This window comes from Lactuca sativa, chromosome 2, assembly GCF_002870075.4.
Source record: "Lactuca sativa cultivar Salinas chromosome 2, Lsat_Salinas_v11, whole genome shotgun sequence".
NCBI classification, from domain to species: Eukaryota; Viridiplantae; Streptophyta; class Magnoliopsida; order Asterales; family Asteraceae; genus Lactuca; species Lactuca sativa.
The window spans coordinates 101840886-101912974 of NC_056624.2; the positions used below are offsets into that span (position 1 = coordinate 101840886).

General features: G+C 39.6%; 1 protein-coding gene across 1 annotated transcript; it reads right to left on the bottom strand.

Moving 5' to 3' along the window:
- Window positions 1-11400: 11400 nt before the first annotated feature.
- LOC128132358 (uncharacterized) lies at window positions 11401-55395 on the bottom strand. Its single transcript, XM_052768880.1, has 4 exons — window positions 55127-55395; window positions 46809-47164; window positions 12634-12842; window positions 11401-11496 (listed from the first exon to the last, which is right to left on the bottom strand). Exons 1-4 carry the CDS (start codon window positions 55393-55395, stop codon window positions 11401-11403), a joined length of 930 nt encoding a protein of 309 aa, XP_052624840.1.
- Between the last annotated feature and the right edge of the window lie 16694 nt (window positions 55396-72089).

The following is a 72089-nucleotide window of genomic DNA, read 5'->3' on the forward strand; positions in this document are numbered from 1 at the left end:
CTGTCACCAAGAAGACAAAAGATCTCAGTTGTCTCAGTCTTGCTGAAACAATGGCAATCATCATAGCCTGTGATCTTGATGATAAACAAAGAGAGATCATCATGTGAATTCCTACTCGACTGCAAATCTTGGGATTTCTTCAAATAATGCCTTTTCATCCTTCACCTCCTCTCCAAGTCAAGCTTTTGCTGTTCAACAACCTCAGAATCAAACCTTTATCACTCCATCAGTTACACCACTTGTTGATTCTTCATCTATGTCTCACCCACAAAGTCAGTCATTCATTGTTCCACAAGTTGTTTCCTCCTCCAATGCACCAGTTATGGTTCCTGCTCCCAATTCCAAAGAAAATGATGAAAACTTAGCTCTTTCCACTGGACTTATCAATTGCTACAATGCTTTTGAAGCTGGAAAGCTTCCACCTTTACTCACATTTGCTGATCTAGATCAAATTCATCCAGAGGACGTGGAAGAAATGGATATTACCTGGCAGATAGCAATGGTAGTGTTCAGGGCAAAGCAATTTGCTAGGAAGACGGGAAAGAATAATTGGGGAATGAATACAGATAAGAAGGTAGGGTTTAGCAAGGGAGAGCTGCATTGCTACAGTTGTCACGAGCCGGGTCATTTTGCTCGTGAGTGTCCTAAAACAAGTAGAAGGGCCAGTAGTGATCGAACAATGGTTCCATTGGGAAATAGTCATGGAGATGTTGCTGTCAACAGTAAGACTGAAAATCAGGCAGTGGTTGCTTAGTCCTTTGACTGGGAGAACCAGATTCAGGCACTGAATATTTCAAGACCTGAAAATGCTTACTTCGCTCAAATCAATGATAATCCTGTGGAAGAAGCTGAAGTTGATCCTGAGGAAGAGATGATGGAGTTTCAGTTTGCCTTTGTCGTATCTTTTACTTCCGAACCTTAAAAGAAAGAGGTAAGTCAGTCTTCTTGTTCTCAAACATGCAATTATAAAGTTAAAAATCTTCTTGAGCATATAAAATTATTACGAAGAGAGAACGAGGACTTGAAATATGAAAGGTATCAACTTAGGAAAGGACAGAAACCCCTGAAGGCTGAATTAGGGGCAAAAACCAAAGATTTTAGAAACTTCAGGCAAAATATAGCAATAAAAGTGCGTGTTATAGATATGTAACTGAACAACTTGCTGAGGCAACTGCTGAGTTTGATACATTGAAAAAAAAGTTTGAAAATGCAGATTTTAATTTCAGAAAATATGATGTGTCAAGTGAAGTAGTTGCGTCCATGATAGAACATAATTTGAAATTCAAAGAAAATCAGCAAAAGGGTTTAGGATATGACAAAGTACCTCCTCCTTATAATCACAATTATCAATTTAAACCATTGACTAAAGAGGAAATAAACAGAGAGCAATTTATTAAATATGGATTTGTTTCAAGAGGTAGCATTAATGTTGAAAATACTAATGTTTCTACTTCCCATGCAGATCAATCCCTAAGTCAATCAAAGCAAGAAGCTGAAGGATGTGTTTCTAAAAATGAAAAAGTTTATGAATTTGTTTATGTCTCAAATGATAACTCTTTTGTTTCTGATGTTAAAATTAATGATACATCTTGTGATACTCCTGCTTCGGATAATGTTGATTTAAATTTCTTTGACATATTTGATGATTTGTTTGATAATCCTGATGTTCCTGCTTCAAGCACATCCACACCATCAATCACACAACCAGATTCACCCTCACCTATCACTCAATCTGATTCTTGCACATGTTCTTGTGGAAAAAGTAAGGGTGTCAGTAAAGAAAGCAAATCAGACAAAGGCAGTACTAGTTATAATAATAACAAGCAGATTTTTTTTAACTGTGGTACTGCCGGTCACATAGCTAGAAATTGTTCAAATAGAGCATTTGTGCATTTTTTGTCTCAAAGAGGAGAGAATGAATCTCGAGGAAGGTCTTTAACTAGAAAGTCCTCGAGATCTCGTCCTCGAAATGATGATTGGAAGGCTATTCAAAACAAGAAAAGGGCAGTTTTTCAAAAGAACAAGCAGGTTTTCAATATTAAAGTCACAAATAGTTTGCCAAAGTCGATCAAGACTAAGTCAAGATCGGTTTCGTCAAAGAGTGGATCTGGATCTTCGACCACTTCTGATAGAAAATCTAACTGCTCTAAGCAAACTGAAAAGAAAAATGCTTCGGAATCACTCGTGATTTTTAAGAAACCTTAATACCAGTGGGTGCCCAAATTTATTTCCAACCAATTATCGTTATCATCTAAGGGTGCTTTGCATAATGATTCAACATCAAAAAGTTCAAAAGATAAATCCGTAATTGTAAAGGGTCAACCCAGGAAAGTAATGGCCTGAGTCCCCAAATCTAAATGATCTCGGTCATTTGCAGGGACAATTGCGTAGAAATGTTGTCAGTCCTTGGTACGTCGACGGCGGTTGCTCCCGACATATGACAGGGGACGTCTCCCAACTGAATGACATTCAAACTTTTAGTGGGGGTTCATTTCCTTTGCGGGTGGAGAAGGTGGAAAAATTACACAAAGAGGAACTGTGACGAACGTAGTGCTGAGTTTTGAGAACATCAACTATGCTCCCGAGTTAAAGCATAGCTTGTTGAGTGTTTCTCAGATTTACGACAAGGGTTATTCAACGCATTTTACCGATAAAGAGTGTCTGATCTTAAAGCCAGGCATTGTCATCCCGGATGAGTGGATTCTTGTTAAATCAAAGCAGGATGGAAATGCGTATATTATTGACATGAATAGTAACATTCCTGAACAAGTCACCTGTCTCTTTTCAGAAGTCTCAAAACAAAATGCAATGTTGTGGCACCAACGACTCGGTCATGCAAACACCAAGAATCTAAATCGTCTTGCTAAACCACACCTGCCAAAATAGGTCAATTCAATCAGCCAGGTGCTCCAATTGTTGCACATGGATCCTTTTGGTCCGGTCAATATCCTAAGAATCAATAGGAATTCATACTGTCTTGTAGTGATCGATGACTTCTCACGTTTCACGTGGGTTTTCTTCTCATCCAACAAAGTTGGGGTATCTGATCTGATCAAGAGGTTCATCGTAATGATTGAGAACCAAACCAATAACCGGGTGAAGGCGCTTCGTACTGATAATGGAACAGAATTCAAGAATGCAGTTCTTGATCACTTCTGCACAGAAAAGGGAATTGTGCGTCAATATAGTTCCTTTCGCATGCTTCAACAGAACGGTGTTGCTGAACGGAGAATTGAACGCTACGAGACGCTGCAAGGATGATGCTGTGTGACTCCAAATTACCTATTTTCTTTTCGGTCGAGGCGATCAACACCGCTTGTTATGTTCAGTATCATGTTTTGATCAAAAAATCCCAAATGAAGACTCCATACAAAATTCTATATGGTCACAAGCCATCTGTCAACCATTTCCACATATTTGGCTACCCTTGTACCCTTCTTCACTTGGAGTCCAACCCAAATTTTAATGGCAAAGCTTATGCCTGCTATTTTGTGGGGTATGCTGCTTGCACTACGTACCGGGTCTACAACAAAAGAACAAAGCAAATTGTAGAATCCTTCGATGTGCGCTGGCCGGAGGAGAATGAAACGGATGCTAGAGTGGGTCCTGATTGGCTGTTTGACTACACATCATTATTCAAATCGTTCAATGTGTGTTCAGATAGTTTATCTGGTTTTACTTCTGGTTCGAAGACTATACTTGAAGATGAAGATGAAGATGAAGAAGTTGTCTACAGACCGCCGATAGTGTCTTCTGCAATTCGTGCGGTGGAGTCATCTGTTCTAATTACTTGTCCAAAATCTCAAAGTCAACAAAATGCTCCAGATGCTGATGCTACACCTCTAACTTCTCATGAAAGAGAGTTCATGTCCAAAGATAATTCCGCTGTTACTCAAACTTTTATGGAACTTCTCTTTCCTGAGCAAATCGCAAATGAGTTTGTGGCAGATCCTACTAATGAGACCGGTTTATCTGAAGTGGATCATTTGGAAAATGATGGAGTTATTAACATTCACAATCTTCCTATTTCACTCAATGATATCAGCCAGGAGATACCTTCACGCATTCAACGCGATCATCTGATCGATAATGTCATCGGCCAGCTGGGTGATGGTGTTAGAACAAGAAGCCAGAGTGGAGATGTTAATCAATGCCTCTATTCTTGCTTTATTTCTCAAATAGAGCCAAAGAACATTGAAATGGATTTGAATGAGCCTAGTTGGGTAGATGCTATGCACGAAGAGTTAAATCAATTTGAAAAACTCGGGGTTTGGACGCTGGTTGAAATTCCTAAGTGCAAAAAGTCTCTTGACACACGATGGGTATACCGCAGTAAGCAGGATGATTCCGAAGTCATAGTGTGCAACAAGGAAAGATTGGTGGTTCGTGGCTTTAGACAGATCGAGGGTCTTGACTACATTGAGTTTTATGCTCTGGTGGCTCGCTTGGAGGCTATCTGTATCTTCCTTGCATACGCATCATACATGAACTTCACTGTTTATCAGATGGATGTCAAGACAGCCTTCTTGTATGGAAAAGTGAAGGAAGAAATCTATGTTGATCAACCTCCTGGGTTTATTAACTCGAAGTTTCCTAATCATTCTCTACAAGTTGGACAAGGCATTGTATGGGTTACACCAAGCTCCTTGATCGTGGTGTGCAACTCTCACATATCACTTGCTCGAACATGGATATTCTCGTGGCACTATCGTTTAAACCTTGTTCATCAAGCATGTGGGTAATGATAAGATTATAGTCCAGATCTATGTTGATGACATTATCTTCGGGTCTACAAGTCCACAGCTATGCAAAGAGTTCGAAGGAGTGATTAAAAAGAGGTTCAAGATGAGTTCACTAGGCGAGATGACCATGTTTTTGGGGCTTTAGGTCCAAAAAAGATCAACCGGAATCCTGATCCATCAAGCAAAGTATGTGGTCGATATACTTGAGATGTTCGGGTTACAAGACGCAAAAACAGCCTTGATGTCAATGGCTGAGAGACCCCTGCTGACTCCAAATACTGAAGGCGAATCCGTAGATCAAACTCACTACAGATCAATGATCGATTCGTTGATGTATCTAACTGCAAGCCATCTGGACATCATGTTTGCAGTTTGTCAATGTGCATGCTATCAGGCCAATCCTAAACTTTCACATCTTATTGCTCTCAAAATAATCTTTCGGTATCTCAAAGGCAGCCCAAATTTGGCTCTTTGGTATCCGAAAAATTCTGAATTGGATTTATATGCATTTGCTCACAGTAATTATGGAGGTTGTGAGCTTGACAAGAAATCTACATTAGGAGGGTGTCAATTCCTTGGTGACCTGATGGTGTCTTGGCAGTGCAAGAAACAACATACCGTCTTAACCTCAACATCAGAAGCCGAATATGTTGCTGCCTCTACTTATTGCTCTCAAGTTATATGGATCCAACATCAGCTGTTGGTTACGGTTTGAATTATTTAGAAACCCCTATATTTTGTGATAATGAGGCTGCAATACAGATTGCTAAAAATCCAGTACAACACTTGAAAACCAAGCACATTGACATCAAAATTCATTTCATCAGAGATTGTTGTGAGCGTTCACTCATTCAGCTGGAACAGGTTCCCACTGCTAAGAATGTGGCGGATCTGTTGACAAAGCCGTTCAACAAAGCTCGATTCGATGTCCTTGTAAGCTTTTTGAAAATGATTCGTTTTGAGGACTAATTTTTGTTTTAGGTTAGTTTAAATTTGCGCATTTTACTTTCATTCTCAACTATGAAAAAAATTTAGGGGGAGAAATAAACAAAAACCAAATAAAAAAAATTAGAAAATCCAAAAATCCAAAAATAGTGTTATTTCTGTTTTATTTTTTTAGATAATACTCCAAAAACCCAAAAACATTAGAAAATTAGAAAATTAAAAATTATTCTGTTAATAGTTTTTGGTTGTAAGATATGTTGGGAAGTGATATATCCATGTGATAACAGACAATCTGAATCTGTGTAAGGTGCCTAAGTCAAATTGTCTGAGATCTGTGTTTGATGTGTTGGTAGCACGAAAAGTTTCAAAGTGGACTGACTAGGATCAAATGAACTTAAAAATATAGTGACCTAAAAAAACCATGACCTAGATAGTTCCACTTAGCCTAACAATACGACACTTGGGTAGGTTGAGCAGAAAGATATACATGGGAATCTGCGGATACATAAAATGATCTGTATCTTGAACTGTGGATCAACTTTTCCTCGATGTGCGGACTTCGTGCTTAATTCCGGTATGATGGGACAATTAGGGAATTTCGATAAATTAGGTTTGTATAAAATGATTTTCTTTCTTTCCATTTGTTAGTCATATGTTGCTTCCTCTGCTGATTGGAAAAGAACCGACCAAGAATGCAACATATGCAAATCTGTTTCTTTGCATCTTCTTTTACGCTATTCTTCCTACCTATTAGCCATATGTTGTCTCCTTTGTGTGATTAATAATCCGACCTGGTACACAACATATACAACCTTCTACTTCTCAATCCCTCTAAACTCTAGTTTGTCATATGTTTCACTCTCTGCCTGATTGGAAGAGATCCAACCTGAGTGCACAACATATGCATTCTAAATATATTTTTCCTGTTAATGATTGTCTGCTCATCTGCAGTAAGGAGTATTCTCGAAGTCCTTGATTATTGGGGTATATCAAGAAGCGGGAAACACGCTCTAAATACAATTTAAATTGAACACTTATAGGTTGTCTATAGATATCGTTGCTCAATTTAGGTGGACAACAATATCCTTGGTCGTCGTCAGATAAATGGTCCTTAGGAATTTCATATATGTATATGTGGTCACAAAATGTCTTGTCATTTATAGCATGTCCTAATTTTATCAAAATCTTACGTGCTTAAGTGGACCACAATACTGGCGATTGACCATATTTTTTTCCTGAAGGGTGAGGTACTGATAAGTGGATTAAGGCTACCTAACAACTTTGATCCCAACATCACAAATATTTATTAGCGCTAGTGGTAATGATAATCTTTTATTTTTATTTTTATTTTTAGTCCTTGAAATTGCATCATGATCAAAAATCTTTTGGGCTAATTCGGTTTGAGTTGGTCCAGGGTATATAAGGAGAGTGTGTGGCCAGACACTCCTTTCCTTCCAGTTCTCTAAGTACGGCTGCACACTCCCATCATATTCTCTCTCTCTAAAAGCCTAAAAATTCAATCTTTTCTAGAAATTGAACACTCAATCGCGCAGGTATCATCTAATCGACCCTTGAAATGAAATTTTTGAGCCTAATCGACTGAAATTTCTTGATTTAATAGTGTTTTTTGGCAAAAATGGATCGTGTACGGCCACACAACCGTGTACGGCCGCACACCCGTGTACGGCCACACTCCCGGTGTGTGGCTGCACACTGTGTGTACGGCTGGATTTCTGAGTGTACAACTGTACACCCCATTTTTTCCTTAAAATTTTAAATTTAACCATTTAAAACTTTACTCAACTGATTTTTGGAAAATACTTAATATTTACTGATGAATTCTCTTGTGTTGTTCTCAGCTCAATATGGTAGATCTTGAATTCGCTAAAGTTCACAATTTGGCTGTTTACCTTGCTGATCCTCCAGACGCTCACTCTGCGTTTCAATTCATAGTGAATGGCCTATTAGGATGCTTCCTGTTCTCCGCTCTTACCACGTGTCCAATTATTTATCAGAAATTGGTCAAAGAATTCTAGAGCAACGCTGTAACGAAGAAGGTCAACAAGGGTGCCAAGTTTCTTGAGGCTTCTGTATGTGGAAAGAAAGTCCTGGTTACATAGGAAATTATTCGAGAAACCCTGCAGATCGATGACAAGCCTGAATTCCCAATGGAGAGTGAGCTGGACAGGGCTCAAGAAATTCTGAACCAAATGGGATGTGAAGGATCATTTCCTCCCACTATCAAGAAGCTTCTGCCTCATGCTGGAAATACTTAGCCCATGTGTTTGTGAGCTGTATCTCTCGTCGGAAGTCAGGAGCTAACATAATATCCCTAGTCAACACCGGTGCAATTGTTGCCTTAGCATCTGCATCAGAGTTCAACTTCTCAAGACTCATTCTTCATGAGATGATCTTGAATATTGAAGGCAACAAGAGGGATAAGTTCTTCATGTACCCAAGATTCCTTCAAATCATCCTCAATGTCAAGCATCTAGAAGTTCAAAGAGGAGGAGAAACTCTGGATCTTAAGTCAATTGGCTCAAGTGCTTTTGGGCTAATGAAGCAGAATCGACCAGGGAAAGTTAACTTTGAAGGAAAATTTCCCCTGATCAAGTTTGGAATCTTTGCTGAGGAGAGTGAGCAGTCCGAATCCCCCAATCTTTGTAGCCCAACGGAAACCAAAGAGATCATTATTTCGGCTTCTAAACATGAGAACAAAAAAGGTCATGTTTCTCCTGTTGCAATCATGGCAGAAAAGCATGACCAACTGCAGAATGTGGAGATTCAGAGCAACTTTGATACGGAGGCAAATGATGAATAAAATGTTGGTGATGATGATTTTCTCAGTCAAATGGATTTCTCTAGCTTTGAAAATGAAGAAATCCCACTCAATTTTAACCTTGATCATGACGACCTAGGTCCAAGCTTAACATTCTTTGAGAACTTCTATTTCAATGACAATGAACTTGCCCAAACATCAACTCAGTCTAGAGGCAATGATGACATTATCAAAGCCATGCCTCCTACTTCAAGAGTGATGGTAGAATCTTTAAGCCATAAGGATGCAGTTTTAGAGATTCCTCCCTCTGATTCAGCTATTCCTTTAGTTGTACCTTCCTCTAATGATCCGACACAAACACAGACCTCTCTGTCCCCGGTGAAAAGAAGGCGTCTTGATCCGAGTCAGGGAGTGCTTATTCAAGATCAAGCACCTCCAGATCCATCCACTGTCGTCACCACAACTATTACCACACCACACGATGAAGGCCCAAGCACCACATTTGAAACTGGCGGGTCATCTGCTGTCGCAGAATACTCCCCATCAAGGCCTTCGATAGATGAAGCCTCCATCAGGTTATCAAGGCACTTGGCTCAAAATATTTCTGAACCTTCCTCACGAGGAAAAGGAATATCTTTCGAGGAAGGTCGTTCAGGGGATGGTGATTATGAGAAGTCCTCTCTCAAAGAAGAAATTGACATTCTAAAACAACAGAACATTAAGAAGGACATCCTTATTGGGAAGCATGATGTTAGGATTGCTGAGCTTGGGGAAGACAATGCCTTGAATTCAAAGCAAATCTCTGATCTTCAGAAAAATATTGGATCCCTAATCGCCTTTTATTTCAGCTTGAAGATTAAACTTTTTGAAGCCTTTGGAGATAAGTTTCAGTCCTTATTTCAACAACCAGATGGTATTGAAGATACTCCCGTTGCTCCTATCCAAACTTCAGAAAGCGAATTTCCTGTTGACCGGCCTCCTCCAAGAACAACAAAAATTTCTGATTTATTTGATAAGGAGCCTATTAATGCCATGGCACAGATCAAAATCAATCATGGCCAAAGAACAGTCACTGCTGAGCAGAAAGAAGGCTTGCTTTTCTTGAAAAGTTCCAATGAGAATCGCAAAGCTGATGAACCTCAACTTACAGTGACCGATCTTAAAAGGAGAAAATTTGATGACGGATATGGTGATCTTACAGGAATCAAGATGTGGGGTTATGATCCTGAGCTTATGTTATGGGTGGTTAAGAGGAATTCTGGAAATCCGGAATACGACAAAAGCATACAAAACTTCAACTCATGGACGAAAGTTGATCTCTCTGAAGTCTCTAGAGCTCGCTTCCACAATCCTTCTTAAAACCCTAGTGTTTTCAAATTCAAGCAGTTTTTGGATAAACAGGTCAAGGATAACTTTCCTTCGATGAAGACTGCAAAAGCGTTGATCAGAAAAGACAAGTCAGTCCTTGACCATGAAACCAACCAACCAATGAAGATCATGTTATGGCCGGCTACTAAACAAGTGAAGGATATTCCAATTCCACAACACTTCCGCGATCGATATCTTGATAACATGGATTTTTGGGCCTAATATGATGAAACTGCAACCGCTGCCATCAAGTTCAAAAACAGAAAAGAGGTTCTGAGGCTTATTAGTGCTAAGGATCTACTCAGATTCAAAGAGAGAGACATTCATACCCTGGCTCGTCATCAAATCATATGCAGAAAGGAGGCCATGAGGCCGCTGCTAAGGAATTCACAGGAATGGTTGCAACGATCATCAATGAAAAGCTTTGGATGGGATCCATGGGAAAATCTGACCTGAAGCTGTTCGAAAAACCAAGTGTTTGAAGACCACACTCAAGCTAGCCACAAACCAAGGGGGAGACTGATAGGTCAGTAAATAGTGGTTTGGGCTAGGGTTTTATCTTGTAATTGGTCTTGTTAGGGTCTTGGTGTTAGTTGTGGCTGTTGTATCTATTGTATGGCTGTGTACGGCCGTACACGTGTGTGCAGCCGTACACTCTGTGTGTGGCTGTACATCGGTGTGCTGTTGGGGTGATATAAATAGTAGTTGTTTGTGTCAGTGTCAGGTGACGTATGTGCGTGTTTTCCAAGGTGTATTTGATGTTTATGTGGTATAAATGTGTGCATGATTGGCTTAATCATTCTTCTACTCACCTCTACACTCTGAATTTTTTGCAATATCATTTGATCACTAATTAAGATCTTAATTTGGGGACTTACGCTTCCCCTTTTCGCTTGCTCGGGGGTGGTTGTCACAGCACCATGGTTGGTCTTATGGTTGATGAGCTGCTGTGCTATTTATTTGGCACTATCAAAGGTAGTTGAGTTTGATGCCAATATGTATCCTTGAAGTTAGGGAGATAGTCCCCATATGTATCTTTCCACCTTTTTGCTTTCCAAAGGAACCATCCCGGGACACAGCACGGCTAGATCACTAAACCTTGAGGTATAAGACAGGATATCTGAGCCTGTCATTTTAAGACCCCAATGTTCTTCTTCCAACTTCTGTATCTCGTCCCTTGGGCAATACTCCTTCATTAACATGGTTTTCAGGTCTTCCCATGTTATCGAATTAGCCACCGGAAGTGCCAATGCCATGATGTGGCCATTCGACCAGGTGAGGGCCCTTTTAGAGAATGTGCATGCTGGAAAGTTGACCTTTCTTGCTTCAGGGCATGCGCATATTTTGAAGATGGATTCGGTTTTTTCGAACCATTACAGCAATGCTATGATACCTCCTCTTCCATTGAAGGTTTGGTTTGACATTAGTAAAGTCTTTGTAGGTACACTCTCTCGAGTGTCCCTGACCGTCCCTGTTGTTAGAATTTGTGGCACCATTACTCGCACCACCCGCATTATTGGTGCTGATTTGGGACATTGTGGCTGCTACTGCGGCTGTTATGGAAACCTAGAACATTACTGGGTCGAACTGAGGAGGTGGTGGTGGCGGTGGTGCAGCTCCTGCGGCGCCGCCACGTCTATGATTTCTATGAGGTGGCATTTTCTGCCATATCAAGAATGAAAAGACAATAAGTCTTTGATAACGCTCACAAGTCGAGAGTTAAAACTAAACCTTATTAGTTCTTTTTCTGCATCATGATTCCAAATTGTAAAGATATTGTATGAATCCATTCATACTATAGGTCTATAGATAATGAAATATAGACTTTATGAATATTGATAGATTTGATTCACATGAAATGTTTGTGATAGTATCCATACCAGGCCCATCCATCAATCGTTTGATGTATAACATTTATATATAATTAAGATTAAATAAACTTTCGAAGCTAATGGGTCTGCCCTGGGCCCACAACCAAACAAGGAATAGGATCCAAGGCGGAACCACCATTTCTAGGTAGACATGGTCTTAATTATATATAACTTTGATTTATACATCAAACAATCATAAATTGGACACCAGTAAATTTAGTTTGAAAACAATCCTTGTCATGAACTTGATGTAAAAGCAAATAGCTTGTCAATTTAATTGATATAACTTAGTATACAATATTGGTGAAAATTTGACCCTATAAGGGTCTATGCTACATCAATGTATGGAAAAATTTTGACCGCCTAGTAGATCCCGGAAGTCTAAACACTTAAATCGTGAGATTGGACATAAAATACTAGAAAATAATAGTGATATTTATCCACGAAAATAGATTAAGCTGAAGCGAGCAGTGCAAACACTACTTGCGGTGGTTGAAGCTCCGAGGATCACGAAGTGAGGACATTAAGTTCCTCGTTTCCCTCATTTCAGCTCTGGATTCTGCCGCTTGGTTCTCTGCTTCTGTTAGACGTCCTTCTAAAGTGGATCGGTGTTCTTGGAGTTCTTGCACTTCAGCTTGGGTCGTAGCCATTTCCCGTTGAAGAAGCTCGGTTCGGTCTCGAGTTCGATCATGGTCATCATCCAGCCATTTACCATGTTTTTCTCCTCGTGGCGTGCGACACGGTGAACAATGGTAGGAAGGGCTCTGTCGACTGACCCTCCTTGGCTGAGGTCATAAAAACCTCATTCCATGCCATAGGGAGGTCGTTGACCTTGCTCTCTGCTCCATTGATGTATAGTTTCGGCCCATTGGGGTGTCGGGTCTTGGAAGTGTTGCGGAGGGATAGGGGCAGGGTGTGGGTTGTAAACTTCGGATTCTGAGTCAGTTCCATCTAAGTCTTCTTCCTCTTCACTGTCTACAGATTCTTCCTCTTCCATGGGTTCTACATCCTCTATGGGTTCCTCATCCTCCATGGTTTCCTCTTCGGAATCTTCCTCTAGGTCTTCCACAATCCAACCGACATTCCCTTGGTTGGGGAAATAGGGAGCCCCCAACAAGTGAAATCCTGCCATCATGCCTGTACGAGGATAGGGATAAAAAGGATATCGCGAAAATTTTGGTATAAGAAATTTGTTATCGCAAATTTAAAATGTGATTACTTGTGTTAAAATACTTCTATAGTATTTTTATGTTTGATTCTCAAGGTTGTTGGTAAGTTGAAGACTTGTTGCTCATCATGATTCTTCTTCGGCATATGTTGGTCATACCTTGGCTAAATATAGTTGACCGTGCTATATTTATCCAAGATATGACTTCATACTCCGAAGCAGGATCACGGTGCCCAACTTGTCGCGATACTTTTATGTTATTTCCATTATGATACTGAATTAATGAGTGCGATTGTACGAATACCTTTATAAAAATACTAACTTCTATTTTTAAATTATTTTTGAAAAGCTACGTCAGAGAATTTTTGTCCCGTTGTATTTATAGTTTGTATATCTTACGTGGTCCGATATACTTAGTTCACTATAAACAAAGCTCTGATACCAATCTGTCACACCCCCAAACCGGAACGACGGAAACATTCGGGGGCGGAGGACGTCATGCTTAGTATTATAACCATAGTGAAGAAAGTAAACACAACCATCATAAATATAATTTAAAAGGTTACATCGTTGCAAAAAAAAATACATGTTTCCAAATAAATTACATATGATGTCAAAATAGCTCAAAAGAAATATGTGCCTTAGCGTCTTGCCTTTAAAAATCTTGTGGTTACCTGTATTACTGAATACCTGAGAATACAAGTTATTTTTGAAAGAGTATCAGGATTAAAGCTGGTGAGTTCATAAGCAATTTATGAATGAAAAATGGATGTTGTTCCTTAAAGTTGGTTTCCAGAAAATCCAATATTTTCTAAAAGGTTTGTTGTAGTCTTAACTGAACCAAGACTTAGTATATGTAAGTAATCATCATACCTATTTGTGGTTTTGTATTTAAATAAAACTCCATTTTGTAAAATCCTTAAATTCCCGTGAAATGTGTGTTTTGTTAATTCTCATGTGAGGTGTTATAACCATGCTAAGGCTCGAAGACCTCGTACTCAACGTTCTTCAAGCGTAAAAATGTTATGACACTTGTCACCCCAGACCTGCCGGTCTAGCTGTTGCAAGCAGCTTAGGTGTGGGCTTGTCAGACCCAATATAGATCTATACACAACTCTCACACTCTCCCTCCAAGAGATTCTGATTATAACTACAATACTTTTCTGTGGTACATAAGAGTACCCCGAAGGTGAATGTCTCACAAATTTATTCATTAACAAGTTCACACTGTTTGTGATGAAATACCCATTTTGTAAATCGATTGTATTACCATTTCTTTGTTAAATGAGGTGTTCAAACTATACCTATTATAGTTTATCAGTTGTGTGTTGTGGTTTAATGAAACCTTGATATGCATGACATTGTATTTCAACGAAAATGACATTGAAAATACTAAGTATAAAATCTTACACACGTTGCTCAACATGTTACAAGGTGTGAATAACTTTTAAACTCGTTTTGACAATTTTACCCTTAACTGTAACTGTTTTAGAATATTTATAAACAAATTATCGTAAGTTAAAATCTGAATCCGTAAACTCAGAGTGTTTGGAAAAAGAGTCTAATGTGTTCATAAATTTTCCTATAATTTTTGGTGGTCACTAACCAGTGTGAAAATGTTCATCTTCACGACCTGGTCAGATTTCATTGCTGCAGTGATAGGCAGTTTTGTAAAAATCACCATAAATTGTATAAAAATCTTATGGAGATGTGCAAGTATTCATTTTAAAGGTATAAACCTGAACTATTTGCATATTAAACAGTTTTGAAAAATATTAAGTTTAAGTTGGGTAAAACAGTTCGTAAACAGGTCATAACTTTCTGTTGTAAGCTGTCAAGTTAAGTTTTAAATATGTTTTGGTGTTTTAACTTGTATTCCCCCCCCCCCCCCCCCCGAAAGCTAAATAAAACTGGAAAATGTAGGGCTATGAACTCACCTTGAGTGATTTCTTGAAGAACGGAAGGTCGAAGACGAGGAGTATCATGTTAAGAACACTTGATGAACACGTGAAGGCTTGGATGATCCTAAGAACGATTTTTGGTGTTAAAATGTGCGTAGATGATCCAAGAGTGTTATGAAAACATGGAATAACACTTGAGTCTAGATGAAATACTTACTAAAAAGTGAAGTAATAGCTCAAGAACACCTTCACAAAGTGGTGGGAAATAGAGAGAAAAAGAGGCTTTCTTGAGGGGCTAAGAAGTGTGTAAGTTTGGAATGATCAAGGTAAGCCAAGAAATCCTCCAGGGATTTCTTTATACAGAGAAGGTTGTTGGAGAAATTTGCAATTTGAAGTGATGTTTACCTTGGTTTGTGTGATGTGGATAAGATTGGGCTAATGAGAGGATGACACATGGAGGAAAGTGGGCACACTTGACCCACTTGTGGGGTAGAATACTCCTCTTAATATATGATTTTTAATTAATAAATCCTTGAGAAATGAATAAAATATGAGTTTTGGGGGTTTAAAATGGTAAAATATGAATTTGGTGAAAAATCCCCATAAAAAACGGGCTTAGGAAGCGAAAGTAGTCGAAAACTGGGAATTAAGGAGCGAACCTGCGAGGTTCGGCTCTTAGGAGATGAAAACTGAGAGAAGGGAGAAGGGACCAAAGGGATGAGAGAAGGAACCGAAGGTGACAACAACAAGGAGCGAAATGGACCGAGGGCTCGGTCTATTTCGGGTGCGAGAGGGTTCGGTCCTTTATGCTCAGTTCGATTCTCAGGCTTCGGTTCGGATTGGGCAGTTCGGTCCCGAGGGACCTTCAGTCCTAATAGGAGGTTTTGGTTCTAAGAGGTTCCTTCTAAGAGGTTCGGTTCCTAAGAGGGTTTCGGCCCTAATTAGCCGTTTTTCAATATAACTTCCCGTTTTGAGTGATTTTTGGCCAAGTTAAGGGCCGGGATGACCCGGATGACTATAAAAAGTTGAAAGAGATTTTCAGAGAGATTTGGGAGAGATTTAAATTTAGCCATTATTATCGTATAATCTTGTAATGCAAGGTTCGTGAACCCTGTAATGCTTTGCTTATGATTATTTTAAGTCCCCAAAAGGGTCCATTGTTGTGTTTTGATGCGTTTAACTCCCTTTTTAGGGTTTTACATTGCTAAACACATAAATGATGAGATTTGAGCATTCTAACACTCCTACGATGTACATGCAACCCTATAAACCTTGGATCTATGTTTTCTTTATTATACATGCAAATATTAAATATTTCAAGGTTTCATCCTAACTAGCATATTATGAAGCACCTATACTACAAAGTTCTAGTTAGATGACATACCTTTTGATGTAGCTTGATGTCTTCAAGCTTTAAGAGCTTAGCCCCACTAGTGTGGAAGCCTCAAGTGGAATCACAAATCACCAAAACACCTTGGAAGAACTTGAGAGAATATGTATGCATACTAAAATCGGCCCAGTCTTATGTCCTCACACACTAATACTATTTCTTGTGCCAAAGGCCTCTTTATATAGTATGGAAGATTAGGGTTACATCCATGTAAACCCTAATACCCATGACCTTTCATTTCATAGGATCCATCGGTTAAAACTCCATGGACTATCTATGATAGCTGAGCCCAACCGAAATGAACTTGGCCCATTCCATATATATATATATATATATATATATATATATATATATATATATATATATATATAAGAGTCCATATTTAATTAGTTCCTTTTGATCACTTAATTAATTATAAATTAATGTTGATCAATATTAATAAAATACTATGATTCCATACTAATATATTAGAGCTTATAATATATTAATATAAATCATAAATATACTATTCTCAAAAGACTAACCATATAAGTTGTGTCGGTGAAGTGCAACCCAAATGGACCATGCCTAGTCGGGTCAAGTACATACCAAATATAGTTATGGACTTACACATTAATCGAATAGTCTCCCAATTGGATAAGTCAAAAACTATTATTGAGTATGACTTCAAAACCTAACTGGCAATCGTAGCTCTTAAAGCCGCTTTCGAACTCTGACCTTGTCAATGACTTGTCCATTAGATAAGGAATCATATATTCCTTCATTCTAAATATCATATGGACTGAGACATGGATTATAATCATTCTCTCTGTCCGTTTGTTGTTTCTTGATTTCCGATTTATGACGACCGACTGATTGAACAAATCAAATCAGTCTTGGCTTGGCCAAGCACTCACACGTGTCATCGCTAAATCATCGAGGGGCCCATAAATACCACTTTTATCTTGGAGGTAAAAGGAATGGATAAACTTTGACTCATATGGCTTGTTCTACTACTTGTTGAATCATACACAAAGGCACGTTTTATAACATCGAGTTACCAAATGCGTTTTCGTGCAATGAATATACAACCAACTCATAGTAACAACTCATATCTGTAGGTTTGAAGAATATAAGATATTATCGTCTCATGATGACTCGTGATAAAATCCATGAAGTGATTCAAATGAGTGTGGTTTGAATCCAATACTCAGAACTTATGAGCACTCATGAGTGTTGTGGCACAAGTTTGTCCACCAACTTGGACTGCTATAAGCCAACCCATGATAGTCTTGATTGATATCTACTTCCAACATATGACCGAATGTGGATGGTTTGAATAACTTAGTCATTCGGGAAGAATAACCTAGTTATTATGGAAGTCAAAACATGCAAAGTGAAACACAAGAATAAATGAATCTAATATGGTATCAAAACCTATAAATATAAATAAAACACTTTCTATTTATCACCATACTGATTACTCATTATTAATATTTTTGGTTTTATCAACTTTATACTTGAATTAAAACACTAGGTGTCCTATGCTCCACGCATGTACACTATGTTTTCTAAACAATAGCTTTGCCATACACCAAGTATGAGCTCTATGATCCTTTTCTTTGTGAACTAGATCAATTGAACATGATTTCAATGATTCTCTTTTCACACTCCCAAATCCTTGTCTTAAATGTAAGAATTCCAAATTCCTATCATTTATCGAAATCTGTTTAGATTTTAAACTTATATGCACTGTTCCTCTTGTAATGATTATGCACAAAGCCACAAAGGCTTGACAACAATCATTACAGAGTATCCCAATGGAGAGCAATTCCATTGAAACGATGTCTCAGATTCAAAGCGCATTGCTTTGAACATGCTTCTTGCATTAAGTTCCTTTAACCTCACACTGATTGCTTCCACCTATGAAGACAAATCTATATTCCCATTTTGACTACCACTTCTGAACAAGAGTTGCCTCTTTTCATACTATGCGAATATGGTCCTTCCAATATTAACAGTATACTTCCAACTGTCCTGGAGCAACCAATCTTTGGTAAACCTTAGATTGTCCTCGACAATTGCTTAATCACTTTAGTCATATCCAATTCTAGACATTTTTCCCCTTAATGCCCCAAGGCATTTGGAAAATTCAGAAAGGATAAATATTATAGCACATGTAATCGATCTTGTACCCAAAGTAAATGGGACACGATTCATGATGTTTCACATAAAGACATGGTTCTAGACCAGTCTTTTGCCATAATAATTTTTGTTTTCCATATTCTGAAATTTTAACTATGAAAAGGGATGCCGTAATCATAATCGAATTTTGAGAACGCAATATATAGAATTTTCTTAAGTTGAACCAATCCAACATGAAATTCACATATATATATATATATATATATATATATATATATATATATATATATATATATATATATATATTCTTGACTAAAGGTGATTAAAACCTCAATATAAGCTCTTTAGAATGATTATAAACTTAATCTAAGCTTTTTAGAATTGAAATGCAGTATAATTTCCTCTCCCTTAATTATAGCCAAACAACTTTTTCAACCCCTGCAACCTCACGAATTGAAACTTTTGTTTTCTATAATTAACATTGCTAACTTTCAATACTTATCATAATTATCATGCTCCCACTAACATGATGATTATTAGCATAACACTTGAGCTCCCACTAGCTTTGATATGTATCCAGAAAACAGCTGGACCTCTTAGAAGTCAATACTTTATTGACATTCTTACCAAAGTTCAGATTTCTGATACTAGATTGCTTTGATAAGACTTTATCAAAATCATACACCCTATCTTAGATAGCTTACATGTGTGTCTAAACAGTTTCAGAACTTTGAAAATGGATGCCATAATGATAGTCTCAATTTTTTAGACTTTTTGCCAATTCTCATAAGTCAATGTTAGTGTGCCGGTTAACCACGCATGTTCCACTAACAACTTTGAGAACTGCAAATATCACAATTGCTATGTAACGACCCAATTTTCACAATTAAAAATTTCTTTTAAGACATTACTAAAACCATATTTATAAAAACCGTATCATAAGTCATAACATAGTTTCATAGTATTAATTCAAAACATAAACTTATTATCAGAGTAAAACATCCCAAGCTAACTGACTACGGTGTGTGCACTGCAACCTCTCCGAGCTCCACTTTTGAAAACTGAGTACCTGAAACCAAAAACTGAAACCGTAAGCGCGAAGCTTAGTGAGCTCCCCCAAACTATCACATACCATACAAACATATAAAGCACATATTGGGCCTTGCCCACTGCATCGGATCGAAGTCCGGACTAACTGCATTGGTTCGAAGCCCGGACTAACTGGGGCCTTGCCTCCTGCATCAGACAGAAGTCAGAAAACCGCATCAGGCCGAAGCCCGGACTAACTGGGACCTCATCCCCTGCATCGGACCGAAGTCCGAAAACTGCATCGGGCCGAAGCCCGGACTAACTGGGACCTTGTCCCCTGCATCGGACTGAAGTTCGGAAACTGACTGAACATAGCATATCATAGACATATCAACTAGCATGAACACATATACTGCATACTGCATCGGGCCGTAGCCCGGAACACATAGCACATAAATCCTGTCTGAGCCATGAAGGCAACAAACATACTAACTACTGCATCGGACCGAAGTCCGAAAACTACTGCTAACTAAACAGGACGACACTGTCGCCTTAGACCCTTTCCTACTGGAAGGAAACTCACCTGAACTGTTGAGCTCTGCTGATAACCCTCTGGATGCTTACCGACAACCCTCTGAGCCGTTGCTCCTCTAGCTATCTGAGCTACCAATATCAATATGACACTCAGTCTGACAGTCCTCCAAAAGTCAACTAAGTCAACTCTGGTCAAAGTCAAAGTCCTGGTCACAGTCAACCTTCCAGGTTTACCCTACTCGCCGAGTTAGCCTACTGACTCACCGAGTTCATAAGCTCAGAAACCCCTTTCATTCGCGACTCGACTCGCCGAGTCAGACCATGACTCGCCGAGTCTACTAATTTCCGAGTTCTATCATGTCCAACTCACTGAGTCCCCACTCCACTCACTAATCCGAGTCTTAACTTGAAGGGTTTGGGGTTTCGCGACTTGACTCGTCGAGTCCAAGAACAGACTCGCTGAGTGCCAGGCAATCTTCAACAGACTTGCCGAGTTGTTCTTCCAACTCGTCGAGTTCCTGCCTATCTTCATCTAACTCGCCGAGTCCACCCATGTGACTCGCCGAGTTACTACGCCAATCAAGTCAGATATCTAGCCCGAATCGCCGAGTCATCTCCCAGAATCGCCGAGTCCTTTCGTGTATTCTCATGCTCTCGACTCATAGAGCTACTCCTTTGCTCCAAACAATAGATCTGGGTTCCTATAGTCCATTAGCAACATAAAGTTGCTACCTTTACGTGCTTATTGTCTCATAATACCAAAACCAAGCTAGAAAGGAACCTAACTCATGGGGAATGGCTTTTGCATAGCATCTAACAGGGCTTTCTGCATCTTTGGTCCAAATAGAGCTCAGATCTGGAGTTTCAACTCCAGATCTAATTTGTGCACCCACTTCTCATCACATACTCTCAAAGAAACCCTAAAACTCCATGAAAGATGGATCTAGAAAGGAGAAAGCCAAGGATAACGATTCATTACCTCCAAATGCTCTAAAAAGTTCCACCAACTCTGGATCCAAGGCCTCCACTTGCACCACTATGAATCTCTTCTCTTCCAAGCTCCAAATTACTTCACCAAGGGTAGATCTTGCTCCAAAAACGGTTATGGTGGCTAGGGTTTGGGGTTCTGGACTATAAGGGCCTCAAATGAGCCCTAGGGAAGAGAATAAGATGCTTAAATAGGGTACCAAGTCCCGGAATTACGGTTTCTCAACCTAGACCAGATTCGCCGAGTCCACTTGCCAACTCGTCGAGTCGGTCACTTACTTTACACCTGGATCCCGCTTCAACTCGCTGAGTTCCTCCCTGGACTCGACGAGTCGACCCTCTTTAACTTATGGTTTTCCTTTCCTTTCTTGACCTTTCTGATTTCGGGTGTTACAACTCTCCCCCACTTAAACTAAACTTCGTCCTCGAAGTTCTCTATGGTCAACTGACCTGTAATCCGCCTCAAACACCCTGCCTGGTGACTTTAACCCTTTTTTCCATCACTCCAGCCACTCTTAGTGCTGGTCACTACTGTTGGTACATACTGAATGTTTCTTATTTCCATAACTTAGTGCTGAGCACCCGTCCCGGCGAATGGATCAGATAATCCTTCGAGTGAAAGATTCATCCCTGCAATGGTTAAGACTCATACGAGAGCTGCGTAACAAGGTCAAACCCTCCCCTCTGAGATTATCCAACCCTGTCGTGAGAGGCGTAGCACCCTCTGTCAACTTGCTGCCTCTTACCATACTTCCCTTGTCATTACTGCCTCTGACTGAAATTTCCGTTGCCCCTTATCCACCTACCGGATGCACTGAGACCACCTTGGTCCAACTAATCTGCCGATATCTGGGTTACCGGACTCCCACCGGTCACTACACCCCATCGCAATCTCCTAGTTGCTTCCAACGACTTCTGAAGATACTTCGACTATCTATAACTGTTCTATCCATTCTGCCACTCATACTGAATCGATGTTGCTGGAACCAGCCTTCTTATCTCTCATCTGACTACTCAACTTCCAATAACTTGAGTCTTCCATCCTGAAAGAAAGGCTACCTGCGTAATTACCCTTGCAGATCAATTATACTTGGCAGAAGACTCAACTGATCCTGCTGAGAGGGACTTGCCATTTCCAAATCAACCAACTATACCGTCAGCACTTGCATTCCAACACAAATACTAATACTGTTCATAACTCTGAAACTATCTAAAACATTGAACTGCCTACAACACTTAACTGCCTAAAACACTGAACTGCCTGAAACACTAAACTACCTGAAACACTAAACTGCATGAAACACTGAACATGCCTAAAACACTGAACATGCCTGAAACACTGAACTGCCTGAGACACTGAACTGCCTGAAACACTGAACTGCCTGAAACACTGAACTGCATGAAACACTGAACATGCCTGAAACACTGAATTGCCTGCAACACTGAACTTACTGAAGCACCGAATTGCCTATATGACTGCTTCCCAAAATATCTCAAGACCTTCCTGGTCTCCAATCATTCGTCGGTTATCTGCAACATCGAGTTCCAACTCAATTGTGGAGTCCAAGGACTACTCACTTAGTCGCTCCCACGACTTCTGAACAAAATCTTTCTCAGGAACTAGTTTGCACTAGTTATCCTGTCACTGTGGCTCTAACAACCTCCCGGTCCATCGATCAGGTCGAAACGTCACATCCTGACATCATCAATTCCACGACTAAAAATATGATGGCTCCCAGACTAACGGAAGCCCTTAACATATACGAACCCAAATGGTCCACTGCTACCCTGATCTCATAACTGTGGTGACGATCCGACTGACGAATCGTTGGCTTAACCATAACTTAACCATTTGGGAAATCCGAAATCTAACCCGTGGATTCCCATATCCTCACTGCTGCACCCGAACTGGTGGGTACTACTGTTTCCCCCGCGTCCAAACAACGCGCTCATGGTATCTACTAACTTGAAGAATGCTACGGCTACATCCGCAGAATTACAACTTCCTAATACTATCTGACTGCTAGTGAATGCTACGGCTACCCCCGCAGACTTACAACACTCTACTACTATCTGACTGCTAGTGAATGCTACGTCTACCCCCACAGACTTACAACACTCTACTACTATCTGACTGCTAGTGAATGCTACGGCTACCCCGCAGACTTACACCACTACTACTATCTGACTGCTAGTGAATGCTACGGCTACCCCCGCAGACTTACAACACTCTACTACTATCTGACTGCTAGTGAATGCTACGGCTACCCCCACAGACTTACAACACTCTACTACTATCTGACTGCTAGTGAATGCTATGGCTACCCTCGCAGACTTACAACACTCTACTATCTGACTGCTAGTGAATGCTACGGCTACCCCCGCAGACTTAAAACACTCTACTACTTTGTGGACATCCTGACTATCCCTAGTCTTGCTAGTGATTCCTCATCCTGATTTCTCAAAACAAGCCCTCAGTCATTGAATGTTGCATCAACCTCGACATCTTATATCCTTGATACACTTAGCGTTCCATCGAGGAATTCTTCGGCTTGGTTCCCAAACCAACCGTCTACTACCCCGGATACATGAAACTATCGTTGGGAAGTTTCCGAACCCCTAACTCGTGAATCCACACAACCCTGCATGCCGTCCCTGCCACTGACTACTAACACGAAAGCATCTCTTGCTAACCGTTCTCAAGTTCCTCATTCCGACTCACTGGAGTCCTACAGGCGGTCCTCCAATCCTGGATTTCCAACCAGCTACTAACCATCTCGATTACATGAACTAACTGTTGGGAAGTTCCTCAAACTCCCAATCCTGAACTCCTCAATCCATCAATCGCTGCACTACTATCTTTTCTTCTCCAGGTCGTGTACTCATTCTGGGTCTGCGTGCTCTTACCCTTGTATACTCGGAGGGTTCTCCCCCACTTGGATCCGGCTAACTCCTTACTACTCACCTATTGAAAAGGATTCTCCATCCTTCCAATCATCAGAAGGGGATCTGCTGACAGCCAACGTTTACCTATGTTGGCGCTCCAACTAACTTTTACCATATCCGAACCATTCTTGCTATCTAACTGAGCACCCTTCAATCCTTAACTGAATTTGATTTAGTGACTGCATCCTGAGAACCTGTGTTTGGGGTGCACATCCCCAACCCACTTCCCTACTGTCCGTTGGCTACCTCACTGGAAGCTCTAAATTGTCACTACTAAGGATTTAACTGATCAATCTCGAATGACACCTTTCGAAAGTAGTGAGGCATTACTGATTCTTACACATACATGCTACAGTCACCACATCTGAAGTAACCTGATCTAGAGGGGACGACCTCCAATTTATCATTCTAATTCCAAAGTATGCAGATGGCATATAACATCTCTTGCAAATATAATTCAAGCATAAGCGACGGATAACCCAGAGTCACACTTACTCAACCCCCGGAACGAAAGACTCTACCGTGCAGTTTCCCGCACATGCTGTATTGAATGTAACCCTGCTGGTCTCTCAAAATCTGATCCAAAATCTAGGGTCTCCTCAATATAAGCAACTGATCTGATTCCCTCTTACCAATGTGCTCCAAGTCCATATCTTGTTCTCATCCTCAAGAAGTCATATCATTCAGGGTCTTGCACCCCGATATACTCATGATCTCCCTACTATCATTCTACAGCATGTTCTGATAACTTACATTCTTCAGTTCCTCATCTGTTGCATACTGCGGTACCATATAAGCTCTTTCTCGAGACTTGGCAGTGATCTCTACCATAGTCTCAGTCGTCTGGCGGAGATCTAACTACTTTTGTGCCAACTGTTGCGCCTCAATCTCCTGGGCACACTCTCCCTAGAATCTGGTCTAAAAGTCGTTCCATGACATAGCATCAACCGTCTCATCACTCAACCTTTTACCAACCATTTGCTGCTAACAATGGGGTTTCTAATCCCCATGACAATCTGAAGCTTCACAAACTCTGAATTCCCAAACATCAACGTACGGGTCTCTATCATGACTGCTATCTCAGTGCATAATGCACTCGGCCTCTCATCACAAATCTCTATAATGCCCTCCTTGATCATACTGAGGATCATAGGAGTCTTGTCAATAATACTTCGCATAATTCTCAGATGGAATGAACTCCCTCCTCTGATCCTCAATCTGCCCGACTCTAGAGTCCGAGCCAGATCCCTCTCTGGTACCTGAACTGCTAACTGGTAACTCGCGCAATGTCACCATGCTGAAAGTATAACACTTCCTGATCAATATACACACAGCTGCTGAGGGATCTCTCACACACTCTACAAGTTCCATGGTCTTGTCTCGGCCCCTCTTGATTTGAGTATAGTGTTGGATAAGGTGTCTAAGTCCATAACTATTTCTGGTATGTACTTGACCCGACCCGGCATGGTCCATTTGGGTTGCATGGCACCATGCAATTGGATAGACTAAATGAGAGAAATAACACTTGGAGATTATTAATATATTATAAGTTCTAATATATTAATAATAATATTTGATTAGTTTGATCAATAATTAATTTAGAATTAATTAAGTGGTCAAAAGAGAACTAATTAAATATATGGGTTGATTATGTAAATCATCCATATCTTGTATAGTGGGCTAAGAGGCTCCATGGATTATCAAGTTGGGTTCTACCCATAGGATGCTCCATGGGAGTTACAAACCCATGGGTCATGGAAATGAAGAGTTATGACACATTAGGGTTTACATGGTGTAACCCTAGATGTGTCAACACTATATAAGAATCATACTCTCCACCAAAATTGGCTACACTAAGAAAACAAGAGGGCTTGGCCGATTTCAAGAAGTGTGTGTTCTCTCATAAGTTTTTCCAAGAGCATTTGGTGTTGTGTGAAGCATTTGAGGCATCACATTTGGGGTGCTAGGATCCCAAGGTTTCAAGGAACACAAGCAACAACAAGGTAAGTTATTCTATCTATTATTCAAGTTAAATTTGGTCCCCATGTATGCTAGATAGGAATATAACCTTGGAATTCAACTTAGCATGATAATTAGAAAAACATAGATCCAAGGTTATTAGGGTTGCATGTACACTTAGGAAGTGTTAGAATGCTCAAAACCCATCAGTGGTATCAGAGCCTAGGCTTGTTTGTTTGTTATTTCTGCTTAAAAGTTGAAGAAAGTCGAAAAACTTGCTGTCTGACTGATGGACTCGGCGAGTCCATGGGGAGGACTCGTCGAGTTCACTTGTATCTTCAACCTACTCGGCGAGTAGGTTTATGCACTCGGTGAGTAGGGTCGACAGAGTGCAGATTTTCGACTTTAGTTGCTGGAAATGGATTAGAAACATTACCCTAAATTGTTTTGGTACTTGAAAACTTGTTTTAGAAGGTGTAATGTCTTTTCTAACTCATTTACAACAACTAGTTATCAAAATTACAAAGATTAAATGTGATTTTGATTCTTGAAGGTGTTCATGTTCATATTCTTGTTTTTATGATGTTTAGATGATCATAGGAATTATTTGTAACCTATGTGGTAGTTTAATTCTTGATCATAATGTGTTTTAATGGAATCCATAACTTGTCCTCAAGTTATGGAAAACCAAAAGTCCCTTGGATTAAAAAAAACCATTAAAAGAACACAAGAGTTAGGAAAAATGAAAAGTCCTCATTTTATTACTCTATTAAACTCATAAGTTACAAGAAATGAAAAGTTTTGAAAGTTTACAAAACTTGCCCTCAAGTTTTGGAACAAGTAAAGTTAAGTTAAAACTTTAGTTCTAACCCTTAGAATTTTAAAAGTTAAAATTCAACCCTTATACTTATATTATTATGATTTAATAATTATATATATATATATATATATATATATATATATATATATATATATATATATATATATATGTATAAGAACAAAGTCGTCTTACCGCTAGTACGCCTCATTCACGAAGCCGGTCTATAAGGTGGGTATAAGGTTGTTGCCTATAAAATGGTGACTTAATGGGTGTCCACTCTCACCCACCGCTTGCTTGACCGGTGGAGGGTCGTAAGCTGAACGGGTAAGACAAGGACTTACAAATTTTCATTCTAAGTATGATGAATATTATAAAGTAACTAAATGTTTTATTAAATTCCCAATCTTAGTTACTTTAGGAAAAATGTGAATAAGGTGCAATTCCATGAAATTACACTTTACACTTTGATTAAGTCGTTGGTGGAGCGCGTGTGGTTAACCGGCACACTAACTTGGACTTAACAAGGTAGGTAAAGGGTGACTTAGGGTGTATTATAGTATCGATGGAGCGTGTGTGGTTTACCGGCACATCGATTGAGTGATAAACTTTAAGGGTACCAAGTGATTTGCATGGTTACTTCACACCTCGTTTTGTGATCCTCGGTATCCCAGTCACAAAACTTGGAGGGCACACTCGAGATTGAAACATGCCTTTGAAAAGTTCATTGAATCTCAAAGAATCTGGGAATTTCTAAGAACCATTCAAAAACCTAATACTAAAATATTGCGGTTTTCGTGGTGGAAATTGGTGAATCGTCATTCACCTACCTTTCAAATATGATATAGTTTAGATTACGGCATACCTCTTCTAAGTTATATTATATTGTGATTGGATCCTATCCTTAATATTACATTTGGGTGTTTTGTTAAGGACTCTCTTATATCTAAACTAATCTTGTTCTCTTCTCTTCAGATGTCTTTCAACAATGCTTCTGGCTCTAATCCTAATGGCTCCTTTACCCTTATGAACTTGTGTGGGAAAGTCACCTTTGATGGATCCAACTTCAATGAGTGGATCAGAAACATCAGAATGATTACCCGCTACGAGGACAAAGAATATGTCCTTAACAAGGAGCTTAAGGAGATTGATGAGACCACTGCAACTCCTCAGGAGATCGCTGACTTTCGGGCACATGAAAGGGATGCTACGAAAGTGGCTTGCATCATGATGGCCACGATGACAGCGGAACTCCAAAAGTCTTATGAGGATTTCTACCCTTATGAATTGCACCAAGATTTGATGGAAAGATACCATCAAAGTGCAAGACAAGAGAGGTATGAAATCATCTGCTCCATGATAACAACCATGACGAAGGACGGGGAATCCGTCACGAGCCACATGCAGAAAATGCAAAGGTATGTGGATCGTTTGCTGAAGCTTAATGTGAACTTCCCGGAGGATCTTGCAATAGATATCATTTTGCACTCCTTACCATCGTGCTATGATCAATTCTGCATGACATATCACATGAACAAGGAAGAAGTCACCCTCAGCAAACTTCTGGGACTTCTCAAGACCGCAGAAACAAGTCTTAAGGGGAAGCCGGTTGTTATCACTCCTACTCCAAACTCAACTCCGGTTTTGGCAATCGGGAAAAGTCGAGGGAGGAAGAGAAAGAGATCTTCGAAGGGTACCAAGGCTCGGACCCTTGATGGCTCTTCTTCAAGTGGAACCAAGAAAGGTTTCATTACTCCTTCTTGTGACCCAAAAGAGGCTGAATGCTTCTATTGCCATGAAAAGGCTCATTGGAAGCGGAACTGCCCAAAGAACCAGCAGGATGTGAAGGATGGGAAAGTCAAACCCAACCATGCAGGTATTTACACTATCATTTCTAATAACTCACCCCATTCTAATTCTTGGGTCCTTGATACCGGTTGTGGTATTCATATTTGTTGTGACTTGTAGGGACTAAGAAGAAGTGAGGATGTGGAGCAAGGAAGAATAAACTTGATCATGGGGAATAGGAAAGTTTCACCTGTCACCAAGATTGGAGTTTATACTTTATCGCTAAGTAGTGGGTTTAGTTTAGATTTGAATAAATGTTGTCACTCGCCAGGAATGGCAAGAAATATTATTTCCTTTCATGCTTTGTACAAACAAGGGTTTACCTTTTCGTTTAATAATGAAGTTGGTTCTATTGATGCTTTCTTTAATAATGTTCTTTATTTTAAAGCATTACCTTGTGATGGTGTGTATGAAGCTGTGTCTGTTGTAGATAACTTAGGAAATAATGTTTTGTGTATTGATTCTACTACTAATAATAACTTGGATAAAGCATCATTATGGCATTGTCGCCTTGGACATATAAGCAAGAAACGCATAGGCCAACTGCAAAAGGATGGAGTCTTGGAGTCGTTTGACCTTAAGTCAGATGATAGTTGCGAATCATGCTTACTTGGAAAAATGACAAAGTCACCCTTCACAGGCTCGTGTGAAAGGGGTGAAGGTTTGTTGGGCCTTATACACACGGATGTGTGTGGACCATTCAAACATGCCACAAGGGATGCTAATCGTTATTATTTGACTTTTAAATAGGAAGTAGAGAATCAATTGGGCAAAGAGGGTATCATCAGATGAGAATTCGATAGATCCCCTCACAAAGGGACTGACTCGGGTTAAGCATCTTCAGCATGCTCGGAGCATAGGGCTGAAGGATGATATTAGTTTTAGTAGTTAGATAACCTTGAAATTTGTAAAGTGTAATTGACATTTGATGATGAATAAAAATGTTTTATTTATGAGTAAGGTGTTGCTATCTCTTGTCGATCGTTTACTATATTTCTTTTGCATGTTTTGACTTCCAGAATAATTTTTGTTTGGTATAACATATTATTCAAACCTCCACAGTCGGTCATATGTCGGAAGTAGGTATGAATCAAGACTGTCATGTTTGGTTGTAGAGGTCTTGGACAAGGCTACGCAATCATGAGTGCTCATAAGTCTTGAGCATTGGATTCAACCCACGCTCACTAGAATCACTTCATGGAATTCTATCTCGAGTGATCGTGACACGGTAATATCGTATAAGTCTTCAAACCTAGAGATATGATTTGTTACTTACAAGTTGGTTATGCATTGATTGTACGAAAACGCATTGGTAACTCGATGTTATAAATCATACTCTTGTGTGTAATTCAATGAGTGGTAGAACAAACATATGAGTCGAAGTTTATCTGTTCCTTCTTGGATTAGAAGCTGATATCTGGGCCCCTCGATGATTTTGTTTTGACCCATGTACCGGGCCCGGTCAGAACTAAGTTGATGTGTTCAATTAAGTTCTATGTCAAACAAATCGGAAATCGGGAAACAAACTGCTGGACAATAAGAAAGACATTGTTCCATGTATTTGTCCGGCTGACATCTAGAACGGAGGATTATATGATCACTTATCTTAAATGGCGTACCATCATCTTCTCAGTTCCGAGAAACCTTGAAAAGAGCTACGATTGCCGATCGGTTCTTGAAGTCATACTTGCAGTAATAGTTATTAGACTTATCCAAGTGGGAGACTGTTGGATAAGGTGTCTAAGTCCATAACTATTTCTGGTATGTACTTGACCCGACCCGGCATGGTCCATTTGGGTTGCATGGCACCATGCAATTGGATAGACTAAATGAGAGAAATAACACTTGGAGATTATTAATATATTATAAGTTCTAATATATTAATAATAATATTTGATTAGTTTGATCAATAATTAATTTAGAATTAATTAAGTGGTCAAAAGAGAACTAATTAAATATATGGGTTGATTATGTAAATCATCCATATCTTGTATAGTGGGCTAAGAGGCTCCATGGATTATCAAGTTGGGTTCTACCCATAGGATGCTCCATGGATGCTCCATGGGAGTTACAAACCCATGGGTCATGGAAATGAAGAGTCATGACACATTAGGGTTTACATGGTGTAACCCTAGATGTGTCAACACTATATAAGAATCATATTCTCCACCAAAATTGGCTACACTAAGAAAACAAGAGGGCTTGGCCGATTTCAAGAAGTGTGTGTTCTCTCATAAGTTTTTCCAAGAGCATTTGGTGTTGTGTGAAGCATATGAGGCATCACATTTGGGGTGCTAGGCTCACAAGGTTTCAAGGAACACAAGCAACAACAAGGTAAGTTATTCTATCTATTATTCAAGTTAAATTGTTCCCCATGTATGCTAGATAGGAATATAACCTTGGAATTCAACTTAGCATGATAATTAGACAAACATAGATCCAAGGTTATTAGGGTTGCATGTACACTTAGGAAGTGTTAGAATGCTCAAAACCCATCATATAGATCCTCTGCTTTCAGTAGTATGGGCCCCTACTACCTTCCACATCTATCCGTACTTTCCTCAAAAACTGCCTCGACTCCACCAAGTCCTTTCTATTACTACTACTGATCTCATGCTAATCTCATCCTAGGCTTGCCCTAGGGAATTCTCTGACTCTACCCAAACCTGTCCTCAGCTGCTGAAGGCCTCCTTGTAATGCCAATTAGCCATCACCTGAATACCATCACATGCAATGAGGCTCGGATAATCTTTCGAGTAAAATACTCGTCTCTACAACGGTTAGACTCAAACGAGAGCTGCGCAATAGGGCCAAATCCAGCACTCTGAGATTATTCAACCCTAATCACATGTGACGTGACGTATTCACCTAATGGCTAACTCCCATCACTCAGAGTCCCACAAAGCACAAAGCAAGCAGCATTCAGACACCGGAACAACTCAAGCAAATCTATCCTCATAACAAGAAACTGTACTAGCATACAATGCTAAGCTCATACTATCAGGCATAACCTACACATGCTATCCTACTACTGTCTACTCAATACTAGCATGCAGTTCTTATCAAGCTGAAACACATAAAGCAGGCACATAAGGCATCCTCCTAGATCCTTAGTTCTATACTAGCATGTTGTTCTACTGAAACTGAAACTGAAACTGGATCTAAAACTGAAACTGAAACTGATGATCATAAACTTGTATGGGTAATTTGGGAGTACGTACTTGAGCCCGGCTGATTGCATGCACCACACCCTTTTTCTCTTTTCAAGTTATTTTCTTTCTAAATATTCCTTTCACTTTTTCTAAAACTCTTTTCTTTTCTCAACTCCTTTTACCCAAAATTCTTTTCAAAAATGTTCTTCTTTTGAAAACCTTTTTACCGCTCCCTTAGTTTGAGTCCAGACACACTCTCAAGTGTGTCTGAATGCCTCAAACTAAGGCTCTGATACCAACTTGTAACGACCCAATTTTCACAACTAAAAATTTCTTTTAAAACATTACTAAAACCATATTTATAAAAACCGTATCATAAGTCATAACATAGTTTCATAGTATTAATTCAAAACATAAACTTATTATCAAAGTAAAACATCCCAGGCTAACTGACTATGGTGTGTGCACTGCAACCTCTCCGAGCTCCTCTTTTGAAAACTGAGTACCTGAAACCAAAAACTGAAACCGTAAGCACGAAGCTTAGTGAGCTCCCCCAAACTACCACATACCATACAAATATATAAAGCACATATTGGGCCTTGCCCACTGCATCGGATCGAAGTCCGGACTAACTGCATCGGTTCGAAGCCCGGACTAACTGGGGCCTTGCCCACTGCATCGGACAGAACTCTGAAAACCGCATCGGGCCAAAGCCCGGACTAACTGGGACCTCATCCCCTGCATCGGACCGAAGTCCAGAAATTGCATCGGGCCGAAGCCCGGACCAACTGGGACCTTGTCCCCTGCATCGGACTGAAGTCCGGAAACTGACTGAACATAGCATATCATAAACATATCAAATAGCATGAACACATATACTGCATACTGCATCGGGCCGTAGCCCGAAACACATAGCACAAAAATCCTGTCTGAGCCACGAAGGCAACAAACATACTAACTACTGCATCGGACCGAAGTCCGAAAACTACTGCTAACTAAACAGGACGACACTGTCGCCTTAGACCCTTTCCTACTAGAAGGAAACTCACCTGAACTGTTGAGCTCTGCTGATAACCCTCTGGATGCTTACCAACAACCCTCTGAGCCGTTGCTCCTCTAGCTATCTGAGCTACCAATATCAATATGACACTCAGTCTGACAGTCCTCCAAAAGTAAACTAAGTCAACTCTGGTCAAAGTCAAAGTCCTGGTTACAGTCAACCTTCCAGGTTGACCCTACTCGCTGAGTCAACCTACTGACTCACCGAGGTCATAAGCTCCGAAACCCCTTTCATTCGTGACTCGACTCGTCGAGTCAGACCATGACTCGCCGAGTCTACTGATTTCCGAGTTCTGTCTTGTCCAACTCACTGAGTCCCCACTCCACTCACTGATCTGAGTCTTAACTTCAAGGGTTTGGGGTTTCACGACTTGACTCACCGAGTCCAAGAACAGACTCGCCGAGTCCCAGGCAATCTTCAACAGACTTGCCGAGTTGTTCTTCCAACTCGTCGAGTTCCTGCCTATCTTCATCAAACTCGCCGAGTCCACTCATGTGACTCGCCGAGTTACTACGCCACTCAAGTCAGATATCTATCCCGACTCGCCGAGTCATCTCCCAGACTCGCCGAGTCCTTTCGTGTATTCTCATGCTCTCGAGTCACAGAGCTACTCCTTTGCTCCAAACAATAGATCTGGGTTCCTATAGTCCATTAGCAACATAAAGTTGCTACCTTTACGTGCTTCTTGTCTCATAATACCAAAACCAAGCTAGAAAGGAACCTAACTCATGGGGAATGGCTTTTGCATAGCAACTAACAGGGCTTTCTGCATCTTTGGTCCAAATAGAGCTCATATCTGGAGTTTCAACTCCAGATCTAACTTGTGCACCCACTTCTCATCACATACTCTCAAAGAAACCCTAAAACTCCATGAAAGATGGATCTAGAAAGGAGAAAGCCAAGGATAACGATTCATTAGCTCCAAATGCTCTAAAAAATTCCACCAACTCTGGATCCAAGGCCTCCTCTTGCACCACTATGAATCTCTTATCTTCCAAGCTCCAAATTACTTCACCAAGGGTAGATCTTGCTCCAAAAACGGTTATGGTGGCTAGGGTTTGGGGTTCTGGACTATACGGGCCTCAAATGATCCTTAGGGAAGAGAATAAGATGCTTAAATAGGGTACCAAGTCCTAGAATTAGGGTTTCCCAACCCAGACCAGATTCACCGTGTCCACTTGCCGACTCGCCGAGTCGGTCACTTACTTTACACCCGGATCCCGCTCCGACTCGCCGAGTTCCTCCCTGGACTCGACGAGTCGACCCTCTTTAACTTATGGTTTTCCTTTCCTTTCTCGAACTTTCTGATGTCGGGTGTTACATGCTATCTACTTAAAATCTACTTAGTGAAAGAATTTCCTCACCATCATTTTCATTAATCAAAGAGAGACCTTATGACACTTAGATTTTATGGTGTATGCGTTCTTATCCACGTGAATTTGTGAAAACCATAATCACAAGACTAGGTTAGTGACGAATCCTAACTTATATGGATTGAACATGTGTAATCTTAACCTCTTACCACCTTGCAGCTTAAGGGCCTGCCATTGCTTCCAAGTAGCTATGAAAACAATTGAGAACATATAGAACTCAAATGTATAGCCAACTTAACTGGAATGGGCACATAAATGTCAACACAATAGGTTATAAACCTCTAGTTGTGTGCTAGTGATGAAATGCAGGTTTTTTTTCTTGATTACTTCTTGAAACCTTTTCAGGATCTTTTAGACTCCCACTGTCTCCTTGACCTATAAGACTTTCTTGTCAAATATTCGAGAGATAGTTTGGATTTTAATCACGACAAACACTTAATACAATTGGCCTTAGTTGGTCTTTGTTTTATCCAAAACATCACAACTTACCAATTTCAAATGTACAAGAGTAGAAAACTTTTACTCTTACATTTGAGAAGTGTTTTTAAACCTTCTTTAAGACATGTCACTCAAGTTACAATCTTAGAGTATAACTCTAAGAATTGTTTTTGGAACGATATATGAATCATCTTTTTGATTTAACCACTTCAACAATTCATAACTCCTCTTCTTAACTATCAGAATGCACTTAGACGATGAATTGTGATAAGGTCTCAAAATCATTAAGATGATCTTAAAACATGATACTAAAGTACTCTCCCATCTTTTCATATTTGAGAAACTTTTATGTTTCTGCCTAATTTGATTCTTCTTATTCGTTCTGTCATACATTGAAAATTTTCCAATGTCTCAGAATTATACTTAAGCTTGTAAGTATAATCATATTTACTAAACCTTAGTAAATCATGACGAATAGTCTTATCTATCTTTTGTGGTGAACTTTGGCTAGTGCACAAGAATGTGTACTTGATCCCTTAGTCCTTCTCTTGAGTCACATATACATGTGAACACGGAACTAGTCTTAATTTTCCAATGTTGAAAATTCTCATACATCACACTAAACACCTTGTATGATTCCATGTTTCGGTCCAATTGAAACTTGGGTGATGAGAATCTTTCCTTATTTGGTAAATTTAGACACTACCACAAATGAAAGAATCAAATTCATATTTCCAATATTGCTATAAACATACAAACATCAAGTTTTCATAAATGCCATTGTAAGGAGATAAAAATAAAGTAAAACAAACTTTTATTTATTTTTAAATGTAGAACAAAACTTTTCCTTACAATGCAACTTGAAATGAAAACTATCGTATTGCATGTTTCCTAGCAATCTATCATAACTCCTAAGAAGTAACTCAAGAATTCAATCTTCAACCAAGCGAAAGAAATCCATCTTCGCGATCAAATTCAACATACTCTTTCTTTAAGTTTCCTTCCCTTTGCTTGATCCTGCTAAATATCAAAATGCAACCGAGTCACATTTTGTATTAAGAATCATCAACTGAGAACTTAATAGAGTTAGATAGTGGATTTACCTGAAGTAGAGTCAACCTTTTGATTCTTCTTTCTTTCAGGTAGCTTGGGCAGCTTCGCTTCCAATGCCCCTTTTCTTCACACTGAGAACATATAGACTCTTTGGGAATGGTACACAGGCTATTCCAAACATAGTTTTTCTCTTTACCTTCCGGTCTACCGGGTTGACCAAGGATGATCCCTTTTCATTGGGAAGATAAAGTTTTTTTGAACTTCCAATGTCACCATTGTCCATGTTCATGGAAGGTTTTATAAATAGCCTTCCATCCATATTTGCTTGACTATTGCACCAAATCTTTTCTGATTCAGCAACAATAAGCAAATAAGAAAGATCCATTAGGGTCATGTCGTGATCTGTTACATAGTAGTCTTCCTATATGACTCAAGAAGTGATTTGGAAGAACCAGTCAATAGCCAACTTCCATGGGACAACGATACCCGACATTCTCAACCTATCAATGTGTGACTTCAGTCCTAAGACATGAGTGCACACAGAACTTCCAATTTTATGTTTTATTGTGAGTAGGGATTGAGTGATCTTGAACTTTTAAAGTCCTTAAACTTGTGGGTCAAGGAGAATAATTGAAGGTGAGGAGGAAGAGAAGTATGAATTCCATGAGCCAAACTCGGGAAGTCATATTCATTAGGAAAGCTTGATTTGGGAAGATCATTGTTGTCTAAACCAGACATCAACAATGGGAGAAATTCAAGTAATGTTGATTTAAGTCTTTAATATAACACCCAATAGGAAATATTAAGGGTAGGACCCAACAAACTATTTTATAACTTGGAAGAGGGATGTCGTAATCCAAGTTGTAAAATATTTGAAGGTAGGTGAATGACGATTCACCAATTTCCACCAAGATAAACAAAATTTATTATTAGGTTTTAATTGGTTTTGAAACTCCTAGATTCTTTTGATATTCATTGAACTTTTCAATGTTATGTTTCAATCTCGAGTGTTCCCTTCAGGTTTTGTGACTGGGATGCTGAGGATCACAAAACAAGGTGTGAAGTAACCATGCAAATATACTTGGTACCCTTAATATTTACCCCTCAATCGATGTGCCAGTTAGCCACATACGCTCCACCGATACTATGATAAAAATTAAGTTACCCTTTGCCTACCTTGTTAAGTCGAGTTTAGTATGCCAATTAACCACACACGCTCCACTAACGGCTTAAACAAAGTGCAAAGTGTAATTTTATGGATTAGCACCTTATTCACATTTTCCTAAGTAACTAAGATTGGGAATTTATAAGTGTTTAGTTACTTAGTATTTATCATTATACTTATAATGAAGGGAGAATTATAGTCCTTGTTGTACCTGTTCGGTTAACGACCCTCCACCGGTCAAGGAAGCAGTAGGTGAGAGTGGACACCCATTAAACTGCCATTTTATACGGAGTAACTGTATACCCCCCTTATAGACCAGTTTTGTGAATGAGGCGTACTAATGGTAAGACGACTTTTTGTTCTTATACATATATAAATGTTATTAAACTTATAATATTATAAAGTATAAGGGTTGAATTTTAACTTTTAAAATTCTAGGGATTGGAACTTAAGTTTTAATTATGACTTTACATGTTCCAAAACTTGAGGGCAAATTTTGTAAACTTTCAAAAAATTTCATTTCTCATAACTTATGAGTTAATGGCTTATTAAAATGAGTGACTTTTCATCTTATGTAACCATTGTGTTCTTTTAATGGATTTAATGACTTGTGACTTTTGGTTATCCATAACTTGAGGACAACTTATGGACTCCATTAAAACACATAATGATCAAGAATTAAACTACCAAGAAGGTTACAAATAATTCCTATGATTATCTAAGCTCATAAGTTCAAGAACATGCATATCAATAATTTCAAGAATCATAAAATTAACCATATAAAACTTGAAATATTGATAACAGCTCTAAAATTGGTTTACCATAATCATTACCACATCAAAAATAGTTTTTATAAGTCCAAAACAGTTTAAGATAATGATTCTAAACCAATTCCAGCACCAAAACTCGAAGATATGCAGTCAGGGGCTCCAACTCGCCGAGTGCATGATCCAACTCGACGAGTTGGTTGCATTTTGCCTTGGACTCGTCGAGTCCATGAGTGAACTCGGCGATTCCACTGTCTAGACAACAAGATAACTTTGATTTTTCACCAATTGCATCAAGTATATAAGAAAACAAGCCTAGGCTCTGATACCACTGATGGATTTGAGCATTCTAACACTCCTATGGTGTACATGCAACCCTATAAACCTTGGAACTATGTTTTCTCTATTATACATGCAAATATTAAATATTCCAAGGTTTCGTCCTAACTAGCATATTATGAAGCACCTATACTACAAAGTTCTAGTTAGATGACATACCTTTTGATGTAGCTTGATGTCTTCAAGCTTTAAGAGCTTAGCCCCAATAGTGTGGAAGCTTCAAGTGGAATCACAAATCACCAAAACACCTTAGAAGAACTTGAGAGAATATGTATGCACACTAAAATCGGCCCACTCTTATGTGCTCACACACTAGTACCATTTCTTGTGCCAAATGCCTCTTTATATAGTAATGAGGATAAGGATTACATCCATGTAAACCCTAATACCCATGGCCTTTCATTTCTTATGATCCATGGGTTAAAACTCCTTGGACTATCCATGATAGCTTAGCCCAACCTAAATGAACTTGGCCCATTCTATATATATATATATATATATATATATATATATATATATATATATATATATATATATATATATATATATATATATATATATATATATATATATAAGAGTTCATATTTAATTAGTTAATTTTGATCACTTAATTAATTCTAAGTTAATGTTGATCAATACTAATTAAATAATATGATTCCATATTAATATATTAGAACCTATAATATATTAATATAAATCATAAATATACTATTCTCAAAAGACTAACCATATAAATTGTGTCGGTGAAGTGCTACTCAAATGGACCATGCCTAGTCGGGTCAGGTACATACCAAATATAGTTATGGACTTAGACATTAATCCAATAATAAATTCTCCGAAACACTTGGATTCTTGACATACAAATGCACATTTTTATACATAGAATACCTTTTATCTTAGAAGTACAAGTTAAGTTTGACCGGTTTGACTTTGACTTTGACTTGTTGACTTTGACTTGAATTTCATGGTTGTCACAAATAGTTCCTACATGTGTGTATAGAACTCCTGAAACTCTAGTGGTTCCAACTGATAAGGTGCCTTAGCTATCAGAGTCGCACCTAGGATCAGATCTGTACAGAACTCCACCTGCCTCTTCAGAGGCAATCTAGGCAATTCCTTCGGGAATACATCTGAATACTCTCGAACAACCAACACATCATCAATCGTCCTCTCTTCACCTCTCTGGAAGCTACAAAACCATTACAACCATGTCACAGATACCTCCTAGCTCTCGCAGCCGAACAGAGAACCGACCCATGTTGGGCACCCTCGCCATGAATAACTAGTTCTCTCCCACTTGGGGTTCGAACCCAAACTAACTGGGGCCGTCAATTAATCATCGCCCCATTAAGGCTCAACCAATCCATCCCCAAGATCACCATCTTCTCTCATAAAGGAGAAGGAACCAAGTCAATCAGATATCGCTCGCCAAATAACTCCAAATCACAACCCCGATGAACCCTCGATACCCGAACTGGGCGATCGTCAACAATCTCTACCTCTAATGAATAATCAAGCTCCCATGGAGCGTGTAACGCCCGGTTCCTGGTATGTATTTAATTCTCAATTTATTCATTTTTGTATATAAACTCGACGAGTTGGAGGCCTCAAATTCGCGAGTAGAGATGGATTGGGAATGGGTTAAGAAGTCTACTTTACGAGTTGAGAAGCCTCAACTCGATGAGTAGGCCTGGCAGAATGAAACCTAATTTTTAGGGTTTTGCACCCTATTTAAATACCTTAACCCCCATAAGCTGGCCTTATTTATAGCCTCCATTGTCCCAAACCCTAGCCATGAAACTATAATACACTTTTGAGTGTTTTGAGGCATTTTTGTGCATTCTTGGTGATTTTGAAGAAAAGGATACTTGAAGAAGGATCAAGGACGTGTAGGAGAAGAGTAGATCCAGAGGTTGAGCTTCATTTCTAGTTCATCTGAGGTATACAACTCCTACCTTGCCCATAGTATGATTAGATCTGGTTTGAGGATGTTTTCTCCATTTTTTTGTTCAAGAATGTTGGTCTTTGGGACTTGGATGTCCAATGTGGGAAAACCCTTCAGATCTAGGGTCTTGAGGGGACTCTGTCACAACTAGCATTTTAACTAGGAAATTCTGTCTTCATGTAGAAATCAACTCTTGTATAACTTGTAAATCTAAGTTGATGTCATGTACTATGATCATTCAAAATCAACCATTTGAATCAAAACTCATGAGTGAAGTTCAAAACCTAATTCAACACATCTCATCTATTAAACAATGGAATTGAAACCCTAATATCTTGGTTCAAACTCAGAATGGACCAGGATCCTCTTGTTTGGCCTAATGGGCCAGTAAACTCTCAATTTGATTATTTTGGGTCGAGGAACCCTATTTGGGCCCTAAATAGACCCACATTCATTAAACAATAGCATTTTGGGCCATAAGACTTCTCATGGGCCTTATTGGGCCTAAAATGTCTCACTTTGTTGTCATAGACCTTAATGGACCGTAAACTCCCTTTCCTTATCACTTTTGGGCCGTAAACCCTCATATGGGCCCAATGGGACAAAAACTTCCGCCTCATAATTTCGAAAATAAGCAAACAAGGCCCAAACCTTATCCCTTCTCTTTTCCTTCCCCCTAATTCTGGCTATACTAATAAAAAATAGGAAAAAGAATAAGATAATTAGGGAGTGCCACCTCACTAATGTCTAGAGGTTAACCAAGCATTTGTACCACAAATATCTATGCTAATCTCATGTTCCTATGCAACCATCTTATCTCAACTTCTCCCTTCTCCCCTCTTCTTCTTATCTCGGCCACATTCATCCCATCTAAACCTCACACTCTCACTTCTAAACTTCACTCATAACTCTCAACAAAGGCTCTCACATTCCCACCTCTTAAATTTCATGTGTATCTTGAGAAAGATTAAGAACTCTTCTTCATAGAACATCACTCATTTGGTAAGCTACTCTTTAAGTATGATGATTAGCTTCATTTTATGATAATCTTCACTCCTTAACGCATCATTTCGTGATCAATGCCCATAGATCCATCTTAACTTCGAGATTGTCACACCCCCAAACTAGAACGACGGAATTGATTGAGGGTAGATGACTTCATGTAGTATCGTAACAGTTGAATGCATAGTACAGAAAGTAAAACAACCATCATATATATAATTTAAAAGTTACATTGTTGAGTGATACTTGTTTCAAAACAAATTACACTACGATGACAAAATGAGTTTTAAACCAACGCCTTAGCGTCACTTCTCCAAAAGCTGAAGTTTACCTGTATTACCGAATCCCTGAGAAATACAAGTAAATTTGAAAGAGTAGATTAGTGTTTAAGCTGGTGAGTTCATAAGTATTTAATGTCAATGTTTGTATAAATTTGAATGAAATTGTTTGTAGATGTTTGAAAACTCCTAGAAAATCCCATATTTCCTACTAGTATAAAAGTAGTCTTTTACCAAGACCCGACTGTTTTTGAATGTTTACTTCTAGAAATCCAATATTTTTCCATAAGTGTGTGGTAGTTTAAAAGTTCCAAAACTGTAAAAGCAGTAGTGTTATTCATGCCTAGAATAGTAGATTTATGTATGTATAAAATCACTAAGGCATTTAATAACCCCGTAAATCAAAGTGTTTTTAATACTCCATCTGAGTTTTATAACCATGCTATTGACCCAGACTGCCTGTAACAACATTCTTCAGGCATTGGAATGTCATGACGCTTGTCACCCTAGTCCTGTCGGTCTAACTGTAGCTAACAGTTTATGTGCGGGATTGTCAATCCCGTATAGATCTATACACAAGTATCACGCTCTCCCTACAAGAGATTAAAGTCTATAATACAAGACTTTAACTGCATACTTGAAAGTACGTCAAGTTGAATGTCTCGGAGCCCTAGCCACCCTCTTATAGTGCTGGGGGCACTGACGAACGCAGGGCGTTCCCTGGGTCGTCATGGCATACGTACTCTTAATTCGACAGACGGATGGGAATGGCTCTGTGCCCCGAACGCAGTGCGTTACCTGAAGGAACGCAGTGCGTTCCCTTAGACATACCTTAGGTTTTGTGCCTCGATCTTGTAAAATGCGTAACTTTTGCATACGAGCTCCGTTTTCGACGTTCTTTATATGCACGCAAAAGTGAGAATATACTCTACAACTCTTGTTTAGACTTCATCGGCTAATTTTCACTTTAGTTTTAATAATATATTTTTAACAGGCCGGGACTGGAAAAATGTCCGTTAAAAATCCATAACTTCTTCATCCGACATCCGTTTTTATCTGTCTTTTTACCGTTTTACTACTATTGACGAGATCTTCGATTCTCATTTAGGTTGTGTTAGCTAAATATCGCTCGATCTCTATCTCGAGTTTTTAGCTGTCTACCGCTATATCCGAAACTTCGAAAAATCATAACTTTATCATACGAAGTCAGATTTGGGCGTTCTTTTTATGTATGTTCATGATTTTATGATATCTAAGACTTTCATTTAGATACTTAAGTTTAAAAATTATTTTATTAAAACTTCACGTTTTACGTTTAACCATATTGACGGTTTTTCTGTGAATCTTAGGTTGGTCATAACTTCTTCGTTATAACTCGGATTTTAGTGTTATTTATATTTCTGAAACCCTTGACACGATATCTATCATTTATGAAATCCAGTAGATGACTTTTGAACATTTTATTTTTGATGATAATTTCATTATATCAAAAGAGATTACAATTCTTGACTTTTTAGGTCATTACGTTGATTCGAAATATCGGGTTGTCACATCATCCCCCCGTTAGAGGGAATATCGTCCCGAAATTAAATGTAAGGTAAATATTTGTGGATTAGGGAAAGAGATGCGGGTACTTTTGTTTCATATGGTCTTCGTGCTCCCAAGTATATCCAGGTCCCCGCTTTGCATTCCATCGGACCTTCACAATGGGTATGCGACTTTGTTTTGTTCTTTTAATTTCCCTATACATGACCTCAATTGGTTCCTCTACAATGTGGAGACTCTCATTGATTTCGATTTCGTCTAGAGGGACGACGAGGGTCTCATCAGACAAACATTTCTTTAAGTTTGACACATGAAAGGTAGGATGTACGTTATTGAGTTCCTGCGGTAGTCGGAGTTTGTATGCTACCGGGCCGATCCTTGCAAGGATCTTGAATGGTCCAATATACCTTGGTTTAGTTTCCCACGTTTTCTGAAATGTAATAACCCTTTCCAGGGCAAGACGTTCAATAGCACTCGGTCCCCAACCTGAAATTCTAAGGGCTTCCGTCTTTTGTCCGCATAACTCTTTTGTCTGTCTCTTGAAGCCTTTAGTCGTTCCTGAATTTGTACAATCTTCTCAGTTGTTTCTCTTATAATTTCCGGGTCTGTGAGAGCACTATCGGGTACTTGTCCCTTAGCTAGTTGTGTGTCACTCACTTCGGCCCAACACAGTGGTGATCTGCACTTGCGGCCATAGAAGGCTTCGAATGGAGCAACTTTAATGCTGGAGTGATAGCTATTGTTGTATGAGAATTCGACTAGTGGTAAATGAGTATCCCATGATTTACCGAAATCGATTACACAATCTCTTAACATAGCTTCCAAGGTATGTATGGTCCTCTCACTTTGACCGTCAGTTTGTGCATGGTAAGCGGTACTCATGTCTAGTCTCGTCCTTAGAGATTTTTGCAGCGACTGCCAGAATCGCAAGGTGAACCTACTATCTCTATCGAAGATAATGGATATTGGTACACTATGTAGTCGTACAATCTCTCAGATGTATGTTCGAGCTAGCTTCTCCATCTTGTCGGTTTCCTTTATTGGTAGGAAGTATGCAGATTTTGTTAATCTATCGACGATCACCCAGATGGTGTCTAGCCGACCTGCTGTCTTGGGTAATTTGGCTATGATATCCATGGTTATCCGGTCCCACTTCCACTCGGGTATTTCAGGCTGTTGTAGTAATCCTGATGGCTTTTGGTACTCTACCTTAACTTTGGCGCACGTCAGACACTTGCCCACATAGGTAGCGATATTTGCTTTCATGTTCGGCCACCAATACAATTTCTTGAGGTCCAGATACATCTTGTCTGAACCTGGATGCACGGAGTATCGAGTCTTATGAGCCTCATTTATGACCACGTCCGTGAATCCACCAAACTTCGATGTCCAGATCCGATCCACGGAGTAACGAAATCCGTCACCCTTGACTTCAAGATTCTTATCCATTCCCCTTAAGGCTTCACCCGTCACATTCTCTGTTTTCAAGGCTTCCCTCTGAGCTTCCTTGATTTGTGTGTACTGGTGTGAATGGATCGTCATGGTTAAGGATTTCACTCGGCAGCCCGAGTATTCCTTTCGACGAAGAGCATCAGCTACCACATTCGCTTTTGCTGGATGATAACGAATTTCACATTTGTAGTCATTCAATAGTTCAACCCATCATCTTTGCCTCATGTTGAGTTCCTTTTTATTGAGGATGTGTTGAAGGCTGTTATGATCGATAAAGATTGTGCATTTCGTGCCATAGAGATAGTGTCTCTAGATCTTTAGCGCGAATACGACTGCTCCCAGTTTGAGTTCGTGTGTAGTGTAGTTGACCTTATGTGTCTTGAGTTGTCTCAAGGTGTAGGCAATGACCTTTCCTCTTTGCATTAGAAAACATCCAAGACCTTGATTAGATGCATCACAGTAGACCACAAAGTCTTTTGTTCCTTCTGGCAAGGACAAGATAGGTGCGCTGCATAGTGCTTGCTTTAGTGTTTGGAATGCAGCGTTTTGTCTTTCTTCCCAATTGAAAGTTACACCCTTCTGGGTCAAGGTGGTAAGTGGTTTACCAATCTTCGAGAAGTTTTGTATAAACCTTCGGTAATGGCCAGCAAGGCCCAAGAATTTTTGGATTTCCATTAGGATTCTAGGAGCTGACTAGTTCTCGATTACCTTGATTTTGGAAGGGTCTACGTGTATCCCGTATTTGCTAACCACGTGACCTAGGAAATCTACTTTCCGAATCCAAATTTTGTACTTTGAGAATTTTGCGTATAGCTTCTCTTTTCTTAGCGTTTCCAAGATTTGTCGAAGGTATTGACCATGTTCCTCTTTACTCTTCGAATAAATGAGTATATCATCTACGAACCCGATCACAAATTTGTCCAAGAATGAACGACACACTCGGTTCAGTAAGTACATGAACACTGCCTGTGCATTAGTTAATCCAAAGGGCTTCACTACAAGCTCATAGTGACCATAACGAGTTAGAAAGGCTGTTTTGGGAAAATCTCCTTCCAAGACTCGCAACTGATGATACCCGGATCTCAAATCGATCTTTGAGAAATAACTCGCTCCTTGGATTTGGTCGAACAAGTCGTCAATGCGTGGTAGGGGATATCGGTTCTTGATAGTAAGCTTGTTGAGTTCCTGGTAATCGATGCACATGTGGAAAGAGCCATCCTTCTTCTTTACGAACAGTATTGGTGCTCCCTGAGGTGAGAAACTCGGTCTAATGAATCCTTTGCTGAGTAGTTCGTTTAATTGGTTGGATAATTCTTGCATCTCAGCTAGCGCTAGACGATACAGCGACTTAGCCACAACGGTAGCTTCGGGAATTAAATCGATCATGAACTCGACTTGTCGTTCTGGTGGGACTCCTGGAAGATCTTCATGGAAGACATCAGGAAAATCGCGGGCTTCTGGAATGTCTTTGAGGTCTTTCGCTTCTTTGTGCTTATCTACTACGTGGGATAAGAAGGCATGGTACTCCTTACGCAGGTATTTTGGGCTTTGACGCAAGAGATGATTTGTAAATTGGTATCGGGTTTGTCACCATAAATGACAAGGGTTTCACCGTTTGGCAGATTTAGGGGAACGACCCTTTCGTGACAAAGTATATCGGCATGGTGTAGGCTTAACCAATTCATACCGATGATGAAATCAAAGCTCTTTATAGTGATCAGCGTTAGATCGATTTGGAATGACTGTTCATTTAGAGTTAGTGTGCAGCCTATGTACATATTGTTTGTGCTTTCTGTTCTACTGTTTTCCATTTCTACTGTAAAATATATTATTGAGTGATTGAGGGTTCTGTTTTAGTATGTGTTTGAATTTATGACTCATGAAACTCCTCTCCGCACCATAATCAAAGAGTACGTATGGATAAGCGTTATTGAGGAGAAACGTACCCGTAACCATCATGGGATCAGCTATTGCTTCGTTTTGCCCTATTGCCAGTACTCTTCCTATGCCGCTAGCATTCCTTGCCTTAGGGCAATATCTCTTGTAGTGTCTAGCCTCACCGCATCCATAACACGCCTAACCCACACCGACTCCAGGGACTTGGGTTATTGGTTGTGCCGGTGCCTTACAGAAACGGGCAATGTGCCCTTTCCTGTTGTAGTTGTTGCAGTGCAACTCCCGACAATTTCTGTTGTGATATAAATTGCATTTGCTGCACTTCGGTAGGTTCCCAACATATTGCTTTGCTGGTGTAGAGGTAACATGAGCAGTAGTGGGGGTAGTAGCAACATGGACTGCCACTATTTGCTGCTTCTTGGAAGGTTCCTGTGAAAATTGATGCTTTCTCTTGTTCCAAAACTTCTTCTTGCTGTTGTTGTTGGTACTGTTGTTGTTGTTGTTGTTGTTGTTGTTGTTTCCTATGGTTTACTCCGGAACAGTAGTCGCGAAGCCTTGGCAGACTCCATGGTCAACGAGAGCTTGTGCCAACTGTTTGGCACTATCAAAAGTGACTAGTTTGGAAGCTAGTACAGTTCCTTGTATATGGGGTGACAGTCCCCAGATGTATCTCTGGATCTTCTTGCTTTCTAGAGAAACCATCCCTGGGCAAAGGATTGCCAAATCACTAAACCTATTGGTATAGGTTGTGATGTCCAAGCCTACCATAGTAAGGCCCCAAAGTTACTGCTCTAGCTTTTATACTTCGTCCCTTGGACAGTATTATTGCATTAACATTTGCTTTAGATTCTCCCAGCCCATAGAATTAGCCACTACCAGAGTTAGTGACTTGACATGGACATTCCACCACGTCAGAGCTCTCTCGGAGAATGTACAAGCAGCAAACTTTACCTTGCTCACTTCCAGAAATGCACAGATCTCAAAAACCGCTTCTGTTTTCTCTATCCACTGCGATAGAGCCATTATCCCTCCGGATCCATTAAAAGATATGGGCTTGCTATTTGTGAAGTCCTTGAAGGTGCAATCTCCTGAACGACCCTGACGTTGGCCATTCGTAGAGATATTTACTCCCCTTCCGGAACCATTATTACTCATCTGTGCCATTGCTGCTATCACTGCAGCTGTTATAGTGGCTATCAAGGTTGCATTATCCGTTGGTGGAGGTGGTGGTGGTGGTGGAGGTGCTGCGTTGTTGACATGGTGTGTAGACCTACGGGGCGGCATCGTGCTGCTAAAGAAATAGAATGAAGACGATAATTCTTTAATGATTGGAAGCCGTGTGTTAATAAATTTGCTATATTCATCAATTTATGAATTTGACTGACCTACCTAAGGTTTTAGAGGTTGATTCATAATAAAAGTTTGTATAGTGCTAGATAAACTTATGAATCTGAGTAGTATTCAATGAATTAACACATGAAGGAATTTCTTCATATATATTAAACATACATTGAGTTACATTTTGAAGTTATTAAAATTTCGACCCTTCTAATGATCTCCGATACAGAAGTTAAAGAAAAGTAAGTCTTTTAGCCGAGTTCCTATTCTATAACAAAATTTTTGGGAATCGGGCAAGTACTACTTGCGACGTAGGTTGCGCTTGGAGCTCGACTTCGAGTTTGATTGCTTTGCTTCCATAAGAGGCCTATTGAAAACGGCTTGTTGTTCCCTTATTTCCCTTATCTCATAGAGGGTTGCAATCAGTTGCGCTTGGAATGTGTTGGTGCGGGGTTGGGCATCATCCTGCAACCTGTCCAGTCGACGGATGTCGGAAGTGTGAACTTGTACTTCCACGTTGACTTCACGAATCCGGTTTGCTTGAACCCCGGATTGATAAAACTGGTTGGCTAGTTCTCCCACCATGACTGGGAGTGCTCGGTCGGCTGATCCTCCACCCCCGACGTCGTAGAAGTCCTAACACATACCGTAGGGAGGACGTAATCCTTGTTGTCGGCTCCAATGGTGAATGTGACTTCCCCAAATGGGAGTTGGTCCCTGAAAGTTTCCCCTAAATGCAGGAGGTTGAGAGACTGGTGGGTTGATTACTTCTGGCTCTGAGTCTGTCGTAGAGTCTTCCCCTTCCTTCAACTCTATAGGTTCCTCGTCTTCTTCAGGGTCCTCCTATACCCATCCTCCATTGCCCTGATTCGGGTAGTAGGGATCCCCGGGTGGATAGAATCCAGCCATTGTGTCTGTACGAGAATAGAGATATGAGAACTGTCTAGGAATTTTAAATACATGTAAATCTAAAAATGTAAGTTAAACTATTGTATCTACCAAATACTCCTATATTATTTAAGTTTGTATGTTTGATAATAGTGTTATTTTGGTAAGTTTTTACTTGTTGCTCACTACGACCATTACTCGACATACATTAGTCCGATCTCGGATAAATATAGTTGATCAGGCTATATTCGTCCCAAATCCGATTACATATTCTGAGGCCTAGTCGTAGTGTCCAACTTATCTTAATACTTCTTATATAGTTTTAACTATGAAAATAAATCATTGTATGCATGAATTTTTGCTTTTACGACCCAAATAAGTTATGTTAAATGAAACGCGGTTTAGGTGTAACAACGTTTTGTCAGAGAGTTTTAGTCCCTATGCATTTACAGTTTGTATATCCTATGTGGTTCGATATACTTAGCTCCCTATAAACAATGCTCTGATACGAATCTATCACACCCCCAAACCAGAACGACGGAATCGTTCGAGGGTAGATGACTTCATGTAGTATCATAACAGTTGAATGCATAGTAAAGAAAGTAAAACAACCATCATATATATAATTTAAAAGTTACATTGTTGAGTGATACTTGTTTCAAAACCAATTACAATACGATGACAAAATGAGTTTTAAACCAACACCTTAGCGTCACTTCTCCAAAAGCTGAAGTTTACCTGTATTACCGAATCCCTGGGAAATACAAGTAAATTTGAAAGAGTAGATCAGTGTTTAAGCTGGTGAGTTCATAAGTATTTAATGTCAATGTTTGTATAAATTTGAATGAAATTGTTTGTAGATGTTTGAAAACTCCTAGAAAATCCCATATTTCCTACTAGTATAAAAGTAGTCTTATACCAAGACCCGAGTGGTTTTGAATGTATGCTTCTAGAAATCCAATATTTTTCCATAAGTGTGTGGTAGTTTAAATGTTCCAAAACTGCAAAGCAATAGTGTTATTCATGCCTAGAATAGTAGATTTGTGTATGTATAAAATCACTACGGCATTTAATAACCCCGTAAATCAACGTGTTTTTAATACTCCATGTGAGTTTTATAACCATGCTATTGACCCAGACTGCCTGTAACAACGTTCTTCAGGCATTGGAATGTTATGACGTTTGTCACCCCAGACTTGTCGGTCTAACTGTAGCTAACAGTTTTGGTTCGGGTTGTCAATCCCGTATAGGTCTATACACAAGTATCACACTCTCCCTACAAGAGATTAAAGTATATAATACAACACTTTAACTGCATACTTGAAAGTACGTGAAGTTGAATGTCTCACAAAACTTAGTATCAAATAGATTTATGTATGAAAAGTCCAATTATTATTGTATATGAAAGTATTTCCTTGAAATAGTACTTATAGTATGTAACATCTCATGAATATCTAGTAAACTATACCTATTATAGTTTTTTCCAAACGTGTGATTCGTTTGTATGATAAACCCTAGTGTATTGTCGACTTTGTATGTAAAGTATAACATTTGTAATAACATTATCGAGGATAACCGTCTGTGTACTTGTATTCCCCCCCCCCCCCCCCCCCTTAAAATTGTATAAAAGCAGTTACAAAACATTTGAAAACGTAGTTATAGGGGTATGAACTCAATTGGTTGAAGTGGTAGCTTGAAGAAGTTGAGACTAAAAATCATGCAGAACTTCGACTGGAGAAAGCTGAAGATCTCATGAAACTCGGGAGCATTGCGAATTGCTTCTTGAGCTAGTGGTAATACTGGGGCTTCAAGGTAATCTTAGAGGGACTCGAGAGGTGTTCGGTGGAGGAAATGGTGATAGAATAGCAACCAATCTCGGAGCCCTAGCCACCCTCTTATAGTGCTGACGGCACTGACGAACGCAGGGCGTTCCCTGGGTCGTCATGGATTACGTACTCTTGATTTGACAGACGGATGGGACTAGCTCTGTGCCCCGAACGTAGTGCGTTCCCTCAGCCTGCCTCGGGTTTTGTGCCTCGATCTTGTAAAATACGTAACTTTCGCATACGAGCTCCGTTTTCGACGTTCTTTATATGCACGTGAAGGTGAGAATATACTCTACAACTCTCTAATAGACTTCATCGGCTAACTTTTACTTTAGTTTTAATAATATATTTTTAACAGGCCGCGACTAGAAAAAATGTCCGTTAAAAATCCACAACTTCTTCATCCAACATCCGTTTTCTTCTGTCTTTTTACCATTTTAATACTATTGACGAGATCTTCGATTCTCGTTTAGGTTGTGTCAGCTAAATATCGCTCGATCTCTATCTCGAGTTTTTAGCTGTCTACCGCTATATCCAAAACTTCAAAAAATCATAACTTCCTCATAAGAAGTCAGATTTTGGCGTTCTTTTTATGTATGTTCATGGTTTAATTATATCTACGACTTTCATTTAGATACTTAAGGTTAAAAAGTATTTTATTAAAACTTCGTGTTTTACGTGTAACCGTATTGACGGTTTTGCTGTGAATCTTAGGTTGGTCATAACTTCTTCGTTATAACTCGGATTTTAATGTTCTTTATATTTATGAAACCCTTGACACGATATCTATCATTTATGAAATCCAGTAGATGACTTTTGAACATTTTATTTTTGATGATAAGTTCATTATATCAAAAGAGATTACAATTCTTGACTTTTTAGGTCATTACATTGATTCGAAATATCGGGTTGTAACAGAGATCTACTCAAGAATGCTTGCTAAGGGCCGAGATCTCTCCATTTTCTTCATCACAACCGAAATCATCAACCCATTGTGAGTTCATACGCCCTATTTTCGGTTTTTACTATGGTTTGGGGGAGAATACAAGTTGTTTTGTGTAGATCAATGTCTATATGCATGATTTTATGTGTTCTTCATGATATAAGTGTGATTACGTGTTATAAACTTCTTAAAGTTGAAAATATACTAACTTATGATGATATATATAGAACATATCACTTATTACAACATATAATGTTAAGAAAAGGTTTTAAACACTTCAAAGTTGTTTAAAACTAAGAAAATTGCATGAAAGGGCCAAAAATGACAAAAAAAAAAATCAAAGTGAGGTTATTATATATATACCTCACGGTTTTAAGGGACCAAAAAGGATTTAGTTTTGCTAAACATGAATTTTTATGGTATTTGCGGTTTTTAAGGGGCTAAAAGTGTACATTATCAGAAATAGGCCTCATTTGGGCTTTCACGGCTTTTGGGCAAAACTATAATTTTTTGAACTTTTGTGGGCTTAAATGTCATTTTAAACAAAGTTGTGCCAAAAATGTAAATTTTCGATAAAAGGGCTGAAAATGTAAATTTATTAAAACATGGGCCAAAAGATAATTTTTTTTATAAACGAGGTCGAGAATGCACATTTTCATAAACTTAAGCCAAAAATGATATTTTTGACAAAAGAGGGTTAAAAATGATATTTTTACTTAAAACTAGCCTTAAATACAAACTTTTCACTGTAAAGGACTTAAAGTGTTATTTTTACCAAAAATGAGCCTAAATTGTAAAAATTTCGGTTTTAAGGACCAAAAGCGTCTTTTTACTAAAATTGGGCCTTTTAATGTCATTTTGGTAAAGAACTAAACTTTCCAACCAGGGTAACATCAAACGGATCAATTACGTCGTTTACATGCTTATTGGGCTTGGAATACAATTTACGTGTTTAGTGGGCCTTAGTTGTCCTTTTACATATTTATTGGACATGGAATACACCTTGCATGCTTATGAATTACATGTTTAGAGGGCCTTAGTTGTCCTTTTACATGTTTATTTCGGCCTGGAATATACCTTACATGTTTATTGGGCCTTCATGGTTGTAAGTCCCCAAAATTGCTTGAGTATCAATCAGATCCAATTGATGGTGCGGAATCCCAATCAATTGGATGATGTCAGATGAAAATAGAAGAGAAGGAGAAGAAGAAGAATATGAATCTTGTGATGTATTCAAAGATATGAATGATGCTCCTTACAAGAGATTCACACACACACACACACTAGTTCCTCTCTAGTTTATCTCTCTTCTCTTAACCTTTTCTCTTCTATCCTTACACTCACATGCACTCCTCACCCTATATATATGACCACCAGTCGTACACCCATGTACGGCCGTACACGGGTGTGCGGCCACAAACACAAGATAACGGCCATACATAGCCACAAAATTACAGAAAAATATATTTTCTTAGAAAAGCAAAGTATAAACCATATTTTTGACCCAAAAGTCTCCCCCTTGGTTTATAACTTTCTTTTCTAATTGGCCCAACAAGCTCCCCCTAAAAAGTACCTGGCTTTTCTTGTTAATCTTCAGTTGGAGATTGGCTTCAGCGTTAATCTTCGATTTCTTCACAGCTTCAAGATGAACTTGATGAATCTTCATGAATGACTTCATCTCGAGCGGTTGGGCTTTTCTTCAAGATTTGACTCTGAATGCACATTGGGTGAGGAGGCTTGATGAAAAGATTCTTTAAAGATAGCACTTTCAGCTTGAGAATCTTCAGAGAGAACGGAGAGAAATAATATTCTAGATCACTTCAGTAGGTTTATAGATAGCAACAGATTGATTGAGGAGGCTTCAATGCAGTCTGTCACATAATCTTCAAGCGCGGCTTGACCTTGCTTCTAGGGTTGACAAGTTGAGTGTTGAAAGAATAATCTTCATTTCTTGTTCCTTCGAATGAGAATTCTTCGATGCTCACGGATGAAGCTTCAGCTCAGAAAATTTGGATAGAGTCTCCATGAGTCTCATCTACACCTGAAATCACTTTTCAAGACAAAACAAAATTAAAAGAAAAATTAGCACACAAAAAATATATTTTTTTTTGGATTTTTCATATTTTCTGAAAAAATAAAGTAGAAACAAAAATAGTTTTGGATTTTTGATTTTTTTGAACAAGAAATAAAACATAATATAACACTATTTTTTGATTTTTGTTTGATTTTTGATTTTTTTTTTAATTCTCCCCCTAAATTTGTGCATAGAGGAAAACTATGAACAAATTTAACAATAACAAAAATATTTGGGATCAAAGTTGTTAGACAGTCTTAATCCGTTTTTCAATACCTTCCCCTTCATGAATAGATCTGGTCGATCGCCGATATTGTGGTCCACTTAAGCACGAAAAATAGTGACAAATTTTAGGAATGATATCAGTGATAGGACAGATTGATCCTAAGTTCCTAGATAAAAATTCCTAAGGAGCATTTATCTAACGACGACCAAGGATATTGTTGCCCACCTAAATTGAGCAACAAGATCTACAGACAATCTATAATTGTTCAATTTTAGATGTCCTAGAACATGTTTCCCGCTTCCTGATATACCCCAATAATCAAGAACTTCCGAGATACTCCTTACTTTAGGTGAGCAGACTATTATTCATAGAGAGGATAGATTTGGATTATAATTAATTATTGTATTAGAGGGATTGAGAAGTAGAAGGTTGCATATGCTGTGTACCAGGTCGGATTGTTAATCGCACAAAGGAGACAGCATATGGCTAACAGATAGGAAGAATTTCATAGATATAATATGCAGAGAAATAGATTTGCATATGTTGCAGTCCAGGTCGGATCTCTTCCAATCACGTAAAGGAGGCAACATATGAATAACAATAAGAAAGAAAGAAAATAATTTTCTACATACCTACCTTATCGGAATTCCCTAGTCGCTCCATCAATACCGGAATTAAGGACATAATCCATACATCGAGGAAAGTTAAACCACAGTTCTAGATACGGGTTCCTTTAATGTGACTGGTGGATTCTCATGTATATCTCCCTGCTCAACCTGTCCAAGCGTCGTATTGTCAGGCTAAACGGATCTATCTTGGTCAAGATTTGTCAAGTCATTTGATTTCTTAAGTTCATCTTTGCCTAGTCAAGGCCATTAAATTCTTCGTGCCTACCAGCGCATCAAACACAGATCCTAGACAATTCAGCTTTGGTACTTTACACAGACTCAGAGTGCCCATAATCACTTGTTGATATCACTTCCCAATAATAACTACTAACGAAAAACTATTAAGATAATGAAGAATTGTCTTTAAAACAAATTAGAGTAAGATAAACTCAGGAGTATAGAGAAGAATACTCAAACCGTAAGTCACCGATTGAATTTGCATCCAGAAGGTCTGAGAACAGCACGCACAATCTCAGACCAGATCCAAAAGTTCTTCACTTCGTGAAGCACAAACCCTAATGTGTGATCCCTTCCTTTCTTCCTATCCCGCAAAGGACACATACTCTCAAAACAAAGTTTTGAGTGTTGCACAGTTGAGAGATGTACCCTATCATATGCCTGGAACAGCCACTATCAACAAACATAAATTTGATGATATGCCTCCATAGCTGCTCCGACACATATCGGGATCAGTTGGTCTTTGGAACCTAGTCCATTTTGAAACTGGGTTGACCTTTGTCATCTTTGCAGGGTACTCTCTCCCATGACATATACAACTTATCACAAACATAAGATGTAGAAATATTAGAATTATTGGAAGATTTGGGAGTTTGAACCTTCGGAACCCATTTGTAGTTGGGTTTAACCCATTTCTTTTTCGTTTTGATGGATGGCTCAGTACTTGCTTTTGATCTTGATGTCGGCCATTGAGATGAATTTGATTTTGGCTTCATGGGAGCATCTCTTGGATTTGGCTTCTTGGCCAACATTCCCTTCTTGACCTTGGGATTTAGATTCTTGGCTTTGTGGGTTTGATTCTTGGCCTTCTGTGCGTTCCATTCACCATTGTCTGAACGTGAACTTGAGGGGTTTCTTTTAGGGTATCTCCCTCTTGGTGTTTTCTGCCAGCCATATGCGTAGTAGGGAAAGTATGTGTGATTTGGACAATTTCTGGCAATGTGTCCAGGTGTTCCACAGTGAAAACATGTCTTTTTCTTCACCGTGGAGTTGTTTCTTCCTACCCCTGGTGGTGTGTCCTTGCCTCGTTTCTGATTGTTCCCACAAGCACACTTGCAGCAAGTCGGCTGTTTCATTTGATTTGGTGGCCTGTACTTCTCAACAGCATGTTGATCAGAAGCATCTAAGTTTGAAGCAACGGATTCAGAATTCAAGGAGACATTGGTGTGTTCAATAGTTTTCTCCTTGTTCTCATCCTCTACTACTTTACCTACACAAGAAGTAGAATCATTAGTATCGTTCATCTCAACATCCTCAGTTGGCCCTGATTCTTCAATCTTAATTGAAGCTGGAGCAGGGGTTTCGCCGTACTGAGCAGGCATTTCTTTCTCATTGGTCTCAAGGGGTGGGTTATAGTTGTGATTAAAGGGTGGTGGCACACTGTGATACCCTAGACCCTTTTTTTGATTATCTTTGAATTTTAATTGCTTCTCAATCATCGAGGCAACTACCTCACTTGACACATCATATTTTCTAAAATTAAAATCTGCATTTTCAAATTTGTTTTTCAATATGTCAAGCTCGGCAGTCACAGAAGCAAGTTGACTCTTAATATAGTCATAATTTTCACATTTATTGCTAAATTCCTCTTGAACTTTTTTAAAATCCTTAGTTTTAGCCTCTAGCTGAGCTTTTAAGGGTTTTTGACCTTTCCTTAGAGTATAGCCTTCATATTTAAGGTCCTCATTTTCCCTTTTTACCAAATCAATTTGTGCACGAAGAAATTTAATCATAGCTTTACAAGATGGAGTACATGAAACTTCATTTATCGGAATGGATGAGGAACTCATTTTTATAAAAAATATGCCCTTTGACTAAAAACTCAAAAGTTAACCCTAAAAGTCAAATTTAAAAGTTCAAACTTAAAAGTCAAACTTCAAAGTTAAACCGAAAAGCAAAATTTGAAAATTTAAAAGTCAAACGAGAAAGTCAAATTTTAAAGTCAAAGGTCAACTTTTAAAAGTCAAAGTCAAAATTTTAAGTAAAAAGTCAAAATTAAAAGTTAAAATTTAAAAACTAAAATTTTTGGTTGAAGATTGAATTTAAAATTAAAAGAATTTGAAATTTTGGGCTAAAAGTGTGAATTTGCGAAAGTTGGAGCCGAGAGGGACACTTTATGAATTAATTTCGGGAGGATTGAAACAAGATGTTTGCTAGATGAGATGGTAAGGCGCCTTGTACAATAGACAAGGGACCCGAGTTCGATCCCCGACAGCCCTAGGTTCCGTTTCTACTTTTTATGAATGCTGTGAAGACATTCAGATGCGAGGATGAGCTGCGAAGCGAGGATTCCTACTGGCCGAGGTTGCGATGCGAGGACGAAGACCGCAAACGAGCAGGTTGTTCACGTGAGAGGCTGGCCGCACATCGACCCGTATACTTAGACCGCACACTAAGGCCGCACACTCTGAGCCGCACACCGAGGCCGCACACACCGAGCCGCACACTGATCCGCACACTCGAGCCGCACACCTTCAACAGGGCTGCACACCTTCAACATATTCGCGAAAAAAACGACGTTTTTCACCCTTTTTTGCTCCAAAACTCGATCAATAACTCGTTTTTATGAAAAATGCAAAGAAGAACCCCCCTAATTTTCAAAGATCTCTCCAAAAACGCAATTATCTTTTCAAAATAAGATCAAATAAGCTCCAGATCTGACAAAATTGATTGATACAACCTTGCTCTGATACCAATTGTAAGTCCCCAAAATTGCTTGAGTATTAATCAGATCCAATTGATGGTGCGGAATCCCAATCAATTGGATGATGTCATATGAAAATAGAAGAGAAGGAGAAGAAGAAGAATATGAATCTTGTGATGTATTCAAAGATATGAATGATGCTCCTTACAAGAGATTCACACACACACTAGTTCCTCTCTAGTTTCTCTCACTTTTCTTAGCCTTTTCTCTTCTAACCTTACACTCACATGCACTCCTCACCCTATATATATGACCACCAACGGTACACCCGTGTATGGCCGCACACCAAGCAATTTTGGGGACTTACAATATCTGCTCAAGAGGAAGATGAAACACTATCTGCTCAAGAGGAAGATGATGATGATCTTTATGGTGACATAGAGTTTTTGAAGGAAATTGACTTTACAGGGTTTACTGACGACATCCCGACAAATATTGAATTTGATCTTGATGATGAAGAAGTTGGTCATTTTCCTGGAATCTCCACCAGCTGCCTTAATAAAGTCGATGAAGTTGCTTCTTCAGCAACCAAGACTAGGGAAGAAGGAAATGTTCTCAAAATTTTGCTCTATATATCAAAGCCCATGGAGGTTGCATCAAGTCAAGGAGATGTGATATCAAATATTCCTCCCTTTGTGTCATCCATCTCAACATCTACTCCAATTGTTCCTAATTCAACTCAGCCCCAGACCTCCCAGTCTTCTACGGAAACAAGTCAATCATTTGCAAGTCTGGAGGCACCCACTGTGGGCAGTGCACCTCAACTTTTCTCCATAGTCACTGCTACTACTGCTTACTCTCCACCAAAACAATCTGATGAAGGTCCAAGTACTATGTTTGAGACTGGCAGCTAATCATCCATTCCAGAATATTCTCCCACCAGACCTTCATTAGATGAAGCTTCTATAAGGTTGGCAAAACACCTGGCCCAACGCAGTCCATCCTCCTCTCGTGGCAAAGGAATATCATTTGGAGAGGAGCGCACAGGTGATGATAAATCTTCTTCGTCTGATCTTCGTGAAAAAATTGGGATTCTCCGTCAGGAACTCATTGAGAAGACCATTCAGATGGATCAACTCACTTCTTACATTGAAGAGCTCAAAGCAAAGTTTGAAGAGAAGACCAAACAGATTAAAGATCTACAGACGAGTCTTAGTTCTGTAACAGCTAACTACTTCAATCTCAAGAACGTTCTGTATGAAGCATTCGGTGAAAAAGTCAAAGCTCTTTTCCAACAACCGCAAGGAATCAATGATCCTCCCACAGCACACTCACAGTCTGTTTCTGACGACCTTCCTGTCAATCCACATGCTCCTAGAACAACCACTATTGTCAATAGATTTGAAAAGGAGCCAGAAGGAAGCAGAGCCCGAATAACGATCAAACAGGGCCAAAGAACCGTAACAGCCAACAAGAGCGAAGGTCTTCTATTCATGAAAAACTCAAATGAGAATCGCAAGGCAAAAGACCCTGTTCTGACTGTGACTGATCTAAAGAAAAGAAAATTTTGTGACGAGTTCGGAGATAGATAAGGAATCCGAATGTGGGTCTTTGATCCCGAGACAAATTTATGGGTTGTGAAAAGGAACTCAGGAACTTCTGAGTTTTACAAGAACACTCATGACTTTAACTCGTGGACCAAAGTTGATCTTGCTGAATTATCCAGAGCCCCATTCCATAATCCCTCTGAGGATCCTAGTGCTTCAAACTTCAAAAGATTTCTTGACAAACAGGTCAAGGAAAACTTTCCAATGATGAAGACTTTAAGAGCCTTGTACCGAAAAGACAAAGAAGCTCTAGATCCAGAATTAGGCGAGCCTATGAAGATCATACTTTGGCCTGTGACTAAACAGCAGAAGGAAATTCCTATCCCTCAACAATTCCATGAAGGATACCTTAATAAAATGGAATTTTGGGCTTATGATGACGGAACTGCAACTGCTGCTATTAAATTCAAGGATCGAGAACGAGTTCTGAGGTTGATAAGTGCCAAAGATCTTCTTCGATTCAGAGAGAAGGATATCCAAACTCTGGCTCGTCACCAGATTATTTGTAGAAAAGATGTTATGGAGGCTGCTGCCAAAGAGTTTACTGCAATGGTGGGTACAATCATTAACAGAAGGATGTGGATGTGATCCATGGGAAGATCAGATCTAAAGCTGTATGAGAAGCCAATTGAGAATACAAATGAATGAAGATCAAGACTATGCTAGCCTCAACCCAAGGGGGAGATTGAAAGTCCATAATACTGTGGTTTGAGGTAGGCATTAATTTTGTATAGTTCTTATTAGGGTGGCAGTGTATGTAAGTCAGTGTAGTGATTTAGACTTGATGTATGTGTGCAGCCTCACTCGTGTGTGCAGCTACACACGTGTGTACGGCTGCACATAGTGTGTGCGGCCGGACACGCGTGTATGGCTACACACTCGTGTGCTGGTGAGGGTACTATTTATAGGGATTGATTTGTGTCAGATTGTACTAGTGGCTGAATAGTGCAGTGAGTGTACTTTCTCAAGGTGTACTTGACATTTATGATATAGATGTGTGCATGCTTGATGTTATCTTTCTTCTACTCCTTCTACACTTCATTTTGATTGCTATTTGCTTCATTGATTACTGAATTGGATCCATATTTGGGGACTAACAATGGTCCATCTATATGCTTAATAATTTCACACATTCACAAACGTACACGTTGGGCTTTGAAAACTAAATTCTTACACGAAAACAATATACTCTGTGCAACTTCATATTCGCGTAAATTTGGTTAGGGATCTTGTGAGACATTTTGTTTCGCACCTATTGAGTGTACAACCTTAACCTGTAGTTATAACCAGGGTCTCCTGGAGGGAGAGCGAGAGTTTGTGTATAGATCTATACGGGGGTGACACCCCACACCTGACCCGTTCACTACAATTAGACTAGGATAGTCTAGGGTGACAAACCTTACCGTAAACCCGTCAGCGTCCCAAGAACGTCATGACAGGCGAAATTGTCATTATTAAGTATGGTTATAACGACTCCCTTAGAGGAATTAACACCATTATAAAATTTACGGAATACAACATTTGTCAATAATACAGGAACACACACATCATTTATATTTAGTTTTAGCGTAATGAAATGACAACGTTTTTTTATAAACGGAATACAACATCTTTCGATAATACGAGAACCGCTCTCAAAACATATTGGATTTTCTGGTGTTTACAAAGCAATACAAAACATTTTACTCAAAACGTGCTTATGAACTCACCAACATTATATAAGTTGACCTTTTTAAATTAACTTGTATTCTCAGGGAATCATTGAGCAGGTTGGTCAGCAAAAATACCTAGATATTTTGTTGTGTTTTATTAGAACTATATTTGGATATTTTGGCATGTAATATTAAAATACAAGACTTGATGTAAACAATGACAGTTGTAATATTACATGTGTGGTGATTATGATGTTTGGTTTCAATTATATACACTGTGATTATACTACAAAAATGAAGTCACCCAAGCCCCCGGACGTTTCCGCCGTCTGGTTCGGGGGTGTGACAGACTCCATGGCATAAAAGCGCCAACTTTATGGCCATGGAAGTCCCATGCAACTTGCGGATCACCCTTTTGGACTTTTAGCCATGTAGCCCAAGCATGCAAGTAAAAATAGGAACTTTACGTGACCAAACTATCCCTAGAGTCCAGATTTATGACCCTTTGGCTTATATTGAAGTTTTGATGGCTTTTGGAGTTGGATCTAATCCATTTTGAGTCAGGGTTAGGGCTCATTTCTTCTAGGATGGGTCTTAATGGGTATAGTTAGCAACTTTACCCTCCTAGATGTGTATTCGACTCAGATTTGAAATATGGGACTTCGATTCGAAGAATAATGGCTTAATACATTAAGAAAGCCTAACAAACTTAGGAAATCGACATGTTCATAAAGGAACTCGACGAGTTGGGTCAAAGTATCTCGATTCTGTAAAAGGAAGAACTCGACGAGTTCAAGGATGGACTCGACAGGTTGATTGGAGAAGTCTGGATGTTGTTGATGGGGAGGAACTCGACGAGTTCATGAAAGAACTCGATGAGTTGGATTGCGATTTCAGGGTTTTATGGTTTATGGAACTCGGCGAGTTGATGAGCAAACTCGTCGAGTCAAGTCAACCCAGAATGTTGACTTTGACCAGGGTGTTGACCTTGACTTTGACTTTGACCAGAGTTGACCCTTAAGGGGTCATGAGTGTGGAAGAGTAATTAAAGGAAATGGTTTATGTGTAGGAGTTTGAGTTGGGTTGATTTATTAGCCGGTATTTTTGCAGCTACTTCCAGTTGTCGAGGTAAGTTACCTTTCTGTAGGAGTGGGTCTAAAGCACCAATGTCGGCCCACTAGTAGGAGCATAGAGTAGAGATGATTGTCTTTGGGCTAATTGTCTGGTTTGCCACTATCTGATGTATTTATATGTTATACATTATGTTATATGTCATACTGATAGGAGGGGTGGAATAGACCCCATAACCGCTTGAGATAAACCGGAGGGTAGGTCGGCCACCCAGATATCCCTGACAATACGGTTATGATATGTTACTATGTGGTAGTGGTAGGAGTGAAATAAACCCTGTAACCGGTTGAGATAAACTGGAGGGTAGGTCGGGCACCCAGATATGCCTAGCAAGGGGTAGGTCAGGTACCCTGGTATGCCTGACAATGGGTAGGTTGAGTGCCCAGGTATGTTCAGCAGGGTAGGTCGGGCACCCCGGTATGCCTGACAATATGTTATTTGTATGATATGTGGTATGATGGGGAAAATCACTAAGCTTTCTGCTTATAGTTTATAGTTTTGGTTTCAGGTACTTCTTCTTCGAAGGGAACGGAGCCTGCTTGACTGCAGCGCATCACACATGATTTTCCACACTACGAGATTCTCGGGATTTCGTACTCTGACATTACTATCTTATGGCATGTTTTGAGTTATGTGACTTATGGGTTTTATGATATGATATAACATTGATAATGTTTTTAGAAGTCTATTTTTATAAATTACTTAATTAAAAATGAAATTTCTGGTCTTGGATTTTGGGATGTTATAGAGTGTCACTGAATCACTTGCTAAGCGCAGGGAACACAAATAATCAAGTGGCGGCTGAATCAAATAGAACTAAAGCCAGAACACCGTTCACTAGGAACGTCCCTATATAGCACCAATGATATAATAAGCATAAATGTCAAAAAAATAAATGGAATAATGAGAAAATACATACCCGTAACCACATCTAGTGCGAGGCGAGCCTCTTCGGCTGACAACTGGAAAGCTCGGCTCCTCACAACTGGTGCATTCGCCTTGCCCTGGAGGCCGTCAACGATCCTCAATGTTGTCAGAGTGGGGGCTGCAACCGCTCCTCCAGTCAAACTAGGGAAATTGAAAATCTTATGGCACTTCTGTTTGCAATGGAAACAAATTAGATTAGATACCTAGATTGTGGGATGATCCCTGCTAAAGTGGTTGGTATTTCCACACTTGTAACAGGCGGAGACACCTATCCTACAAACTCCATAGTGCGCCTTACTGCACTTACCATAGCGGCCCCGACCCTTGTTAAGAGAAAAACTTTGAGACACACTTGAACAAGATGGTTAGAACAAGTATATAGCGGAATAGTTAATCTCGAAGGATCTGTTAGCTCAACAATAATATTAATAGTTAGAAGTTAGCGAGTTAGATGCGGAAAGTAAAGTAATGTAAATGATAGCAATTGTTATATCAAGAATACATGTAAGTCGATTCATAACTTGGAATGCATTCAAACCAAAGTAAGTAAGTGAGATCAAACTTAGTGAATAAGTCATAAGGACTTGCTCCGAAGAGAGATTATCATCAGATATGTTTAAGTAAGAAGTGGAGAGTGAAGATTGATAGAATGATAACTTTTGGAGTTTGTATTCAGATGAAATGCATAAGTTATCAGTGAACAAGTTATCAGTGAACAGAAGGAGTGGGTTTTCATTACAGAAGAATACGTCTCTATTTATAGAGACATAGAACTATACTAGATTACAACTCTATAAGCAGGCATGCAAGGCATACAGGATAATAGAGTGTATTACATAGAAGACAAACAAAGTAATCTAGCTACTGACTGCGGTAGCTGACTCCGGGTGCTGATGTGGTTGCGGTAGAGAGATGGTTGCGGCAGATAAGTTCAAGAGGGTCACTTCCATGATTCAACAATTTCCCCCTAAGTGACCTCTTTAACTTTGATTCAACTATCAAGTTTCAGGAAATTGATCAAAATCCACCAGAACTTCCTGACGTTTTCCATCCATGTGATTCTTCTCGTAATCTCGAACTTGACTTCTGCGGTAGTATGCTTTGATCTTTGAACTGCGGTCCGGCAGATGTCAAGTTGTTTCTTGGACAGGCGGTTCATGGCACTTATGGGAATGAAGTATTTGACATTGTCGATTTTTCTTTTGAAAATGATGCCAAGCTTTGGGAAGTTAGTTGCACCCAGTGATCTGTCAGCAAAGCCTTCGGTTGGCATAGGTGCGGGGTCGAGAAGTGGAAGATCAACTTTCATGGAGATGATGGGATGGATGTCCGCATCAATTTTGGCAAAGTCACACACTGTTTCTCTCAAGAAGTTGTTGACCCGATCAAGTGCAGTCTTCATTCTTGGATGCTTTTCAGCCTTGTTTTGAAATACTTTGGCTATGAGAAACACTTCTTCTGGATTCATGTGGGGAAATTCTACTTGAGTGCAGACATAGTCATGTCCCCTTCGGTTGAGGGTGTACTGGAAGAATTCAGCTTTCATGAATTTCCACGGCTTGTAGTTCACAACTGCGGATGGTCTATCATTGGACCAGATGTGCTCTATGGGAGAGGAATGTTTAGTAAAGAACTGATCGAGTCTTTCAAAATCCATAGGCAGTGTCTTTGCATCCAGAAGGGTTTGGTCAAACTTCTCAAATACTATAAAGTATTTGGCATTGGGTGAAATGGGAACATCCCAGTAGCTATCCGAAGGAGGTTCTGCATAAGTGAGATGGGGAATATAGTCTTCATCTAGTAGCCTTCGGTGAGGGTTGACCCAAGAGTTGATAAGGGTTTCATCTATGAGAGTGTCAAAACCACTTAGCCTCCAGATTTCTTCTGCAAGTTTCGCTGGCCTCTAGTCTCTTTTCTTTTGGGCTGTGGTAGGGAGTCAATTGGGCTTGGTGAGGACATGTTCTCCTCAAGATTTTTGAACTGAGGAGGAGTTTCAGGCTTTTTGGGAGATGATTGCGGTGAGGGAATTTTATTAGTGATGATGGGGGGACTCTGATGAAGAGCATCATCAGAGTGATGGACTTCTTCTTCTGCTTCACTTCCCCCTCTTGAGGAATGCAGCGAATGTGATTCCTCAAGCCATTTCCGAAGTCCATCTACTTTGGCGAACACTTCTTGAAATTGAGCTTTTAGAAGGTCTGCCAGTTGAGAATTGGTTGGAGTGGAGGAGCTGAAAAGCAACTTATGGATTTCTTTTGTAAGCTGGAGAATCTCAGGGCCATGGAAGTTATAGGAAAGAGATTTATGCAGTCTGTTGATCGTCGTTTGAAGAACATATATAGTGGACTCATAAGCATTATGAGTCTCATCTATAACTTTCTGAGACTGAGATGCTTGATCCACGATGGCAACCTGTAGATCTGACTTGATTGCGGTCACCTCCGAGATGAGGCGTTCAGTTGCAGCCAAGAATTCTTTGTGGTTAGCTTTGCGGTTGTTGTCAAGGGACTGGATCCCCATCTCTACTTTTAGAGAGATGCGATCAGCAGCCATGCGCTCCCTTGTCTCCAATCTTTCAATTCTTTCAATTAATGACTGCGGTCCTGGAGTGTCTTCCGGTTGCGGTTGAGTTGGCTTAACCGCAGCCAAGATCTGATCGACTTTGGCTTGAAGGCTCATGAACTCCTTCCGGGTGACAACATTCTTCTTCTTTTTCTTCTTCTCTTTAGGCTTGGAAGTCGAATGTTGAGAACCGCTGGACTCCTCTTCTTCTTCAAACATCATCAGGTAATCGTCTGAAGGGTTTGGCTTGTTGACTTCTTGGATGTCATCATCATCAAGACCGAAGGTAGGAGCCGAGCTAAGTTCGATTGCAGGGCCTTCATCTTGTGATGGGTTGACTATAGGAGTGGGAGATGGAATGGAAGTTGGAGTAGGAGGAACTTTGGAGGTACTCGCAGCTGCGCCTGAAGCTTGAGCTTTCAACATTGTCTCTGCCATTTGATCCATCTAGTTCTGAACTTTTTGAATTGTTGCTACAGTATGGGCATTACTGATTGCATTTGCCCAATACTTAGCAACAGACTGGATTTCCTGTTCTTTTTGCTGCTACTACTTGATTTGTTGCTCCTTCCGGGCTTGGAAGGCCCTTCTGAAAGCTTCATATTTTTTGATCTCAGGATCAGTTGTTTGTTTATAACGACTCCAAGAGTCGCTAGAGTTGCTACCGTTAATTCCTTGATTTCGCACCATGGTGTCCCTTGGGTTCACGGATACTTGCATGTTAGTGCTCACCGTGCCTAAACCACCAGTAAAAGATGAAACCAGAGTAGGATTTCCTGGGCTTCCTTGGTCTCCTTGACCCGTGGTCAAGTCTAGCCTCGGCCTAGTTCTGGCATGAGCGAAAGAAGTGCCCTATGGATGAGAAGGTGTTTGTAGTGTTTGGGTGACATAATTAAGGATGGATTGCAACTCCTCTGGAGAAAATAAATGCAGTCGGGAAGCCCTGGAGACTTTAGGGTGAGAACCTGTATCATCCCTTGGTGGTGATACCGGAGGGGTGTCTCCATGATGTGATGAAACATGCTCACTTTATGAGCTTGAGTGGTATTCGATGGTGGTATTGAATGTATCTGCGGCAATCCCAAGGACTAACCGAGCCTGTGGAGAGGCTGAGGTATCAGTCTGGTGACGCATTTGGCTAGAGGTAGCGGTGGTTTTTCTTTTCTTGAGGACCGATATCGGTTGCCTGTCCTCTTAAGAATCACTGCTTGATATAGTGGTTGGTTTGGTTTTGCGTTTCTTGGTGGGTGCGGTTGGTTTGGGAGCCTCCTTCTTAGGTGTTTTTTGTTTCTTCTTGGATACTAACTGCTTTCTTCTTTGAGAAAGGTTGGATAAAGTAGTGGCAGAGGGGACTGCGGTACCCTCATGGCTAACGGCTGCGGATGGAAGAGGCGGGGTAGAAGAGTTTGGGGCAATACCCTCCGTAGCCTCAATGTGGTCTGAGACATTAGAAGTCTCAAGACCAAGAGTAGCAAGAATCTTAGTGGGGAGTCTGCGGATTGGTCCAAATACAGTTTGATTGGAGGAAGGATTGTACCTTTTAAGATCTTTAGTGACAAAGAAGTTGATGTCACTGCCCATGTCGATGCCAGCATCCGCATGCAAGTCTGAGATATAGAGCGACCAGAACCGTGCAAATGTGAGCTTGGTTGGGTTCTCCTTCGGGTGCTCCTTGGGAATATACTGAATGAAATCATCCCAAAGGATTTGCCCATAGTTGACGTCGTGTCCAGTGAAGACGCTCCAAACCAATTCCAAGAGCTTGAGTCTCATGTTTTCGATGCCTCTGGTTCTGCCAGATAGGCAGCGGATCACAAAGTGGCATACAAGCTGCCATACTGCAGGCAGTTGGTTCTTTTTGAATTCACCAATCCCTCGGATTGGTTTCTAATACCCCATCTGGTAGAGTGTGGATGTGATGTCAGCCATTGATGGTGAAAAGAACTTCATGAATGGATGAACAAGAAGGTTAATGGCAGTTAAAAACTTTTCTTTGGTCAAGATGACCAAAGAATTGTTGATGAGGTTGAGATGCACTTCTTGGGGGTTTTCCAGTGGGCGATATGCAGAAAGTGCACATTTGAATAGAGTGGAGACTGGAACAACATCTGTAAATGCATTGAATGGACCAAACAGAATGTGGTTCTTCAGGTATTTGATCATAAGCTTGGTTGGGGCATTGTAGGAGGGGTGATCTTCAAATATTGATCAGAAGTTGCTTGATGCAATTGAAGGAGAGTCTGAGCCAGTGGCATTCACAGAACCAGAAGCCTTGGATTGCTTCTTTGAAACTCCTGATTTCACCATTGTTGAAGTTGGAGAGTGTTTGAGGAAGAAGTAGAACACAGAACTCTTGATTGTTTTGGGAGGGAATGATTGATATTCAGAAAGCGAAAAGAGTATTTCGTGAAGAAGATGAGATTATAAAGAATAAAAATTAACCTTAGATAAATGGTATAAGAGGGTAAAACGTCGATTGGTTATTTTTTTTTGGGGGGGGGGGGGTGGAAACGATGAATTTGGATTGAATCACATCCACATATATTAAAACGAGTTATAAAAGATTTTGTGAGATTTCCAAAAAGGGTTTGCATTTAATGTAAAGTCGGACGAATGTTTATACGTCAGGTAATCGTGGGGGTGATAGGAGAGGAAGGGGTAACGGATGGGACATGTTTGGGAGATAGGACGTGCTTGGGAGAGGAAAGGACAAATTAAGGATGAGTTTATTGGAAATACGTTCTTTTTGTCATCATCCCTAAAATAGGTTTGATAAAAGGATTTTTCAGAAAGAGAAGATGATAGTTTCTAATGAGAATGTTTTATTTTATTTAATGAAGGATCATTAAATAGCACACAAAGTTTTTTTTTATTTTTTTTATGTTGAAAAAGGCAGTTGAGAAATTATCACAAAGATTGCGGATGAAAACTTCATTGCGGTTGGAAATGTCGTCGCGGATGACCAAAGTAAAGACTGCAGTGAGAAGCTAAGAGAAACACTTATACAAAAATTAGTGAACACAAACAAGAAGGATCCATGAAACATAGATATAAGATATGGTTGCGGTACATATACTGTAGAACAGGAAGTGTTCCAAAACCATCTATTGTAAATAACTTTCTGTAAGGAACGCAATGGAGACCAGGAGGGTCTGCGGTATGATTTAATTCAAGAAGAATTTTGGAGCCGGATTCATCATTCCCAACATTTGTAGGAATACATTGAGTTTTGTAGAGTCAAGTGCTTTTGTAAAAACATCAGTAATCTCTTCATGAGTAGGAACAAATATGAGTTCAATATTACCTTTCAGAATACGATCTTTGATGAAATGATACCGTAGCTAAATATGTTTTGTCTTGGAGTGTTGAATAGGATTATGAGAGATTGCTGTGGCACTTTCAGAGTCACAGTAAATTGGTATCCGCAGCATTCTATAACCGTAGTCTAACAATTGTGTCTTCATCCAAAGGACTTGGGAACAACAGCTAGCTGTGGCCACGTATTCTGCTTCTGTGGTAGATAACGAAACACAACTTTGTTTTCTCGAGGACCAGCTGACAAGCCTTCCTCCTAAGAATCTGCATCAGTAAATGCTTGAAGACTGAAGTCATTGCCTGTGGGGTACCATAAACCCAGAGATTTGCTTCATTTTAGGTACCGAAGAATTTGTTTGGCTGCGGTCATGTGTGACACTTTTGGGTCAGCCTGGTACCTTGCACACACACCAGTTGCGAAGACAATGTCAGGTCTGCTTGAGGTGAGGTACATTAGCGAACCAATGATACCTCTATAAGTCTTGTGATCCACAGATTCACCAGAGGGATCAGCATAGATCTTATATCCGAAGGCCATAGGTGATGGGTTTTAGCCATAAGAACTTTCCTATGTGCGCATGCAAAACCCTAATGCTCGGATCTAGGCTTTCTAATAAGCATGCTTTGAATCCAAGACTTCTAATAACTATTTAGGATAAATAACAACATTGAAACAGATCTAGAATCATACCTTTGAATTCCTTGTTGACCTTGTTGTCTTGGAGCTTCTAGAGTCACAAATGTCACTCCTCTAATGGCTTACAAACACCAAAGCAAGGAGGATGATTTAAGAGAGAGGAGAGGGAAGGAATTTCGACCAGAGGTTCCTTACTTTAGGTTAAGTGTCTAATTCCATCAGCCATAGGGTCTATTTATACTTGTAGACTCCTTAAGGATTACAGATAAGTCCCTATCAGATAATCTTCTCTTAAGGCTATCCAAATCCATTCCTAAGATAATCATATGGACGATTTTAGCTATCCTAAATCTCTTAGAATTCGTCCATACCATATCCAAATGGATTTACAGTCCAAAGTTTAACTATCAAACAATTGACAGTTTATACCCCTTTATTTAATTAATCTCTTTAAGTCACCAAATTAATTCTAATTAATTCTATGACTTATATTAATCAAATAACAATATATTATTCATTATATTATTCCCATAATATATTAATAATATTTACTCTCTCTTAATAAATCATCCTATCAAGTTGCTATGGTGAAGGCAACCCAAAAGGACCATGCACAACCGGATCAAATACTTGCCTAATATAGTTACAGCCTTAGACACTATTCCAACAACAAGGACCTTAGCAGAAGAGCAACTGTCCATAGAATATTTCTTCAAAAGTTCAGTGGTGTATTTCTCTTGATGAATGAATATTCCTTGCTGAATTTGTTTGACTGGGAGACCTAGAAAGAAGTTAATCTCTCTATTCATGCTCATTTGAAATTTGTTTGTCATGAGCTTAGCAAATTCATCCACCATTCCTTGATCAGACGACCCGAAGATGATATCATCCACATATATTCGTACAAGCATAAGGTGAGTCCCATTTGCTTTTCTAAATAGTGTGGGATCAATCACTCCTCTTTTGTATCCTGAAGAGACTAAGAATTCAGAAAGAGTTTCATACCAAGCTCTAGGGGCTTGTTTCAGACCGTAGACAGCTTTCTGAAGCTTGTAGCAGTGATTAGGGAACTCGATACTTTCAAATACGGGATGTTGGTGAAGATAAACCTCTTATTTTAATTACCCATTTAGAAAAGCACTCTTGACGTCCATTTGGTGTACTTTGATGTTTTTGTGAGAGGCATATGCTAAGAATATTCTGATTGCTTCCATTCTATCTACCGGAGCGTATGTCTCATCGTAGTCAACACCTTCCAGTTGGCTATAACCTTTAGCAACTAGCCTTGCCTTATTTCTGATAACCACACCAGATTCATCTAGCTTGTTCTTGAAAACCCATCTTGTACCAACAATAGTATGACCTTGTGGAATGGGAACATGTTTCCATACTTTGTTTTTCTTTCAAATTCTTCCAGTTCTTCTTGCATTACAGAAATCCAATCATGTTCCAATAAGGTTTCTTTGATAGATCGAGGCTCGACTGCGTACATAAATGCTGCATAGTGATAATGATCAGATAAATCTTTGGCATATCAAGTTTGGATACCTGCGGACGGATTGCCAATAATTTGGCTTGGTGGGTGATCCTTCGTCCGTACATGTAGGCGAGGCATCATATGATCAGCAGCTGCGGTAGAAGGAATGTTTTCAATATCAAAGATTGTTTCGGATGGGGAAGGAAGTTCCCCCTGGATTTGAGAACAGCCTGTTGAGTCATCCTGACTAGTTGGAATGAGAGATATATTTTCTTTGATAGGTTCCCCCTGGATTGTTGAAGGAAGTCTATCTGGAACCTGAGAGGGTTCCCCCTGGACTGCGGATGGGAGAGTGACAATTCTCGGATCGGTTCGAGTATCAATATTCTCTATGAGTTCATCATCTGAATCCGAAGATACGTTTGATGGTAATGCTTTTCCGCGGGCAGGAATTTGAACAACATCAATTACTAGAACCTCGATGGTTGCGGCTAGATCTGGAGTAGAGCTTTCCCCCTCAACCAGAGAGGTGGAAGTATTGAGAGATACTGCTTCGGATGGAGATGGTCCAAAAACGTCAGCATGTTGTTGTTGAGCTGCTGGAGACACAAGAACTTCTGATAGTTTTGCCATTTCAACAGGTTCGAAGAGATCATTATAATTGACTTCTACTAGATTTAAAGGACCAGAAGAGGTAGGAATGTCACATTCCATGATTGTGGTGGTTTCAGTGGATGAAGGGGCATCGCGGATGTGAGAATCATCGAATTTTACATCGAATCTTTCAATGATCAGCCTTGTACGTCTGATAAGCACTCGATAAGCAACCTTGTTAGTGTAATAACCAAGGAAGATGCCTTCATCAGACTTAGTTGTAAATTTATTAAGCTGATCTATGTTGTTGATCACGAAACATCTACACCCAAAGATATGAAAGAAACAAACATTCGGCTTGCGGTTGTTAAGACCTTCGTATGGTGTTTTGTTGAGACGTTTGCACACAATGCTTCGGTTTTGGACAAAGCATGCAGTTGCTATAGCTTCAGCCTAGAAGTAGAGAGGAAGTTGGGCGAAGTTAAGCATGGATCTGGCTGCTTCTACTAATGTGCGGTTTCTTCTTTTGACGACACCATTTTGTTGCGGAGTGTAGGGTGCTGAGAAATTGTAAGTAATACCCTTAGACACCAAGAAACTGTTGAGAAGATGATTATTGAACTCGGTTCCATTATCATTGCGGATGCGTCTGACTGGAAGCTTGATCTGAAGTTCTATTTCTTTGATGAAGTTTATGAGAATCTACGGTGTTTCTGATTTGAGTCTGAGAAAGAAGACCCATGTGAAGTGAGTGAAGTCATCAACAACAATCAGTATGAATTTCTAGTGGTGGAGGCTGGCTACAGTTGAAGGACCGCAGAGATCAATGTGTAATAATTCCTGAGGTTCAAAAATAGACGAATTCATTATCAGAGGGTGACTTGCTTTGACTTGTTTTCCACATTCACAAGCTGGATAGAGTGTATCGTTGCTGAATTTGAGAATAGGGAGACCGCGGACAAGTTCTCCAGTGACCAGATTGTTGATGTATCTGAAGTTGAGATGAGCTAGCTTGCGGTGCCATAGCTAGCTGACTTCGGATACAACTTTAGAAAGAAAACAAAATTGCGGTTTACAAATGATGAGAACAACATCCAGAGGATACATTGTTCCTTCGGATTGTGACTTGATTAAGCAGGAGCTACTGTGACTTGTCATTATGTAGCAAAATTGATCATCAAACTCCACTCAATGGCCTGCTTTACATAGTTGGCCAACAATGATGAGATTGTGTTTAAGGCTTTCTACATAAGCAACCTTCTGTATGGAAAAGTTCCCCGTGGTGAGAACACCGTAGGCTCGTATGATGCCATCTGCATTGTTTCCAAAGGTGACATTTCCACCATTGCATATAGGCCTAAAATCCTGAAGGTACTCTAACCTTCCGGTCATGTGCAAGGAGCCAGGACTGTCGATCAACCATTCTTCTTCTTGATCCTCCTTGCACAAAGCCTACAAAAACTAAGTGGT

Excerpts from the sequence above, each read along its gene's own strand:
- LOC128132358 (XM_052768880.1), bottom strand. The coding sequence starts at position 55,395 with ATGCCTGCTCAGTACGGCGAAACCCCTGCTCCAGCTTCAATTAAGATT. Across the intron at positions 12,843-46,808 it reads CAAGGTAAAGTTTGCTGCTT|GCATGATGGCAGGATTTCAC; the intron begins GTACATTCTCCG and ends ATCCTCGTACAG. Across the intron at positions 11,497-12,633 it reads GAACTGACTCAGAATCCGAA|AAAATGCCACCTCATAGAAA; the intron begins GTTTACAACCCA and ends TTGATATGGCAG.